Below are 72,089 nucleotides of genomic sequence, written 5' to 3' on the forward strand. Positions count from 1 at the left end.
AGACAGCTGCGCCTGTCTCAGTCTGTCTGTGTGTGTTGGGCAAGGTGAACAGACCTTGCATGTGCTTCTTAGACTCTGCAGGAGGCAGAGAAAAGCACTTTGTTTAAATGGCCGAGACCATGCTGCATGTGTGTCACCCCGGCCTGGATGCCACAAGTGTAATTAAAGCTGTGTCTGAGAGCAAGGGGGAGGTTCTCTAGTCAGGGGAACATTAGCATGCAATGCCTCCTGTCTCAGGCCAGTAGGGGGAGCAGGCTGCCCCTATAAAAGCTGGTACTGGGGGCAGGGTTAGGGAGAACTTGAAGGCCTGTCTCATGACTGAGACTTGTCCCAGAGCAGAGCAGGGACAGAAAGTTGTATTGCACCTAAGAGGAAGTGTGGCAGGAGGAGAGCCACAAGCCAGAGACAAGAGGCGAAGAGAGCCTGTCTTGGCAGATAAAAGACTTACTTTACCAGACTTTGGTGTCTGAGGCTGGGAGGATTCTACATCCCCCAGCAGAGAACCAGTCCGCAAGGGACTGTATATTCCTTGGCCTAAGAAGCCTGGAGGCCCTGCCACAACCGAAGGGACCAGTAAAGCCGTACAAGGCTGGGAGCAGAAAGGAACGCACGTCGCAGGCCATTCAGGCGAGAATACACGGAAAGCTCGGAAACGTGGGCTGTTACCCTATAACGAGGAGATGCGCAGAAAGCACGGTAGGCCTACACCCTCACCCTGACCAGGGCCAATTTCCCCGTTGCTCTCAGACATCCAGGTCCCCTCCTAGCTGGGACTGTTTGTGGGTCAATTTACCTGTTCTAGTAAAGACCCTGGACTGCAACCTGTTGTCTGCGTGCTCCTTGCTCCTCCAGCATTATCAGCACTGGGACTCTCACTACCATCACTCTCACCATCCATTATACTGCCCTGGGGCCGCACTCTTCCCGTGGGGAGTCACACTACCGTAGCTGCACACCTCATCAGCCCCAGCGGTCTGCATGTAGCGGCGGTTCCTAATAACCGCAATCCACGGGTGGCGTAGTTGGACTCCCACTGGCCTGACCACCCTGAGCCACGGAACCGGGTTGCCACTACTACTCCCATCGTTCCCTATTGCCCGGATCCGAGTGCCCCACGGCCCAGGGGGCGAGTCAGCTTTGGCGTAGTCGGCAGGATTTCGTGCCCGCAACCAATGGGTACTGCTTGCCTGAAAAAGACTTTTGTAACTTACCTGTGGCGAAGTTTCCCGCCGTCCGGAGTCGTTTCCCGCCATCCGGAGCCGATTCCCGCCATCTTGGACCGTTTCCCGCCGTCTTCTGCCGTCTTCCCGCCATCCGCAGCTGTTTCCCGCCATCGGACGCCATCTTCAGGACGCCGCGCGGGAAGAAGAGGGGCGTGGACGTCAAAACTGCGCGAGATCCGAAGCTCCGCCCCACGCACCGACGCTGCGCAAGGTCCTGGAAGGGAGAGACAGCGACGCTGACTTCATCAGGACGCGACGCCAGGTCCTCGTCCATAGCAGCAGCAGCGGAGCTGCGGCCTACAGAAGAGGATCGTCGGAAGGTAGGCCACGCTTGACTAGGGGGGAGGAAGATGTCGGACACAGAGGCGCCCACTACCACCAACGCAGCTGCAGCAGCGGTGATGCCCTTTTCCCTGCCCTACATCCCTTGAGCGGCCTGGCTGCCCAAGTACTCAGGGGAGCCCCATGCCCTAACTGACTTTAAGGAAAGGCTGTACAGCTTGTTCCAGGTTTACCCCCTGACAGAGGAACAGAAGGTCAGCATATTGACAGGGCAGTTAACTGGCGCAGCCCAGAGGGAGGTAAAGTCATGGCCCACTGAGGAGAAAAGGACTGTGAAGGGTATTCTGGCCCGGCTGCGTGGTACCTTTGACACACGTACCTCCGCTGAGATTAAAATGAGGTTCTATGGATGTAAGCAGCGGGCACAGGACAGCATCAGAGACTATGCCCTAAATCTGCAGGAAGCCCTCAGGGCTATTCAACAAACTGACCCTGGCAGTGTGCAGGAAACGGATAAGCTGCTAACAGAACAATTCATAGAAGGTCTGCTGTCTAGCGCCCACAGGGCCCAACTGCGCCTCATGTTCTTTCAGAACCCCGACCTGACCTTTTCCCAATTTAAGGACAGGGCCATAAGGGTGCTCCGTGAATCTGCAACCAGTGGCGCTATAAACCCCCGGCGCCATGCTCTCACCTACCACCAGGAGGCGGCGCCCTCCTCTATGGACCCCGTCGGGGCTGATGCACAGGCCCTGAACCAAGCCCCGTCGAAAGACCTGCACCACCAAGTCCAGGAGCTGACCAGGAGCGTCGCGGCGTTGACCAGGACCGTCCAGGCGTTACAAGTGGACCCGTCAAGACCCATCGACCTGGCTACAAGTCCGGAGGATGTCCCGTGGCGTCGACAGGGGAGAATCCCGTCGTTCCGAGGGAGGCCCACAGACCGCTAAGCAGAGGATGGACAGCCCATTTGCCGTCGATGCAACCAGCCCGGACACATTTCCAGGTACTGTAATTTAAACGGGTCCAACCTGGGGCAGAGGGCCAACCCCCAGGCATAAGATCACCAGGCCCTTATAATTGGCGTGATAAGTACGTTGGGGGGTGCCCGGTTTTACCCGTGGTGCTGGACGGTATCCCCATGAGCGCCTTGCTGGATACTGGGTCGCAAGTAACCACTATCCCTTATGTACTTTTTAAGCAGTATTGGACTGATGCTGATATCACACGGTATCCAGACAGTAACTTGAGCATCATCGCAAGTAATGGCTTACCCGTGCCGCAGATGGGGTTCAAGGAGATGACCATTAAAATTGGTAAAGTTGAACTGCCGGCACAGGGAGTAATTATTGTGGACATTGACCGTCGTGAAAATCACCCTAAAATAACTGTGGGTACTAATGTAATTGAAAATTGTCTTTCAGAGGTAATTGTAATTCTACAACAGGTGGCGGTGAATGCTAGTTCCAGCCAACAGAGAGTCCTCAACAAGGAGATAAAAGCCCTGATGAGACGGCAGCAGGTAGAACTGTCTGGTGGTGAAATCGGTAGCGTAAGAATGAGTGACCCATTCCCCATTTCCATGCCTCCCAAAAGTGAAATGATGATCTGGTGTCGGACTGCAATCGGGTTGAGAGGTAGAGACTACCAAGCCATGGTAGAACCCGTGTACTGAGACAGCAGGCCCACCATTTTGACAGCCCGGGGGGTGGTTGATGTCCGTCATGGGAGGGTGCCCGTCCGCATCCTCAACATTGGGGAGAGGGAAGTACACTTACCCAGGTACGCTACACTCGCCAAACGGTTTGTTGTCGAACACAAAGCTATCAGGGCCGTGGAACCCTTGCCTCCATCTCCACAGGCGGAGGGTAATGGCTTCCAGAAACAAAAGGAGGACTGGTGCCAGAAACTCCACGTGGGTGCTGACTCCACTCCCCTGCACCAAAAACAAGGAGTCTACTGGGTGGCACAGGAGTACGAGAGAGTCTTTAGTAAGCACCCGCTAGACTTCGGCAGAGTAAAGGGGATAGAACACCACATCCCCACAGGGAGCCACCCACCAATAAAAGAGAGACACAGGCCTGTACCCCCTGCACATTATCAGAATGCCAAGGGCATGCTAAGAGAAATGAAAGAAGCTGGGGTCATTAGAGACAGCTGTAGCCCCTGGGCAGCCCCCTTGGTTCTGGTGAAAAAGAAAGACGGCACCATGAGAATGTGCGTGGACTATAGACAAATCAACCGTATCACCCACAAAGATGCATATCCGCTGCCTAGAATAGAAGAGTCTTTAGCCGCGCTAAAATCAGCTAACTTCTTTTCTACTTTGGACCTTACTAGCGGGTACTGGCAGGTTCCTGTGGCAGAGGCTGACAAGGAGAAGACCGCCTTCACCACCCCGATGGGACTGAGCGAATTCAACTGTATGCCTTTCGGGTTCTGCAACGCACCAGGGACCTTCCAGTGGCTGATGGAATGCTGTCTAGGGCACCGAAACTTCGAGACGGTCCTCCTTTACCTGGACGACGTGATCGTCTATTCGAAGACCTACGAGGACCATCTCAAGCACCTGGCCGAGGTGTTCGAAGCCCTGGCAGGTTATGGCCTGAAGGTGAAACCATCGAAGTGTCACCTGCTGAAACCAAAGGTCCAGTACATAGGGCACGTGGTAAGTGCGGAAGGAGTAGCCCCCGACCCTGACAAGGTCACGGCAATCAAGAGCTGGCCAAGCCCCTCGAACATCAAAGAGGTGAGACAGTTTCTCGGGTTGGTAGGCTACTACCGAAGGTTCATCCCCGGGTTCACTAAGATGGCAGCTCCTATGCAGGACCTCCTGATCAGACAGTCTAAGTCCAGAAGTCAAAAGCCACCCTTCAAGTGGGATAAACCGGAAGAGGAGTCCTTCCGCCAGCTAAAGATGGCCCTCACGGGGGATGAGATCCTGGCCTACCCTGATTATGGCCAGCCTTTCATTCTCCACACAGACGCCAGTAATGTGGGACTGGGAGCCGTACTGTCCCAAAACCAACAGGGCAGAGAACGGGTGATCGCATACGCCAGTCGGAAGCTGAGGCCCACCGAGAGGAACCCGGAGAATTACAGCTCCTTCAAGCTAGAATTCTTGGCGGTGGTGTGGGCCGTGACGGAACGCTTCAAGCATTACCTGGCCTCCGCAAAGTTCACCATGTACACGGACAACAACCCGTTGACACACCTGGACAATGCAAGACTGGGTGCCCTGGAACAGCGGTGGATGGCCCGTCTCTCCAACTATGACTTCGTGATCAAGTACCGGGCAGGCAAAACCAATGCCAATGCGGACGCTCTATCAAGAATGCCTCACTTACCTGAAGGTGACGAAGACCCAGAAGAGCTGGAGGAGGTAGAGCTCCCCGCGTTTCACCGGTATGGAGCCGCTCAATACTCCCACCGCGTGAAGGAGGAGGATCTAACAACCGTGATGATCAATCCCCTACCTCACCACAGCTGGGCCGAGACCCAAGATAGTGACCCTGCAATCCGCCTGGTGACCCGGGAAGATGCCCGCTTGGATCCAGATGCCCCAGAGGAAGCCAAGCAGCTATGGAAAGAGAAGAGCAAGCTGTTCCTCTACGAAGGCAAGTTGTGCAGAAGGAATGTCAACCACCGGACGCACGAGCTGACCTGGCAAGTCGTGGTCCCAAGGCGAGATGCAGCTATGGTCCTGGGGGCTTACCATGACAGAGCGGGACACTACGGTTGGAAGAAACTGGAGTTCCTACTAAGAGGAAGGTTCTTTTGGGTCGGCATGAGAGGAGCTGTAGAAAAATGGTGCAGAGACTGTGGCCCTTGTCACCTAAGGAGGAAGGACCGTGCCAGCCAGAAGACACCCTTGAGGCCCATCGTCACCACGCAGCCTCTTGAGCTGGTAGCTCTGGACCATGTCAAATTGGCTCCCAGCCGGTCAGGATACATCTATGCCCTGACAATCGTGGACCACTATTCCCGTTTTCTAGTGGTGGTCCCGGTAAAGGACTTGACAGCCCAAACAGCGGCCAGAGCCTTCCAGCAATACTTCTGCCGTCCACACTGGTATCCGGAACAGGTCCTGACAGACCAGGGTCCAGCGTTCGAGGCTGAAATCTTCCAGGAGTTCTGCAACCTCTATGGCTGTAAGAAGATTCGTACAACGCCTTACCACCCCCAAACCAACGGGATGTGTGAGAAGATGAACAATATAGTCATTGATCTCCTGAAGACGTTGCCCCTGGAGGAACGCAGCCTGTGGCCAGAAAAACTGCCGGACCTGATAGACCTATACAACAATATCCCGGTGAATGCTACAAACTGCACCCCGGCTTACCTGATGCGAGCCAGACCAGGTAAGCTGCCCGTAGACCTGGAGATGGGAGTCCTAATACCTGAGGACACCTCCCCGGATGCGGACTGGGATCCGGAAAGGCAACTGCAGTACAAGAAGGTACAGGAGAGTGTGGAGAAGAGCCTGGCCCAGGTGAGAGAGAGGCAAGAAAAACTCTTCAATCAACACGCCCCTGCTGGTCCCCTAGAACCTGGTGAGCAAGTCCTAAAGCGAAAAAGAAGGCTACATAAGTTGGACGACCAGTGGGAAAGGGAACCCTACACCGTACTGCAGTCTGACCACGACAACCCAAAGGTGTGCGTGATCACCAAGGACGGAGGAGAAACCACTAGCACCGTCTCCAGAGACCACCTCAAAAGATGCCCCGAGCAACTCCGTAGTGCAGAAGAGGATCAGAGTGACCTTGAACCCGCAGAGGACAAGGAAGAAATGATCAGCACCGTTCTCGGAGAGTTCCCTCAGTCCTGGACTCGCATAAATGATGCCATAGTCGTACCCGTCCTGCATTTCCTGCAACCGGCACAGCAACAACCAACACCAGAGCCGGAAGGTGAAGAGGAGCAAGCGGTTCCAGAGGCAGAAGAGCCTGTACCAGCAGCCCAGGAGAGTCCTCTGCTGACCGTGAGCCTGCCATGCCTGCGTTAAGCCAAAGGACCCGCAGACAGCTGCCTGCCCTACCTGTACACCCAGCTGGTAGCTGTACCCCTAACGCTAGTGGGGAAAGCCAGGTTGGTCCACCACCAGACAGTGGGCTACGTAGGTCAACCAGGAGCACAAAGGGACAGATACCCGCTCGCTGGAGAATATAGGGTGCACCAAAACTGTAAATAACCCTGTTGCCAAATGTTAAAATGTTTGCCAAGTTACATGCATGTTTGGTAATTCTGTGTTTCAGTTTCTTGCAGCTACCGTAAGGACTCAAAGGTTATGGACTTTTTATAACTGGGACCTTGTATGGACTGCGTTCGGAGCCTAACCAAGGAATGAACTAAAACTGTAAAGGACTTGGGGTAGGACAGACCCCCACCTGGTTAAGGCTCCCTGTTGTGCTGGTGATATGGATACCCGGTCACAGACCACACTGTGACCTTAAGAACTCAAGCTGTGCGTCGTCTGTCTGTTAATGTTTTATGGTCATGTATATTGTCTTTGTTTATTGTTTAGTCCCGGAGTACTAAATTTCACTAGGGGGGAATGTGTCACCCTGGCCTGGATGTCACAAGTGTAATTAAAGCTGTGTCTGAGAGCAAGGGGGAGGTTCTCTAGTCAGGGGAACATTAGCATGCAATGCCTCCTGTCTCAGGCCAGTAGGGGGAGCAGGCTGCCCCTATAAAAGCTGGTACTGGCGGCAGGGTTAGGGAGAACTTGAAGGCCTGTCTCAGGACTGAGACTTGTCCCAGAGCAGAGCAGGGACAGAAAGTTGTATTGCACCTAAGAGGAAGTGTGGCAGGAGGAGAGCCACAAGCCAGAGACAAGAGGCGAAGAGAGCCTGTCTTGGCAGATAAAAGACTTACTTTACCAGACTTTGGTGTCTGAGGCTGGGAGGATTCTACATCCCCCAGCAGAGAACCAGTCCGCAAGGGACTGTATATTCCTTGGCCTAAGAAGCCTGGAGGCTCTGCCACAACCGAAGGGACCAGTAAAGCCGTACAAGGCTGGGAGCAGAAAGGAACCCACGTCGCAGGCCATACAGGCGAGAATACACGGAAAGCTCGGAAACGTGGGCTGTTACCCTATAACGAGGAGATAGCCAGAAGGAGCGCAGAAAGCACGGTAGGCCTACACCCTCACCCTGACCAGGGCCAATTTCCCCGTTGCTCTCAGACATCCAGGTCCCCTCCTAGCTGGGACTGTTTGTGGGTCAATTTACCTGTTCTAGTAAAGACCCTGGACTGCAACCTGTTGTCTGCGTGCTCCTTGCTCCTCCAGCACTATCAGCACTGGGACTCTCACTACCATCACTCTGACCATCCATTATACTGCCCTGGGGCCGCACTCTTCCCATGGGGAGTCACACTACCCTAGCTGCACACCTCATCAGCCCCAGCGGGTGGCGTAGTCGGACATTATCAGCAGAACGTAGCAGACTCCCACTGGCCTGACAACCCTGAGCCACGGAACCGGGTTGCCACTACTACTCCCATCGTTCCCTATTGCCCGGATCCGAGTGCCCCACGGCCCAGGGGGCGAGTCACATGGACTTGTTATTTTAAGCTTTGTTCTGTTATCCCTTTTTGTGCCAGGAAAAGGCTGTTACTTTTGTTTCCTCACTGGTGTATGGACACTAAATAAACCACCAGTTTGTTTGAACCCGTGGACTGCATCACTGTGTGGACCTGTGCCTACCTCCAACGCGGCTCAGTGAGTACAAATCCCTACAGCCCTAAATTAGGGCCTAACATCACCAAAGTGGCATCAATTTCACCAGAGTAGAAGTAGTTTAATGGAGACCAAAACCTCTTCCATGACAGCCAACCCAATAGATGGAGACCCAATCAGGATTCTCCACATCTCCAAAAATTAGTGACAGACAGCAAAGTGGCATCAATTTCACTACAGTACAAATAGTAGAATTAGGAACGACACTTCTTCGACTACAGCCAACCCTGTTTGTCAGGCATTCCTCATCAGACATTCCTGTAAAACAGTGGCAAATCATGGACTTACAGTGTGTAATGCACACGCCCGGGCTGAGCGGCGTGTGCGTGTGATTCCACTGGACCGTGCCGGAGAGTGAATGCCTGGAGGGGCGTAACTAGGTATTCACCCGATCCGACCAGGGTCGCACGACGGCATACGACGCCAGTGCACCAAGGAGGAACCGAGCAGAGGGACCAAGTGCTACTCCAGGACAGACCCCGGACACGGCTGTTGACTCACACAGGGGAATACAGGAACAGCCTGGTTAGGCTGGCGCACAGACTGGTGGGTATGGGCAGGCACGACTGGAGTGCAGACAGGGAGGCACTAGCAGGTAGGAACACAGGCGGGATAGGACCCAGTACACACTGGGACTCAGGAACAATACAGGCAGAGGGGTACAGGCAAGCACAGCTAGAGTGCAGACAGGGAGGCACTAGCAGGTAGGGACACAGGCGGGATAGGACCCAGTACACACTGGGACTCAGGAACAATACAGGCAGAGGGGTACAGGCAAGCACAGCTAGAGTGCAGACAGGGAGGCACTAGCAGGTAGGAACACAGGCGGGATAGGACCCAGTACACACTGGGACTCAGGAACAGAACCACAGATGTGGCGGACAAACACAGCAGTGTGAGGCCGCCCAGAGAGGTGAGCGAGAACAGGGCAGGACAAGGCCGCCAGGAGAGGTGAGCAAAGGGTCAGAGCTGAGCGAGACTGCCGGAGCAGTGAGCAAGAGTAAAGCAGGACGAGACCGCCTGGAGCGGTGAGCAAGAGTGGAGCAAGACTGCCGGAGCAGTGAGCAAAAGGATAAGAGCGGAGCGAGACTGCCGGAGCAGTGAGCAAAAGGGTCAGAGCGGAGCAAGGCTGCCGGAGCAGCGAGCAAAGGAGTCAGAGCAGGCTAGAACCGCCGGAGCGGTACGCAAAGGAGTCAGAGCAGGCTAGAACCGCCGGAGCGGTGAGCAAAGGGTCAGAGCTGAGCGAGACTGCCGGAGCAGTGAGCAAGAGTAAAGCAGGACGAGACCGCCTGGAGCGGTGAGCAAGAGTGGAGCAAGACTGCCGGAGCAGTGAGCAAAAGGATAAGAGCGGAGCGAGACTGCCGGAGCAGTGAGCAGAAGGGTCAGAGCGGAGCAAGGCTGCCGGAGCAGCGAGCAAAGGAGTCAGAGCAGGCTAGAACCGCCGGAGCGGTAAGCAAAGGAGTCAGAGCAGGCTAGAACCGCCGGAGCGGTGAGCAAAGGAGTCAGAGCAGGCTAGAACCGCCGGAGCGGTGAGCAAAGGAGTCAGAGCAGGCAAGGCTGAGCAGGGGGGACAGGGCTCTGTTCACACGGAACAGACAGGAAGGGAAAGACAGAGCCAGATACCCACAGGGTACTTGCAGTGAAGTAGCGAGTGGACCACAAACTCACAAACGGGAGTACAGAGACAACAAGCAGGAGTTAGGTACGAGTTCAGACTCTGCAGAAAAAGGAAGGGAACGGACATAGAGGCAAAACAGGTAGAGGATAGGAGAGAGTTCAGACTGGAACTGAGTGTACGGAGGAGACCGACACTGCAGCGGAATACAGGAGCGGGTCTGGGAATACGGCCCCCAGAGAGGCAGGACGAACAGGCAAGGAGCGTGTTCAGACAGGACAGACAAGATACAGGAGCGGGTCTAGGTAATCGGCCCCTAGAAGGCGGGAGGAACAGGCTAGGAGCGTGTTCAGACAGGACAGACAAGATACAGGAGCGGGTCTAGGTAATCGGCCCCTAGAAGGCGGGAGGAACAGGCTAGGAGCGTGTTCAGACAGGCCTGGAAATACAGCCTCTAGGATAGGCAGACAAGAGAACACAGAACGGGACCTGGCACCTTCAGAGTGCAAGCACACACTGAATGAAACACTATGCTCAGGCAGGGATTGATTGGAGCAGCTGAGCTATATACCAGGTGACAGACAGCAATAGGCTGAGGACGCACAAGTGGTGTGACCCACAGCAGGTACAAAAAGCAGGAAGTGATCGGGCGCCGCCCTTAAGCAGCAGAAACAGACACAAACAGACAGCATGGAGGGAAGCCAGAGAGACATTCTGGACAGGAGATCAAGTGCGCGCTCTTGCACAGTGGGAGATGGACCACTATGCAAGGACGCCGCCAGGTATGTTACAGTACCCCCCCCTTACGCCCCCTCTTCTTCAGGCCTGCCAGAAGCTTCCGCAGGGAATTCGAGGGCCAATTCTTCACTTCAAAGAGATCACTTCCACTGTCCACCGGAAAAACTGGTCTCCTCTGGGTAGCTAGGATGCTACCTCCCATCCAGCCACCCTTAGCAACAGACGAAACGGGTGGAGTACCAGGAACAGCACACAAGGAAATCTCTCTCCACATATTTTCAGGTGGCACCCCAGAGGGTACAGGAGACAACTGGAAGTCCTCCACCGGGTTGGAGGGGGACAGAGACTTGGGGGTAATCTCTGCTTCGAGGTACATCTTGTCAAGCTCACAGGAAGAAATAGACGGGTTATCAGGTACATAATGAGGAAAAGTCACTGTCTCTTTGTTATCTGGTGGTACCCCGGAGGATTCAGGAAACAACTGGAGGTCCTCCGCCGGGTCAGAAGAGTGCAGAGGCTCAGAGAAAACATCTGCTTCAGAGTACACTAGGTCGGACTCACTGGACGAAGCAGGTGAGGTATCGGGTACCGAGTATAGGAAAGTCTCTGTCCATTCACCACCAGGTGGCACCCCGAAGGGTTCTGGAGACAACTGGCGGTCCTCCGCCTGGTCAGAGGGGTGTAGAGACTCACGGGTAACCTCTGCTTCGGAGTACACTAGGTCGGACTCACTGGACGAAGCAAGCGAGGTATCAGATCTAGGATATAGGAAAGTCTCTGTCCATTCACCACCAGGTGGCACCCTGAAGGGTTCTGGAGACAACTGGAGGTCCTCCGCCTGGTCAGAGGGGTGTAGAGACTCATGGGTAACCTCTGCTTCAGAGTACACTAGGTCGGACTCACTGGACGAAGCGAGCGAGGTATCAGGTACAGAGTATAGGAGAGTCTCTGTCCTTTCGCTACCAGGTAGCACCCCGAAGGGTTCAGGAGACAACTGGAGGTCCTCCGCCTGGTCGGAGGGGTGTAGAAACTCGGGGGTAACTACCACTTTGGGGTACCCATTGTCAGGCTCACAGGACGAAGCGGACAAAGTATCGAGTACCGGGTGTAGAGAAGTCTCTCTCCATTTGTCATCGAGTGGTATCCCGGAGGATTCAGGAGGCAACAGGGGGTCCTCCGCCAGGTAGTAGAGGTGCACAGACTCTGAGGTAACCACAGCTTTGGAGCATCCTTGGACCTGCACACCGGTTAAAGTGGGTGAAGCATCTGATGCCGGGTGCAGGAAGTTCTCCTGTGTGGAGTCTGGATGGGCAGAAGTCTCTTCGGGCAGGAGAACTGGTGCACTACCCACGCACATTACCCGTTGGGGCTTCTCCGGGATACAGGGAGATGAAGCTTCAGTAGGGACTTCAAGGTTGGGGTCAGGAGGTCTCAGGGAGGACAGACCCTGATGTGACGGCTTGCCTCTACGTCTAGCACGTCTGGACTGCCTCTTGAGGTTGGGAGAAGTATTCCGGAAAGCGTAGTCACCCTGTGAGGATTCTGGGTGGGCAGTAGTCTCATTGGGCTGGAGGACTATTGCGCTACCCACACACATTACCCATTGGGGCTGCTCCGGGATATTGGGAAGTGAAGCTTCAGCAGGAGCCTCCGGGTTAGGATCATCGAAGACCATTAGAAAGGCCACCAGGAAGGCCATTAGGTCCAGGAGGATCGGATCCTGTGTTTCATATAGGGGGTTGATCCATTCCAAGGCATCACCCGCCAGGTAAGACATAATGAATGCCACCTTAACCCGATCGGTGGGAAAACATAGAGGGTAGAACTTGAAGTGTAGCATGCATTGCTCCACAAATGCACGACTTTGTCTTGGATCCCCATAATAACGTAGCGGATCCGCAGGAACGAGAGCAGATAGATCCATCTGGACGGGTGCGTAATTCGCCTGGAACTCAGCTAAAGGGAAAAAAAAATTATTTATTTATTTTAATGCATGTATTCGCTGGAAAACTTCTCAGAGAGCGAAGGCCGTGGGGCTCAACGGGAACCATGGCCTGAGCATGCTGTAATGCACACGCCCGGGCTGAGCGGCGTGTGCGTGTGATTCCACTGGACCGTGCCGGAGAGTGAATGCCTGGAGGGGCGTAACTAGGTATTCACCCGATCCGACCAGGGTCGCACGACGGCATACGACGCCAGTGCACCAAGGAGGAACCGAGCAGAGGGACCAGGTGCTACTCCAGGACAGACCCCGGACACGGCTGTTTACCCACACAGGGGAATACAGGAACAGGCTGGTTAGGCTGGCGCACAGACTGGTGGGTATGGGCAGGCACGACTGGAGTGCAGACAGGGAGGCACTAGCAGGTAGGAACAAAGGCGGGATAGGACCCAGTACACACTGGGACTCAGGAACAATACAGGCAGAGGGGTACAGGCAAGCACAGCTAGAGTGCAGACAGGGAGGCACTAGCAGGTAGGGACACAGGCGGGATAGGACCCAGTACACACTGGGACTCAGGAACAATACAGGCAGAGGGGTACAGGCAAGCACAGCTAGAGTGCAGACAGGGAGGCACTAGCAGGTAGGAACACAGGCGGGATAGGACCCAGTACACACTGGGACTCAGGAACTGAACCACAGATGTGGTGGACAAACACAGCAGAGTGAGGCCGCCCAGAGAGGTGAGCGAGAACAGGGCAGGACAAGGCCGCCAGGAGCGGTGAGCAAAGGGTCAGAGCTGAGCGAGACTGCCGGAGCAGTGAGCAAGAGTAAAGCAGGACGAGACCGCCTGGAGCGGTGAGCAAGAGTGGAGCAAGACTGCTGGAGCAGTGAGCAAAAGGATAAGAGCGGAGCGAGACTGCCGGAGCAGTGAGCAAAAGGGTCAGAGCGGAGCAAGGCTGCCGGAGCAGCGAGCAAAGGAGTCAGAGCAGGCTAGAACCGCCGGAGCGGTAAGCAAAGGAGTCAGAGCAGGCTAGAACCGCCAGAGCGGTGAGCAAAGGAGTCAGAGCAGGCTAGAACCGCCGGAGCGGTGAGCAAAGGAGTCAGAGCAGGCAAGGCTGAGCAGGGGGAACAGGGCTCTGTTCACACGGAACAGACAGGAAGGGAAAGACAGAGCCAGATACCCACAGGGTACTTGCAGTGAAGTAGCGAGTGGACCACAAACTCACAAACGGGAGTACAGAGACAACAAGCAGGAGTTAGGTATGAGTTCAGACTCTGCAGAAAAAGGAAGGGAACGGACATAGAGGCAAAACAGGTAGAGGATAGGAGAGAGTTCAGACTGGAACTGAGTGTACGGAGGAGACCGACACTGCAGCGGAATACAGGAGCGGGTCTGGGAATACGGCCCCCAGAGAGGCAGGACGAACAGGCAAGGAGCGTGTTCAGACAGGACAGACAAGATACAGGAGCGGGTCTAGGTAATCGGCCCCTAGAAGGCGGGAGGAACAGGCTAGGAGCGTGTTCAGACAGGACAGACAAGATACAGGAGCGGGTCTAGGTAATCGGCTCCTAGAAGGCGGGAGGAACAAGCTAGGAGCATGTTCAGACAGGCCTGGAAATACAGCCTCCAGGATAGGCAGACAAGAGAACACAGAACAGGACCTGGCACCTTCAGAGTGCAAGCACACACTGAATGAAACACTATGCTCAGGCAGGGATTGATTGGAGCAGCTGAGCTATATACCAGGTGACAGACAGCAATAGGCTGAGGACGCACAAGGGGTGTGACCCACAGCAGGTACAAAAAGCAGGAAGTGATCGGGAGCCGCCCTTAAGCAGCAGAAACAGACACAAACAGACAGCATGGAGGGAAGCCAGAGAGACATTCTGGACAGGAGATCAAGTGCGCGCTCTTGCACAGTGGGAGATGGACCACTATGCAAGGACGCCGCCAGGTATGTTACACAGTGACTAAAACATAACACTCGAGAACGCCATAAATACTCGGCGAGCACCCGAGAATGCTCGCCGAATGGGTTAACCTAACACTTTCACTCATTACTAATGGAGACCCAATCAGGATTATCCACATTTTCAAAAATTAGTGGCAGACCCCAGGAAAGTGGCATCAATTTCACTACAGTACAAATAGTAGAGTTACAGCCAACCCAGCAATTGGAGACACAATCAGGAGTGTTCACATTTAAAAAAATGAGGACCTAAAACCACCAAAATGGTATCAATTTCACTAGAGTATAAGTAGTATAATGTGGACTGACACCTCTTCCACTACAGCCAACCCAGTAGATGGAGACCCAATCAGGCGTGTTCACATTTTAAAAATTGAGGGGCTAAAAATTGCAGCAGCTGCAAGAGCAGGCACAGAAGCCATATCACAGACTGCAGCTCATTAAAAACTAGAACATTGTCTAGTCTGTACAGTCTGTGATTGAGGTGCAAAAGTTCTTGGAGATCCATGACTTGTTCATCTTGATGAAAGTTAGGCAGTCTACACTTTCATGGGACAGCTGGCTGCGCTTATTCGTCAGGACACCACCAGCAGCGCTGAAGACACTTTCTGAGAGAACGCTGGCTGCCGGGCATGATAAAACCTCCAAGGTGTGACAGGCGAGCTCAGGCCATTCATCCATTTTTGAAGACCAAAATGTAAAAGTGTCCACATCCTCCCTGATGGTATTCATATTGAGCTCTAGATACTCCTGCACCATCCTCTCCAGTTGTCCACCACGTGTCAGACTTGTACTCTGTTGTGCTGGTGCACGATCTGGTCTAAAAAATGTGTGAAAGGACTCACAAAAATTGCTTCTGCCATTTACTCTGCTATTGTTTTGGCGTTGACCAACTGATGTGCCAGAGGTTGAAAGACTACAGCTGCGATGCACACTGTGTGCCTCACTCCTATCTTGGGGAACACCTCTCTTAAGGTTGCTTAAGGCTACGTGCCCACGAAGCAGAAATGCTCCGGATTTTTCCTGAGCGTTTCTGCATCTCCCTGACAGAAAAAAACACATGCGGATTTTACATGTGTTTTTTCTGACAGGTAGAAGCATTGGTGAAGCGTTTTGATCATGCGATTTCACATGTGGGTTGTCAAGAGCTTTTCCAAGTGATTTTAGCATCACTTATAAAAGTGCTTGACAACTTGGTCACATTATATAAATCCATGCAACCAGCATGTATTTACAGTGCTGGCCAAAAGTATTGGCATCCCTGCAATTCTGTCAGATAATACTCAGTTTCTTCCTGAAAATGATTGCAATCACAAATTCTTTGGTATTATTATCTTCATTTAATTTGTCTTCAATGAAAAAAACACAAAAAGAATTGTCCTAAAGCCAAATTGGATATAATTCCACAACAAACCTAAAAAAGGGGGTGGAGAAAAGTATTGGCACCCTTTGAAAAATCATGTGATGCTTCTCTAATTCATGTAATTAACAGCACCTGTAACTTACCTGTGGCACCTAACAGGTGTTGGCAATAACTAAATCACACTTGCAGCCAGTTAACATGGATTAAAGTTGACTCAACCTCTGTCCTGTGTCCTTGTGTGTACCACATTGAGCATGGAGAAAAGAAAGAAGACCAAAGAACTGTCTGAGGACTTGAGAAACCAAATTGTGAGGAAGCATGAGCAATCTCAAGGCTACAAGTCCATCTCCAAAGACCTAAATGTTCCTGTGTCTTCCGTGCGCAGAGTCATCAAGAAGTTTAAAGCCCATGGCACTGTGGCTAACCTCCCTAGATGTGGACGGAAAAGAAAAATCGACGAGAGATTTCAACGCAAGATTGTGCGGATGGTGGATAAAGAACCTCGACTAACATCCAAACAAGTTCAAGCTGCCCTGCAGTCCGAGGGTACAACAGTGTCAACCCGTACTATCCGTCGGCGTCTGAATGAAAAGGGACTGTATGGTAGGATACCCAGGAAGACCCCACTTCTTACCCCGAGACATAAAAAAGCCAGGCTGGAGTTAGCCAAAACTTACCTGAGAAAGCCTAAAACGTTTTGGAAGAATGTTCTCTGGTCAGATGAGACAAAAGTAGAGCTTTTTGGGAAAAAGCATCAACATAGAGTGTACAGGAAAAAAAAAGAGGCATTCAAAGAAAAGAACACGGTCCCTACAGTCAAACATGGCGGAGGTTCCCTGATGTTTTTGGGTTGCTTTGCTGCATCTGGCACTGGACTGCTTGACCGTGTGCATGGCATTATGAAGTCTGAAGACTACCAACAAATTTTGCAGCATAATGTAGGGCCCAGTGTGAGAAAGCTGGGTCTCCCTCAGAGGTCATGGGTCTTCCAGCAGGACAATGACCCAAAACACACTTCCAAAAGCACTATTAAATGGTTTTAGAGAAAGCACTGGAGACTTCTAAGGTGGCCAGCAATGAGTCCAGACCTGAATCCCATAGAACACCTGTGGAGAGATCTCCAAATGGCTGTTTGGAGAAGGCACCCTTCAAATATCAGGGACCTGGAGCAGTTTGCCAAAGAAGAATGGTCTACAATTCCAGCAGAGCATTGTAAGAAACTCATTGATGGTTACCGGAAGCGGTTGTTCGCAGTTATTTTGGCTAAAGGTTGTGCAACCAAGTATTAGGCTGAGAGTGCCAATACTTTTGTCCTGCCCTTTTTTGGAGTTTTGTGTGAAATGATTTGATTTTTTCTTCATTCTCTTTTGTGTTTTTTCCTTGCAAGCAAATTAAATGAAGAGAATAATACCAAAGAATTTGTGATTACAATCATTTTCAGCAAGAAACTGAGTATTATCTGACAGAATTGCAGGGGTGCCAATACTTTTGGCCAGCACTGTATATAGTGTGACCAAGTTATGATGCTGCAATTGTAGCATCAATAGTAAAAGAAAGAATAAAAATGGTAAAAAAAAAAACAAAAAACATTATATTCACCTTCTGATGGCCCCCAGTCTCCTTCTCCGGTGCGTCCGGTGTCTTCGGCGGCTCGCGGTGGTGTAAGAGGACCTTCCATGACGTCATTTAGTCATGTGACAGGTCATGCGACCGCCGACGTCAGTATATGCTTGTTTATTATTTTAATTATTTTTTAACTACAGGTACTATGGTACCCAGGTCTGGTGGAGAGTCTCCTCTTCTCCAGACCCGGGTACCATCCGCGCATTGAATCTCATAATATCCGCATGTGTACGTGTAGTCATGCGGATGTTATGCGGTCCAATGCAAGTCAATGGCGGATAAAACGCTGCGATTCCGCAAAATTAATGGACATGCTGCGGATTTTTCCGCAATGATATTTGGGGACCATTGCAGACCTATTACCAAGCGTTTTTTAAGCATTTCCGCGGCGAAAATTACGCTGCATAAATGCTTAAAAAACGCATAGTGGGAACGCAGCCTAAAAGCTGGTTTCAATACTCCAGCATTAGCGGGTCCCTTTCCAGGGCGGGAAGCATCTGGCAAAATTTACTCTTATAACGTGGATCTTACAGAGTGGCAACCCAGAAGTCAGCATTATTTCATACCTTAAAGAAGTTGGTCACTGCTTTTTATTACTCGCCCAATGTATCCTCCCGGGGCCCCTAAGGATTTTTGTAATTACCTTACGTTGCCGTTACTGCTTGTGAGCGACGCTACTGCGGGCCGCTCACAGGCATCACGTGACCCGCCACTGATGTCACGTCAAGTGAGGTGTGACATCAGTGATACGGTCCCCGCAGTGGATGCTGGGTTGTGGGCGGGGTTACCCCCCGCGTCACACTCAGCATCCTCCGCGCACTTTCTCAATGAATGGGGAGAGGGAGAGCACGTAGTGGATGCCGGGTGTGACGTGGGGGTAACCCCGCCCACAACCCAGCATCCACCTGTTGAACGCAGAAGAGGGACCCCCGGCTGCATCCGGAACCATGACGCGACATCAGCGGATATCAGAGCTGGCGATCACGTGATGCCTGTGAGCGGCCAGTGATAGCGCCGCTCACAGGCAGTAACTGCAACAGAAAGTATGTACGAAAACCCTCAGGGGTCTGGGGGAATATATTGGGGGGGGTAATAATAAGTACTGGACAACCCCTTTAACTATATGGGGATCATGTTGCATATAGAAGGCACTCATATGTCGGACTCTTCCAGGTGGTCCAAAACAGGCTGTATTGATGGCTTCATAACACTGATGCTTGCTTCCTCCGTTCCCTCCTGCCATCATCACGTTCAACAGAGAGGGGATGATTATCCTCTTCATCTTCTGACTGTTGCTCGCCCATCACCTCTTCCTCCTCCATTTGTTCCTCAGCTCTCGCACCTTCACTAACAGTTTGTCTGCTATGACCAAATCCCCTCGATAGCAGGAATCCACCATTACTTGGCATCCGCCTGTGTGATGACAGTCTGGAACATTGAGACATTCTTATCCCTTTCGAATCCTCCTCTTCTTCTGGGACTACCACCTCCTGCTGCAAGCTATTCAAAGTTTGCTCCAGCATGTAGATGACCGGAATAGTGAAGCTGATGATGGCAACGTCAGCGCTATTTTAGTAGCCATTTCAAAACTGTGCAGAAGGGTGCAGAGGTCCGTAATCTGTGCCCACTCTGTAAACATGATATGCCCCACGTCCATACTGCTTTGGCCCAGGCTATACGACATGACATACTGCGTCAGGGCTAACTGCTGCTGCCACAGTCACTGCAACATGTGCAGAGTGGAATTACACCGTGTCGGCACATCGCATATCAACCTGTTAACTGTCATGGACAAAGACCTCTGTATCGATGGAAGTCAATGACATGAGGGGCGCGAACGGTGGAAGTGAGCACACAGCTTCTGTGCTTTCTGAAGCAGCTCATCCAGGCTGGGATAGCAGCGGAGAAATTGCTGTACCACCAAGTTGAGGACGTGAGCCATGCAAGGCACGTGTGTGAGCTTGCCTCGGCCTAGGGCAGCCACTAGGTTCGCACCGTTATCGCACACGGCCTTCCCTGGCTCTAGGTTCAGCGGAGACAGCCATTGCTCAAACTGAGCCTGGAGAGCTGTCCACAACTCTTCAGCTGTATGACTGCGATTTCCAAAGCATATTCATTTTAAGACTGCTTGATTGTGGTGAGCCTTAACTGCGCAGTACAGAGGTGGTGTGGATTTGCTCTGCACTGTTGTCTCATTAAGGCAGAGGTTGAGTGCGCAGGTGTAGGCCCTAGAGGAGGTGGAGAAGGCAGAAGCAGTGGAGGAAGTGTGAAATACAGAGGTTTGTTCCTTTAAGCCTTTGAGATTCCAAAATTTGTAGAGCAGCCCGTTCCCAGCTTGTCCCCACAGGCACCAGAGTCACCCAGTGCCCAGTCAGCGAGATGTAACGCCCTTGACCATGCTTACTCGTCCAGGTGTCTGTGGTGAAATGCACCCTGGCAGACATAGATTTACTCAAGGAACGGGTGATGTTGTCCGCGACATACTGGTGTAGCGCAGGCACACCTTTCTTAGAGAAGTGATGGCCGCTGGGCAACTGGTACTGGAGGACTGCGACGGCCAACAGCTTTTGAAAACCGTCAGTATCTACCAGGCGGAAAGGCAGCATTTCTGTGGCCAACATATTGGAGATGGTGGAGTTCAACCTGGTGGACCGTGAGTGAGGTGTAGGCGCAGATGTTACTCTGTATTGAGAAACATGTGGTGTGCTTAGTGAAACAAACACAGCAGGCATGTGCTTGCATCACTTCGTGTCTGCGCCGTAGGGCGAAAGGTAACCTCCTCGTCTTCCTCCTCCACCTCCTCAGATAAGCTACTCGGTTGCGTGACTCTGGGTTCACACCAAGTAGGATCTTCAACCTCATCATTATCCAATGTGTTATCCCATTCCTTGCCTTCAGAGTGACCCTTCTCCTCTTGTCACGCTGACAGCACAGTACAGTCCGCATGAGCCTCAGGTATCTGAGTCTCATCTGGATCACCTCCCTCCTTGGTGGTTAACGTATGGTGACGAGGGTCAGGAACCTGCTTGTACCCTAATCCGTCCTGCCCCAAATCCAACCTAAAAAAAAATTTGGCATCGGTGCAGATGCTTTCCTCCTTTTCTTGACTATGTGAATGTTTGGGGTACACTTCTGATGCCCATGGTATAGAATGGGTGAACAGTTCCACAGACCATCTGTGGTTCGCTAGAGTCAGTTGGGCACTTGGAAAGTGGTGACGCGGGGGGAAGCAAGAGTAATTGGGGTCCCACCTCTGTGGACCGTACTGTGTGTAATGTTGAGGTTGAAGAAGAAAAGGAGAGGCCACTTGAAGCAGCGCTTGCCATCCACTGGAGCACCTGCTCTTTCTGACCCTTATCAACAAGGCGTACCGCTGTGTGGCTGCCAAAAAAAGGGAGTGGAGTTAGTGTTGAGCCACCCCCGTAGTGTTCGAGTTCGGTTCGGTTCGTCGAACACCCTTGTGTTCGCCGAATTGTTCGTCGAACTGTTCGTCAAACACCGTTAAAACCAATGGCAGGCAAACAAAAACACATAGAAACACATAGAAAACACTTTCAAAGTGTCCAAAAGCTGACAAACTGCTCAGAAGACATAACTAACACATGGAAAAGTGACAAGTACATATAGTCATGCGAAAAGAAAAGAGGTGGAGGAGTAAAAGGAGGGGGAGACACAGATATAGGCATGTCATGCCCTTCTAAAATCCAAAAAGTGAGAAGTCGACACGGCCAGTCCGTTCCTGCCCGTGCCACCTCCGTGTCGCCGGGTTTGTGCCAGAGCCGCGGTGGACCCTGATGGCCAGCCCCCCTCTCCCAATACTGGTGCCTGTCCGCTGGTGGGTCGAGCGAGCCCCCCTGTGGTGGAGGCAGGTCTAAGCTATTTAATTTAAATTGTCTCTCTAATTTGAATGAATACACTTTAAATCCTTTTACAAGGATCTATTGGAGGGCAAGTCTCATGCCAGCAGCCGCGTAATTCCAGCTCCAGTAGCGTCCACTAAAGCTGCTGCAGTTAAAAAGCTTTTATAAGGATAGAGCTCGGCGTTCCACTGCAAGGCGTCCTACCGCCAGTCCCAGCCCCTATGCCTTGGGGTGCCTCCCGATGCTCTTCACTGAGTATCCCGGGGTCCCGAAGCATTTCCTTTGAAAAAATTAAGTGTCCAAACTACAGGTGGTGTAGCTTGCTTAACAGCTGGGATAATCCACTGACTAGCAGACACTGCTACTAGGCACAAAGTATTTCCTGGGCTAGATGCAGTTAAAAATTTGTAATTAGATACTCTCGTTGGATGCTGAGAAAGCATTCCATAGAGTCTCCTGGCACGCCATATATTATTCTCTTAAAAAGCTTGGGGTAGGGGTCTAGGGGACCCTTTTATAGCCAAAATCACGGCCCTGTATCGCAATACGTCACCTAGGCTGAAGATGAATGGAACTGTAGCACCCCGAGGGCTCGGTTGCTACAGAGGTATTGCACCTCACCCAGAGGTGTGATATCTCACTCTCAGGTAAGGATGGAGTGTGGATCAGGACCCCGACACCTGCATGCATTACACCACATTGCCGTGGGGCAGGGCGACCAATATGCCCCTGAGATGGGCACTACAGTCCCTGTCCCTGGCTGGAGTGGGGGGAGGGAACACCGAGGAAGGGGAACCCTGTAGTGCAGGAGCAGGGAGGAAGCAGTTCCTGGGTGCATTGAGAAGGGAGTATAAAAGGTGGGCACCATCTTAGTTCAGTGCAGAGAAGTCTGAGCAGAAGTGACAGGGAGCAGGGGCTCTGCATGAGCTCTGCTCCGGAGGCGGGCCTAGCAACAGAGGCCCAGGCCTGGAAGAGGGAGAAGGAAGGAAGAGGAGCGGAGAAGGCTCCAGGAACGAGAAACGAAGGGATCCCAGGGGTGCGGACGGGCGAGTCGCCACCGCACGCCCGAATCCACCTGCGTGGAGGGGTCAGGCCAAAGGGGGAGACCGGTCCCCGAAACTAGTGGAGGCGGGAAACGACCCTCAGCTAGAAACCGGAGGCTGTGACATTTTATGTGGCGCAGCCCCTCGCTACACCCGCTAGGAAGGCACCACATAGGGTCAGGGAAACTGGCGCCAAGTTTACCAAGAGGAGGCCCGAGGCAGCCGGACAGAAGCATTAGTAAGAAAGGCCAGACAAAGGACACACAAAGGGGGTCCTGTGAAGTGCTCCAAAGTTATCTGGGAGTTGTCTGAGCCCCTCACCTGGTGAGCACAGTACGACGTGGGCAGCCGTTACCTGCAGAAGTGGTCTGGATAATAAGAACTGTGAGTAAAGGCCCTGGACTGCATCACTGACTCCCTGTCGTTACTGCTGCTGCCCTGCACCATCACCCCCATCCTCCGCATACACTGCCCTGAGGCTATACTCCTCCCGTGGGGAGTTATACTACGCTCTGCTGCACCCACAACACCAGCCTCAGCGGTCTGCCCTGCAGCAGCGGTTCACTCTGACCCCAATCCACGGGTGGCGTAGTCGGACATTTAAACATCAAAACCACATAAACAGTTCCGCCACTGGTTTGACCGCCCTGAGCCACGGAACCGGGTCGCCGCCACGGAGACTACAACCACCAGCATCCACCAAAAAGGGTCCGGCTCTGGGTGTCCCAAGGCCCAGGGGGCGCGTCAGAACATTTTCATCACCTTTCATAATCACCAATGGGACAAGGCAGGGATGTCCTCTGTCCCATCTCTTATACATCCTAGTGACGGAGCACCTGCTCTCATCAATTCGCCATAACCCCAATATTAGGTGGATTGAGGTGGGAGGCACCGAGTACAAGTGCTCTCTATTTGCTGATGATGTCCTAGTATATATCACTCAATCACATATATCCATCCCTGCTGTTATGGCTGAAATAGAACACTTTGTTACATGGTCAAATTTTAAAATCAATGCAGCGAAGTCTGAGGCCCTCGATATCTCCCTCCCCAAATCCATACAGGATTCCATCCAGTCCAACTTTCCCTTTGCCTGGCCCTCACAGGGTATCAAATACTTAGGAATTCCTATTCATAGAGACCTCTCCCGTCTATATTATCTTAATTTTGGGCCCTTTATTGAACAACTCCATACAGACCACGGTTGGCAAGTTAGAACGGTAAGATTCACTACGTGAACCACTGGTGTTTTGTGGAAAAGCACATGTACACTGTGTTCCAAATTATTATGCAAAAAGTGTTTAGGAGTGATAAGGTAAGAATTTTTTTGTTTGTCAGTTAAACTCATTGATGGTGATGTGTGTCAGGGCTCTTTATATCACTGTAAGCAATTGCAGACACCTGTGCTAATTAGTTTGGCAGGTGTGTCCAATGAAAGACAAGACTACTTAAGAAGGCTGTCCCACATTATTAAGCAGCCTACATTTTCTGCCAAAATGGGAAAGAAAAAGGATGTGTCAGCTGCTGAGAAGCAACAAATTGTGGAGTGTTTAGGTCAAGGCATGACTACAATCAACATTGCCAAGACACTTCATCCTGATCATCGCACAATCAAGAAGTATGTAGCTGATTCACAGTACACACGTGTGCGTGCTGATAAGGGAAAATTGAGGACTCTTTCCTACAGGCAATTACGTCAGGTTAAAAGAGCAGCGGCAAAAAAGCCTTGTCATAGCAGCAGACAAGTTTTTGAAGCTGCTGGTGCCTCCAACGTGCCCCGAACAACAAGATGCAGGGTCCTTCAGAGGTTTGCAGCTGTGCGCACGCCATCCTGTCGACCTCCTCTATCCACTGCACACAAGCAGAAACGGCTCCAGTGGGCCAAACAATACATGAAGACTGACTTCAAAACTGTTTTGTTCACGGATGAGTGCCGTGCAACGCTCGATGGTCCAGATGGATGGAGTGGAGGATGGCTGGTTGATGGACACCCCACGCAAACATGGCTACAGCGCCAACAAGGAGGAGGTGGAGTAATGTTTTGGGCTGGAATCATGGGGAGAGAGATTGTCGGCCCCTTTAGGATCCCTGAAGGGGTAAAGATGAACTCCATAATGTATGTGGAGTTTCTCAAACAGCACTTCCTGCCATGGTTCAAGAAGAAGAACCGTGTATTCCACAGCAACATCATTTTCATGCATGATAATGCACCGTCTCATGCTGCACATAACACATCTGCATCTCTGGCTGATATGGGCATAAAAGGGGACAAACTTATGGTGTGACCCCCGTGCTCCCCTGACCTCAACCCCATTCAGAACCTCTGGAGCATCATCAAAAGGAGTGTCTATGATGGCGGGAGGCAGTTCATATCTAAGCAACAGCTGTGGGAGGGTATTCTGTCCTCATGCAAAACAATTGAAGCAGAAACCATCCAAAACCTGACAAATTCAATGGACGAGAGAGTTCAGAAGCTCCTTTCGAAAAAGGGGTCCTATGTGCAAATGTAACATCACCTAGAATAAAGTTTTGAGTTGAAAACTGTTTGATTTCAGTTTCTAATAACCTGCTAATGCTTATAATTTCAAAAATGACCATTTTTTTGTTCTTTATTAAAATGAAAAGGTTGATCGAAGAGTGTGGGGGATCTAAGAATGTGGCAACCCAGTAGTCAGGATTACTTCGAATTCTGACAATCTGAGGGTAATGTTGCAGGTAGTGCATCAAGATGGCACTCATGTGTCTTGCGCATCTAGGAGCCCCAAAATTATTTTCCGGGCTAGATGCAGCTAAAAATTATTATTAATTTTAAATCTGGTGGAGCTTAGTATAGATGGCCTAATAGAATCAGTACTGCACAGAGCTACAAAGCCCAAATTATTTTCCAGCCAAGATACAGATAAACATGATTAGTAATTTTAAATCTGCTGGAGCTTAGTATAGATGGCCTAATAGAATCAGTACTGCACACTGCTACAAAGCCCAAATTATTTTCAAGCCAAGATACAGATAAACATGATTAGTAATTTTAAATCTGGTGGAGCTTAGTATAGCTGGCCTAATAGAATCAGTACTGCACACTGCTACAAAGCCCAAATTATTTTCCAGCCAAGATACAGATAAACATGATTAGTAATTTTAAATCTGGTGGAGCTTAGTATAGATGGCCTCATAGAATCAGTACTGTACACTGCTACAAAGCCCAAATTATTTTCCAGCCAAGATACAGATAAACATGATTCGGAATTTGAAAGCTTAAAACGGTTGGTGAGGTGATTTTAACCAATCATCAAGCTTTTACTCTCCCCAGGATGACACAGGGGTAGAAAAGTCGTTTTGGATCCATGATTTGTTCATCTTTATGAACGTGATTCTGTCTACATTATCAGTGGAGAGCCGCGTGCGCTTATCTGTCAGCACACCACCAGCAGCGCTGAACACACGTTCAGACAGAACGCTGGCTGCGGGGCATGACAAGATCTCCAAGGCGTAAGTGGCGAGCTCCGGCCATTTATCCAGATTGGAAGCCCAAAAAGAGCAAGGGTCCAGTGACACAGTCATGGCTTCAATGTTTACTTGGAGATACTCCTGTACCATCGTCTCTAGGCGTTGACTATGTGTCAGACTTCTTGTCTCCTATGGCCTTGCAAAGGATGGGCTAAAAAAGTGGTGAAATGACTCTGCAAAATTGATGTTACCAGCAGATACTGTGTTTCTGTTACGGTTTGAGTGCTGAACACTCGACAGTCCCACGGTTGGCAAGTTGGAACTGTGAGATTCACTACGTGCACCACTGGTGTTTTGTGGAAAAGCACATGTAAGATTCTGCAACAGTCTCTGCTGATACTCCTGCATGCGTGCATCCCTTTCTATGGCAGGAATAATTTCTGCAAATTTACTTTTGCACCGGGCATCTAACAGTGTGGCAACCCAGTAGTCAGGATTATTTCTAATTCTCACAATTCGAGGGTCATGTTGCAGGTAGTGCAGCAAGAAGGCACTCATGTGTGTTGCGCATCCAGGAGCACCAAGTTCCTGTTGTGTTGGTGGCGAGGTAACAATCATGCTTCCTTCCTCTGTCCTCTCCCCCCAACCTCGCACAACAGAAATGTGATCAAGGTCTCCCTCATCTGATGAGTCTTCCATGCCCATCGCCAGTTCGTCCTCCACTTCTTCCTGGGCTCCTGCACCTTCCTCACTAGTTTTGCTGCTACCATGCACCCTGGTAAAACCATCTCCCCCACCCTCACATGCCTGCCGCCTTGGTGCTGCCGACCGTCTGGACCTTGCAGATGTTAGCCCTTCCGCTTACAACTCCTCCTCCTCTACTTCCTCCACCTCCTCTTGTGCCACCACCTGACTCCAAATTCTGTTTAACATGTGCTCCAGCATGTAAATCACCGGAATAGTCATGCTGATAATGGCATCATCAGCACTAAACATCTTCGTCGCCATTTCAAAACTGTGCAGAAGGGTGCATAGGTCCCTGATCTGAGACCACTCCTCCAGCGTGATTTGCCCCACCTCTGGATCTCGTTGGCCCAGGCTATACGTCAGAATGTATTGCACCAGGGCTTGTCGGTGCTGCCACAGTCGCTGCAACATGTGCAGAGTTGAATTCCACCGGGTAGGCACATCGCATTTTAGCCGGTGAAGTGGCAGGCCCAACGACTTCTGTAGAGATGTAAGTCGCTGAGCTGCGGGATGCGAATGGCGGAAGTGAGCACACAGCGACCGTGCCCTCTGCAGAAGGCCATCTAGTCCGGGATAGTGGGCTAAAAATTGCTGGACAACCAGGTTCAACACGTGAGCCATACAAGGCACGTGTGTGACATTGCCCCGGCGAAGGGCCGCACCCAGGTTTGCAGCATTGTCGCACACGGCCTTCCCTGGTTTCAGGTCCAGTGGAGACAACCATTCATGAAATTGGTTCTCCAGAGCTGACCACAACTCCTCAGCTGTGTGACTCACATTTCCCAGACATTTCAAAGTAAAAACCACCTGATGACGTTGAGCCCTACTGCCAGCATAGTAAGGAGGTGTGCAGGATCCCTTCTGCGCAGTTAGAAAGCTTGTGGCATGACCAGACAGGCTTTGGGTACAGGTGGAGGACCGAGAGGAGGTTGAGGAGGCAGAAGCAGTGGAGGAACTTTGAGATAAAGAGGATTGACGTACAACTCGTGGGGACGGCAAGACTTGGACAGCAGCCCATTGTCCTGCTGTCACCATAGTTACCCAGTGCCCAGTCAGCGACATGTAACGCCCCTGTCCATGCCTACTCGTCCAAGTGTCTGTGGTGAAATGCACCCCGTCACACACAGAGTTTCTCAAAGAAGCGGGGATGTTGTGTGCGACATGCTGGTGGAGCGCAGGCACACCTTTCTTTGAGAAGTAGTGCCGACTGGGCATCTAGTACTGGGGCACTGCGACGGACATAAGGTCTCGAAAATCCTCTGTGTCCACCAGGCGGAAAGGCAGCATTTCTGTAGCCAAGAGCTTGCAGATGGTGAAATTCAACCTCTTAGCTTTCTCATGGCTAGGAGGAAATGGTCTTTTACTTGTCCACATCTGAGGGACCGAGGGCTGGCTGTTGTGCTTAGACGGGGTTGATAAGGGGGTCCCCGGCAAACTGCCGGTCTGTGAGGAAGATGCAGGCGGAAATGTTAGGTTGCCTTGATCCAAAGGTGGTGCTATCGATGTCGGACAGCGCTGAACACCAGCTTGTGTTACCACTTCCAAAGAAAATAATGACCTGCCAATCACGCTGGCTGTTGCGGGTAAAGAGGTGGCAGGTCTGCGTCCCAAAACAGGTGTGACTGCTGTCCCCCCAGTCACAGAGGATGAAGAGGCCGCGGATGCACAAGATGTGGCAGACGGTGGTTGGCCCGGCAGGCTAGGACGCATTGTAGCACAGTGAGCTTCACACTGCAACTTATCCTTCATGTCCATGTGCCGGTTCATGCATGAAGTACTCAAACTATGTATTTTTTGGCCTCTACTTAGCTTTTGCTGACAAATGTTACAGATAACACGAGTTGGGTCATCTTTATCGATCTGAAAAAATGCCCAGGCTATGCAAGGCTTAGCACCCATGCGACCTGAAGAGCCACCACGACTTGTGGTCAGAGGCAGAGTTGTGTTTGAGGATGCAGTTGTTAACGTGCTTCCAGTACTACGTCTCTGTCCAGGAAGGCGCAAACTGACCTCGTCGTCACTAGCATCCTCCTCCACCTCCTCTGCTGACCTCATCTCTTGGCTGACTGTGGGTTGACAGTAAGTGGGATCTCCAACCTTATCATCATCACCCTGTGTGTTGTCACACACGTTGTGCTCAGAGCCAACCTGTTCCTGCCCTGACAAAAAACTAAAGTTGTCGCTCCAATCAGGTATTTAAGTCTCATCATCGTCTTTCTCATTGTCTCCACCAACAGGAGTTACAGTTTGGTAATGAGGGTCTACATTATGGTCAGAACCTTCTGCGTCTGGTCCTGGATCCGACTCATAAAGATTCTGGGCATCAGTGCAGATCATTTCCTCGTCTGGATTCACAGAAGCTCTGGAGCCGACCTCTGATTCCCAGGCTATAGCATGAGTAAACAGCTCTGCTGACTCAACCATCTGTTCTACCCCATACTCAGACGGGCAGCTGGAGATTTGGGAGCTGTGAGGAACCAAGTGTGATTGGGGTGACACCTCTGAGGACTGGAGTATTTGTGATGTTGAAGTTGAGGTGGAGGAGAGCCCACTTAAAGGAGCACTTGATATCCGTTGAAGCACCTGCTGTTTTTGTGCCTCATCTGGAATTTGTAGCGAATGGCGTGGCCGTAAGAAAGGGATCTTATCACATTGTCCGCTAAAAGAAGTAGACATTTTAGTTTGGCTGGAAGAAGGTCTTTCTTCTGCAGATGTTACTGTTGCTTTAACACCTACCCCACGGACACAACCTTTCTTCCCCTTCCCAACACGCCTATTCCCCTTTCCACCAGCAGCAGGCCTTTTTCCACTCATTTTGGTGGTTAACTAATTCACAACTTTGGAGTTGTTTGCACAAAAAAACAATGGATGGGAACCGAGCAGAGCTGAGTGGCCAAACTGTGGTATTAGGCCAAAAGTATTGGCTGGGTTAGATGCAGATAAAAATTATATTGAATTTGCAACCTGATGCAGGTCAGTATAGATGGACTAATAGACCAAGTCCCACACACTGCTCGAAGCCCAAATATTTTTTCAGAGCTAGATGCAGATAAAAATTATTTTTAATTTGCAACCTGATGGAGGTCAGTATAGATGGACTAATAGACCAAGTCCCACACACTGCTAGAAGCCCAAATATTTTTTCAGAGCTAGATGCAGATAAAAATTATTTTTAATTTGCAACCTGAAGGAGGTCAGTATAGATGGACTAATAGACCAAGTCCCACACACTGCTAGAAGCCGAAATATTTTTTCAGAGCTAGATGCAGAAAAAAATTATATTCAATTTGCAACCTGATGGAGGTCAGAATAGATGGACTAATAGACCAAGTCCCACACACTGCTAGAAGCCCAAATATTTTTTCAGAGCTAGATGCAGATAAAAATTATTTTTAATTTGCAACCTGGTGGAGGTTAGTATAGATGGACTAATAGACCAAGTCCCACACACTGCTAGAAGCCCAAATATTTTTTCAGAGCTAGATGCAGAAAAAAATTATATTCAGTTTGCAACCTGATGGAGGTCAGTATAGATGGACTAATAGAACAAGTCCCACACACTGCTAGAAGCCCAAATATTTTTTCAGAGCCAGATGCAGAAAAAAATTATATTCAATTTGCAACCTGATGGAGGTCAGTATAGATGGACTAATGGAACAAGTCCCACACACTGCTAGAAGCCCAAATATTTTTTCAGAGCTAGATGCAGAAAAAAATTATATTCAATTTGCAACCTGATGGAGGTCAGAATAGATGGACTAATAGACCAAGTCCCACACACTGCTAGAAGCCCAAATATTTTTTCAGATCAAGATGCAGATAAAAATTATTTTTAATTTCCAACCTGGTGAAGGTTAGTATAGATGGACTAATAGACCAAGTCCCACACACTGCTAGAAGCCCAAATATTTTTTCAGAGCTAGATGCAGAAAAAAATTATATTCAGTTTGCAACCTGATGGAGGTCAGTATAGATGGACTAATAGAACAAGTCCCACACACTGCTAGAAGCTCAAATTTTTTTCAGAGCTAAATGTAGAAAACAATTATATTCAATTTGCAACCTGATGGAGGTCAGTGTAGATGGACTAATAGACCAAGTCCCACACACGGCTAGAAGCCCAAATATTTTTTCAGAGCTAGATGCAGTTAAAAATTATTTTTAATTTGCAACCTGAAGGAGGTCAGTATAGATGGACTAATAAACCAAGTCCCACACACTGCTACAAGCCGAAATATTTTTTCAGAGCTAGATCAAGAAAAAAATTATATTCAATTTGCAACCTGTTGGACGTTAGTATAGATGGACTAATAGAACAAGTCCCACACACTGCTAGAAGCCCAAATATTTTTTCAGAGCTAGATGCAGATAAAAATTATTTTTAATTTGCAACCTGAAGGAGGTCAGTATAGATGGACTAATAGAACAAGTCCCACACACTGCTAGAAGGTCAAATATTTTTTCAGAGCTAGATGCAGAAAAAAAATATTTTTAATTTGCAACCTGATGGAGGTCAGTATACATGGACTAATAGAACAAGTCCCACACACTGCTAGAAGCCCAAATATTTTGTCAGAGCTAGATGCAGATAAAAATTATTTTTAATTTGCAACCTGATGGAGGTCAGTATAGATGGACTAATAGAACAAGTCCCACACACTGCTAGAAGCCCAAATATTTTTTCAGAGCTAGATGCAGAAAAAAATTATATTCAATTTGCAACCTGATGGAGGTCAGTATAGATGGACTAATAGAACAAGTCCCACACACTGCTAGAAGCCCAAATTTTTTTCAGAGCTAGATGCAGAAAAAAATTATATTCAGTTTGCAACCTGATGGAGGTCAGTATAGATGGACTAATAGACCAAGTCCCACACACTGCTAGAACCCAAATATTTTTTCAGAGCTAGATGCAGAAAAAAATTATATTCAGTTTGCAACCTGATGGAGGTCAGTATAGATGGACTAATAGAACAAGTCCCACACACTGCTAGAAGCCCAAATTTTTTTCAGAGCTAAATGTAGAAAACAATCATATTCAGTTTGCAACCTGATGGAGGTCAGTATAGATGGACTAATAGAACAAGTCCCACACACTGCTAGAACCCCAAATATTTTTTCAGAGCCAGATGCAGAAAAAAATTATATTCAATTTGCAACCTGATGGAGGTCAGTAGAGATGGTCTAATAGACCAAGTCCCACACACTGCTAGAAGCCCAAATATTTTTTCAGAGCTAGATGCAGATAAAAATTATTTTTAATTTGCAACCTGGTGGAGGTTAGTATAGATGGACTAATAGAACAAGTCCCACACACTGCTAGAAGCCCAAATATTTTTTCAGAGCTAAATGTAGAAAAAAATTCTATTCAGTTTGCAACCTGATGGAGGTCAGTATAGATGGACTAATAGAACAAGTCCCACACACTGCTAGAAGCCCAAATATTTTTTCAGAGCTAAATGTAGAAAAAAATTATATTCAGTTTGCAACCTGATGGAGGTCAGTATAGATGGACTAATAGAACAAGTCCCACACACTGCTAGAAGCCCAAATATTTTTTCAGAGCTAGATGCAGAAAAAAATTATATTCAATTTGCAACCTGATGGAGGTCAGTATAGATGGACTAATAGACCAAGTCCCACACACTGCTAGAAGCCCAAATATTTTTTCAGGTCTAGATGCAGAAAAAAATTATATTCAGTTTGCAACCTGATGGAGGTCAGTATAGATGGACTAATAGAACAAGTCCCACACACTGCTAGAAGCCCAAATTTTTTTCAGAGCTAGATGCAGAAAAAACTTATATTCAGTTTGCAACCTGATGGAGGTCAGTATAGATGGACTAATAGAACAAGTCCCACACACTGCTAGAAGCCCAAATATTTTTTCAGAGCTAAATGTAGAAAAAAATTATATTCAGTTTGCAACCTGATGGAGGTCAGTATAGATGGACTAATAGAACAAGTCCCACACACTGCTAGAAGCCCAAATATTTTTTCAGAGCTAAATGTAGAAAAAAATTATATTCAGTTTGCAACCTGATGGAGGTCAATATAGATGGACTAATAGACCAAGTCCCACACACTGCTAGAAGCCCAAATATTTTTTCAGAGCTAGATGCAGAAAAAAATTATATTCAATTTGCAACCTGATGGAGGTTAGTATAGATGGACTAATAGACCAAGTCCCACACACTGCTAGAAGCCCAAATATTTTTTCAGAGCTAGATGCAGAAAAAAATTATATTCAGTTTGCAACCTGATGTAGGTCAGTATAGATGGACTAATAGAACAAGTCCCACACACTGCTAGAAGCCCAAATTTTTTTCAGAGCTAAATGTAGAAAAAAATTATATTCAGTTTGCAACCTGATGGAGGTCAGTATAGATGGACTAATAGAACAAGTCCCACACACTGCTAGAAGCCCAAATATTTTTTCAGAGCTAGATGCAGAAAAAAATTATATTCAATTTGCATCCTGATGGAGGTTAGTATAGATGGACTAATAGACCAAGTCCCACACATTGCTAGAAGCCCAAATATTTTTTCAGAGCTAGATGCAGAAAAAAATTATATTCAATTTGCAACCTGATGGAGGTTAGTATAGATTAACTAATAGACCAAGTCCCACACACTGCTAGAAGCCCAAATATTTTTTCAGGTCTAGATGCAGAAAAAAATTATATTCAGTTTGCAACCTGATGGAGGTCAGTATAGATGGACTAATAGAACAAGTCCCACACACTGCTAGAAGCCCAAATTTTTTTCAGAGCTAGATGCAGAAAAAAATTATATTCAATTTGCAACCTGATGGAGGTCAGTATAGATGGACTAATAGAACAAGTCCCACACACTGCTAGAAGCCCAAATATTTTTTCAGAGCTAAATGTAGAAAAAAATTATATTCAGTTTGCAACCTGATGGAGGTCAGTATAGATGGACTAATAGAACAAGTCCCACACACTGCTAGAAGCACAAATATTTTTTCAGAGCTAGATGCAGAAAAAAATTATATTCAATTTGCAACCTGATGGAGGTCAATATAGATGGACTAATAGACCAAGTCCCACACACTGCTAGAAGCCCAAATATTTTTTCAGAGCTAGATGCAGAAAAAAATTATATTCAATTTGCAACCTGATGAAGGTTAGTATAGATGGACTAATAGACCAAGTCCCACACACTGCTAGAAGCCCAAATATTTTTTCAGAGCTAGATGCAGAACAAAATTATATTAAGTTTGCAACCTGATGGAGGTCAGTATAGATGGACTAATAGAACAAGTCCCACACACTGCTAGAAGCCCAAATTTTTTTCAGAGCTAAATGTAGAAAAAAATTATATTCAGTTTGCAACCTGATGGAGGTCAGTATAGATGGACTAATAGAACAAGTCCCACACACTGCTAGAAGCCCAAATATTTTTTCAGAGCTAGATGCAGAAAAAAATTATATTCAATTTGCATCCTGATGGAGGTTAGTATAGATGGACTAATAGACCAAGTCCCACACATTGCTAGAAGCCCAAATATTTTTTCAGAGCTAGATGCAGAAAAAAATTATATTCAGTTTGCAACCTGATGGAGGTCAGTATAGATGGACTAATAGAACAAGTCCCACACACTGCTAGAAGCCCAAATTTTTTTCAGAGCTAAATGTAGAAAAAAATTATATTCAGTTTGCAACCTGATGGAGGTCAGTATAGATGGACTAATAGAACAAGTCCCACACACTGCTAGAAGCCCAAATATTTTTTCAGAGCTAAATGTAGAAAAAAATTATATTCAGTTTGCAACCTGACGGAGGTCAGTATAGATGGACTAATAGAACAAGTCCCACACACTGCTAGAAGCCCAAATATTTTTTCAGAGCTAAATGTAGAAAAAAATTATATTCAATTTGCAACCAGATGGAGGTCAGTATAGATGGACTAATAGAACAAGTCCCACACACTGCTAGAAGCCCAAATATTTTTTCAGAGCTAGATGCAGATAAAAATTATATTCAGTTTGCAACCTGATGTAGGTCAGTATAGATGGACTAATAGAACAAGTCCCACACACTGCTAGAAGCCCAAATTTTTTTCAGAGCTAAATGTAGAAAAAAATTATATTCAATTTGCAACCTGATGGAGGTCAGTATAGATGGACTAATAGACCAAGTCCCACACACCGCTAGAAGCCAAAATATTTTTTCACAGCTAAATGTAGAAAAAAATTATATTCAGTTTGCAACCTGATGGAGGTCAGTATAGATGGACTAATAGAACAAGTCCCACACACTGCTAGAAGCCCAAATATTTTTTCAGAGCTAGATGCAGTAAAAAATTATATTCAATTTGCAACCTGATGGAGGTCAGTATAGATGGACTAATAGAACAAGTCCCACACACTGCTAGAAGCCCAAATATTTTTTCAGAGCTAGATGCAGAAAGAAATTATATTCAATTTGCAACCTGATGGAGGTTAGTATAGATGGACTAATAGACCAAGTCCCACACACTGCTAGAAGCCCAAATATTTTTTCAGAGCTAGATGCAGAAAAAAATTATATTCAGTTTGCAACCTGATGGAGGTCAGTATAGATGGACTAATAGAACAAGTCCCATACACTGCTAGAAGCCCAAATAGTTTTTCAGAGCTAAATGTAGAAAAAAATTATATTCAGTTTGCAACCTGATGGAGGTCAGTATAAATGCACTAATAGAACAAGTCCCACACACTGCTAGATGCCCAAATATTTTTTCAGAGCTAGATTCAGAAAAAAATTATATTGAATTTGCAACCTGGTGGAGGTTAGTATAGATTGACTAATAGAACAAGTCCCATACACTGCTAGAAGCCCACATTTTTTTCAGAGCTAGATGTAGAAAAAAACTATATTCAATTTGCAACCTGATGGAGGTCAGTATAGATGGACTAATAGAACAAGTCCCACACACTGCTAGAAGCCCAAATATTTTTTCAGAGGTAGATGCAGATAAAAATTATTGTTCATTTGCAACCTGGTGGAGGTTAGTATAGATGGACTAATAGACCAAGTCCCACACACTGCTAGAAGCCCAAATATTTTTTCAGAGCTAGATGCAGAAAAAAATTATATTCAATTTGCAACCTGATGGAGGTCAGTATAGATGGACTAATAGAACAAGTCCCACACACTGCTAGAAGCTCAAATATTTTTTCAGAGCTCGATGCAGAAAAAAATTATATTCAGTTTGCAACCTGATAGAGGTCAGTATAGATGGACTAATAGACCAAGTCCCACACACTGCTAGAAGCCCAAATATTTTTTCAGAGCTAGATGCAGATAAAAATTATTTTTAATTTGCAACCTGGTGGAGGTTAGTATAGATGGACTAATAGAACAAGTCCCACACACTGCTAGAAGCCCAAATATTTTTTCAGAGCTAGATGCAGAAAAAAATTATATTCAATTTGCAACCTGATGGAGGTTAGTATAGATGGACTAATAGACCAAGTCCCACACACTGCTAGAAGCCCAAATATTTTTTCAGAGCTAGATGCAGAAAAAAATTATATTCAGCTTGCAACCTGATGGAGGTCAGTATAGATGGCCTAATAGAACAAGTCCCACACACTGCTAGAAGCCCAAATATTTTTTCAGAGCTAGATGCAGAAAAAAATTATATTCAATTTGCAACCTGATGGAGGTCAGTATAGATGGACTAATAGACCAAGTCCCACACACCGCTAGAAGCCAAAATATTTTTTCAGAGCTAAATGTAGAAAAAAATTATATTCAGTTTGCAACCTGATGGAGGTCAGTATAGATGGACTAATAGAACAAGTCCCACACACAGCTAGAAGCCCAAATATTTTTTCAGAGCTAGATGCAGTAAAAAATTATATTCAATTTGCAACCTGATGGAGGTCAGTATAGATGGACTAATAGACCAAGTCCCACACACTGCTAGAAGCCCAAATATTTTTTCAGAGCTAGATGCAGAAAGAAATTATATTCAATTTGCAACCTGATGGAGGTTAGTATAGATGGACTAATAGACCAAGTCCCACACACTGCTAGAAGCCCAAATATTTTTTCAGAGCTAGATGCAGAAAAAAATTATATTCAGTTTGCAACCTGATGGAGGTCAGTATAGATGGACTAATAGAACAAGTCCCATACACTGCTAGAAGCCCAAATAGTTTTTCAGAGCTAAATGTAGAAAAAAATTATATTCAGTTTGCAACCTGATGGAGGTCAGTATAGATGGACTAATAGAACAAGTCCCACACACTGCTAGAAGCCCAAATATTTTTTCAGAGCTAGATGCAGAAAAAAATTATATTCAATTTGCATCCTGATGGAGGTTAGTATAGATGGACTAATAGACCAAGTCCCACACACTGCTAGAAGCCCAAATATTTTTTCAGAGCTAGATGCAGAAAAAAATTATATTCAGTTTGCAACCTGATGGAGGTCAGTATAGATGGACTAATAGAACAAGTCCCACACTCTGCTAGAAGCCCAAATTTTTTTCAGAGATAAATGTAGAAAAAAATTATATTCAGTTTGCAACCTGATGGAGGTCAGTATAGATGGACTAATAGAACAAGTCCCACACACTGCTAGAAGCCCAAATATTTTTTCAGAGCTAAATGTAGAAAAAAATTATATTCAGTTTGCAACCTGACGGAGGTCAGTATAGATGGACTAATAGAACAAGTCCCACACACTGCTAGAAGCCCAAATATTTTTTCAGAGCTAAATGTAGAAAAAAATTATATTCAATTTGCAACCTGATGGAGGTCAGTATAGATGGACTAATAGAACAAGTCCCACACACTGCTAGAAGCCGAAATATTTTTTCACAGCTAGATGCAGAAAAAAATTATATTCAATTTGCAACCTGATGGAGGTCAGTATAAATGGACTAATAGACCAAGTCCCACACACTGCTAGAAGCCCAAATATTTTTTCAGAGCTAGATGCAGAAAAAAAATTATATTCAATTTGCAACCTGATGGAGGTTAGTATAGATGGACTAATAGACCAAGTCCCACACACTGATAGAAGCCCAAATATTTTTTCAGTGCTAGATGCAGAAAAAAATTATATTCAATTTGCAACCTGATGGAGGTCAGTATAGATGGACTAATAGAACAAGTCCCACACACTGCTAGAAGCTCAAATATTTTTTCAGAGCTAGATGCAGAAAAAAATTATATTCAGTTTGCAACCTGATGGAGGTCAGTATAGATGGACTAATAGAACAAGTCCCACACACCGCTAGAAGCCCAAATATTTTTTCAGAGCTAAATGTAGAAAAAAATTATACTCAGTTTGCAACCTGATGGAGGTCAGTATAGATGGACTAATAGAACAAGTCCCACACACTGCTAGAAGCCCAAATTTTTTTTCAGAGCTAGATGCAGTAAAAAATTATATTCAATTTGCAACCTGATGGAGGTCAGTATAGATGGACTAATAGAACAAGTCCCACACACTGCTAGAAGCCCAAATATTTTTTCAGAGCTAGATGCAGAAAGAAATTATATTCAATTTGCAACCTGATGGAGGTTAGTATAGATGGACTAATAGACCAAGTCCCACACACTGCTAGAAGCCCAAATATTTTTTCAGAGCTAGATGCAGAAAAAAATTATATTCAGTTTGCAACCTGATGGAGGTCAGTATAGATGGACTAATAGAACAAGTCCCATACACTGCTAGAAGCCCAAATAGTTTTTCAGAGCTAAATGTAGAAAAAAATTATATTCAGTTTGCAACCTGATGGAGGTCAGTATAAATGCACTAATAGAACAAGTCCCACACACTGCTAGAAGCCCAAATATTTTTTCAGAGCTAGATGCAGAAAAAAATTATATTGAATTTGCAACCTGGTGGAGGTTAGTATAGATTGACTAATAGAACAAGTCCCACACACTGCTAGAAGCCCACATTTTTTTCAGAGCTAGATGTAGAAAAAAACTATATTCAATTTGCAACCTGATGGAGGTCAGTATAGATGGACTAATAAAACAAGTCCCACACACTGCTAGAAGCCCAAATATTTTTTCAGAGGTAGATGCAGATAAAAATTATTGTTCATTTGCAACCTGGTGGAGGTTAGTATAGATGGACTAATAGACCAAGTCCCACACACTGCTAGAAGCCCAAATATTTTTTCAGAGCTAGATGCAGAAAAAAATTATATTCAATTTGCAACCTGATGGAGGTCAGTATAGATGGACTAATAGAACAAGTCCCACACACTGCTAGAAGCTCAAATATTTTTTCAGAGCTCGATGCAGAAAAAAATTATATTCAGTTTGCAACCTGATAGAGGTCAGTATAGATGGACTAATAGACCAAGTCCCACACACTGCTAGAAGCCCAAATATTTTTTCAGAGCTAGATGCAGATAAAAATTATTTTTAATTTGCAATCTGGTGGAGGTTAGTATAGATGGACTAATAGAACAAGTCCCACACACTGCTAGAAGCCCAAATATTTTTTCAGAGCTAGATGCAGAAAAAAATTATATTCAATTTGCAACCTGATGGAGGTTAGTATTGATGGACTAATAGACCAAGTCCCACACACTGCTAGAAGCCCAAATATTTTTTCAGAGCTAGATGCAGAAAAAAATTATATTCAGTTTGCAACCTGATGGAGGTCAGTATAGATGGACTAATAGAACAAGTCCCACACACTGCTAGAAGCCCAAATATTTTTTCAGAGCTAGATGCAGAAAAAAATTATATTCAATTTGCAACCTGATGGAGGTCAGTATAGATGGACTAATAGACCAAGTCCCACACACCGCTAGAAGCCAAAATATTTTTTCAGAGCTAAATGTAGAAAAAAATTATATTCAGTTTGCAACCTGATGGAGGTCAGTATAGATGGACTAATAGAACAAGTCCCACACACTGCTAGAAGCCCAAATATTTTTTCAGAGCTAGATGCAGTAAAAAATTATATTCAATTTGCAACCTGATGGAGGTCAGTATAGATGGACTAATAGACCAAGTTCCACACACTGCTAGAAGCCCAAATATTTTTTCAGAGCTAGATGCAGAAAGAAATTATATTCAATTTGCAACCTGATGGAGGTTAGTATAGATGGACTAATAGACCAAGTCCCACACACTGCTAGAAGCCCAAATATTTTTTCAGAGCTAGATGCAGAAAAAAATTATATTCAGTTTGCAACCTGATGGAGGTCAGTATAGATGGACTAATAGAACAAGTCCCATACACTGCTAGAAGCCCAAATAGTTTTTCAGAGCTAAATGTAGAAAAAAATTATATTCAGTTTGCAACCTGATGGAGGTCAGTATAGATGGACTAATAGAACAAGTCCCACACACTGCTAGAAGCCCAAATATTTTTTCAGAGCTAGATGCAGAAAAAAATTATATTCAATTTGCATCCTGATGGAGGTTAGTATAGATGGACTAATAGACCAAGTCCCACACACTGCTAGAAGCCCAAATATTTTTTCAGAGCTAGATGCAGAAAAAAATTATATTCAGTTTGCAACCTGATGGAGGTCAGTATAGATGGACTAATAGAACAAGTCCCACACACTGCTAGAAGCCCAAATATTTTTTCAGAGCTAAATGTAGAAAAAAATTATATTCAGTTTGCAACCTGATGGAGGTCAGTATAGATGGACTAATAGAACAAGTCCCACACACTGCTAGAAGCCCAAATATTTTTTCAGAGCTAAATGTAGAAAAAAATTATATTCAATTTGCAACCTGATGGAGGTCAGTATAGATGGACTAATAGAACAAGTCCCACACACTGCTAGAAGCCGAAATATTTTTTCACAGCTAGATGCAGAAAAAAATTATATTCAATTTGCAACCTGATGGAGGTCAGTATAAATGGACTAATAGACCAAGTCCCACACACTGCTAGAAGCCCAAATATTTTTTTCAGAGCTAGATGCAGATAAAAATTATTTTTAATTTGTAACCTGGTGGAGGTTAGTATAGATGGACTAATAGAACAAGTCCCACACACTGCTAGAAGCCCAAATATTTTTTCAGAGCTAGATGCAGAAAAAAATTATATTCAATTTGCAACCTGATGGAGGTCAGTATAGATGGACTAATAGACCAAGTCCCACACACTGCTAGAAGCCCAAATATTTTTTGAGAGCTAGATGCAGAAAAAAATTATATTCAGTTTGCAACCTGATGGAGGTCAGTATAGATGGACTAATAGAACAAGTCCCACACACTGCTAGAAGCCTAAATATTTTTTCAGAGCTAGATGCAGAAAAAAATTATATTCAACTTGCAACCTGATGGAGGTTAGTATAGATGGACTAATAGACCAAGTCCCACACACTGATAGAAGCCCAAATATTTTTTCAGTGCTAGAAGCAGAAAAAAATTATATTCAATTTGCAACCTGATGGAGGTCAGTATAGATGGACTAATAGAACAAGTCCCACACACTGCTAGAAGCTCAAATATTTTTTCAGAGCTAGATGCAGAAAAAAAATATATTCAGTTTGCAACCTGATGGAGGTCAGTATAGATGGACTAATAGAACAAGTCCCACACACTGCTAGAAGCCCAAATTTTTTTCAGAGCTAGATGCAGAAAAAAATTATATTCAATTTGCAACCTGATGGAGGTCAGTATAGATGGACTAATAGAACAAGTCCCACACACCGCTAGAAGCCCAAATATTTTTTCAGAGCTAAATGTAGAAAAAAATTATACTCAGTTTGCAACCTGATGGAGGTCAGTATAGATGGACTAATAGAACAAGTCCCACACACTGCTAGAAGCCCAAATATTTTTTCAGAGCTAGATGCAGAAAAAAATTATATTCAATTTGCAACCTGATGGAGGTCAGTATAGATGGACTAATAGACCAAGTCCCACACACCGCTAGAAGCCAAAATATTTTTTCAGAGCTAAATGTAGAAAAAAATTATATTCAGTTTGCAACCTGATGGAGGTCAGTATAGATGGACTAATAGAACAAGTCCCACACACTGCTAGAAGCCCAAATATTTTTTCAGAGCTAGATGCAGTAAAAAATTATATTCAATTTGCAACCTGATGGAGGTCAGTATAGATGGACTAATAGACCAAGTCCCACACACTGCTAGAAGCCCAAATATTTTTTCAGAGCTAGATGCAGAAAGAAATTATATTCAATTTGCAACCTGATGGAGGTTAGTATAGTTGGACTAATAGACCAAGTCCCACACACTGCTAGAAGCCCAAATATTTTTTCAGAGCTAGATGCAGAAAAAAATTATATTCAGTTTGCAACCTGATGGAGGTCAGTATAGATGGACTAATAGAACAAGTCCCATACAGTGCTAGAAGCCCAAATAGTTTTTCAGAGCTAAATGTAGAAAAAAATTATATTCAGTTTGCAACCTGATGGAGGTCAGTATAAATGGACTAATAGAACAAGTCCCACACACTGCTAGAAGCCCAAATAGTTTTTCAGAGCTAGATGCAGAAAAAAATTATATTGAATTTGCAACCTGGTGGAGGTTAGTATAGATTGACTAATAGAACAAGTCCCACACACTGCTAGAAGCCCACATTTTTTTCAGAGCTAGATGTAGAAAAAAACTATATTCAATTTGCAACCTGATGGAGGTCAGTATAGATAGACTAATAGAACAAGTCCCACACACTGCTAGAAGCCGAAATATTTTTTCAGAGGTAGATGCAGATAAAAATTATTGTTCATTTGCAACCTGGTGGAGGTTAGTATAGATGGACTAATAGACCAAGTCCCACACACTGCTAGAAGCCCAAATATTTTTTCAGAGCTAGATGCAGAAAAAAATTATATTCAATTTGCAACCTGATGGAGGTCAGTATAGATGGACTAATAGAACAAGTCCCACACACTGCTAGAAGCTCAAATATTTTTTCAGAGCTAGATGCAGAAAAAAATTATATTCAGTTTGCAACCTGATAGAGGTCAGTATAGATGGACTAATAGAACAAGTCCCACACACTGCTAGAAGCCCAAATTTTTTTCAGAGCTAAATGTAGAAAAGTATTATATTCAATTTGCAACCTGATGGAGGTCAGTATAGATAGACTAATAGAACAAGTCCCACACACTGCTAGAAGCCCAAATATTTTTCACAGCTAGAAGCAGAAAAAAATTATATTCAATTTGCAACCTGATGGAGGTCAGAATAGATGCACTAATAGACCAAGTCCCACACACTGCTAGAAGCCCAAATATTTTTTCAGAGCTAAATGTAGAAAAAAATTATATTCAGTTTCCAACCTGATGGAGGTCAGTATAGATGGACTAATAGAACAAGTCCCACACACTACTAGAAGCCCAAATATTTTTTCAGAGCTAGATGCAGAAAAAAATTATATTCAATTTGCAACCTGATGGAGGTCAGTATAGATGGACTAATAGACCAAGTCCCACACACTGCTAGAAGCTCAAATATTTTTTCAGAGCTAGATGCAGAAAAAAATTATATTCAGTTTGCAACTTGATGGAGGTCAGTATAGATGGACTAATAGAACAAGTCCCACACACTGCTAGAAGCCCAAATTTTTTACAGAGCTAAATGTAGAAAAAAATTATATTCAGTTTGCAACCTGATGGAGGTCAGTATAGATGGACTAATAGAACAAGTCCCACACACTGCTAGAAGCCCAAATAGTTTTTCAGAGCTAGATGCAGAAAAAAATTATATTGAATTTGCAACCTGGTGGAGGTTAGTATAGATGGACTAATAGAACAAGTCCCACTCACTGCTAGAAGCCCACATTTTTTTCAGAGCTAGATGTAGAAAAAAACTATATTCAATTTGCAACCTGATGGAGGTCAGTATAGATGGACTAATAGAACAAGTCCCACACACTGCTAGAAGCCCAAATATTTTTTCAGAGGTAGATGCAGATAAAAATTATTGTTAATTTGCAACCTGGTGGAGGTTAGTATAGATGGACTAATAGACCAAGTCCCACACACTGCTAGAAGCCCAAATATTTTTCAGAGCTAGATGCAGAAAAAAATTATATTCAATTTGCAACCTGATGGAGGTCAGTATAGATGGACTAATAGAACAAGTCCCACACACTGCTAGAAGCTCAAATATTTTTTCAAAGCTAGATGCAGAAAAAAATTATATTCAGTTTGCAACCTGATGGAGGTCAGTATAGATGGACTAATAGAACAAGTCCCACACACTGCTAGAAGCCCAAATTTTTTTCAGAGCTAAATGTAGAAAAATATTATATTCAATTTGCAACCTGATGGAGGTCAGTATAGATGGACTAATAGAACAAGTCCCACACACTGCTAGAAGCCGAAATATTTTTTCACAGCTAGATGCAGAAAAAATATATATTCAATTTGCAACCTGATGGAGGTCAGTTGAGATGGACTAATAGACCAAGTCCCACACACTGCTAGAAGCCCAAATATTTTTTCAGAGCTAGATGCAGATAAAAATTATTTTTAATTTGCAACCTGGTGGAGGTTAGTATAGATGGACTAATAGAACAAGTCCAACACACTGCTAGAAGCCCAAATATTTTTTCAGAGCTAGATGCAGATAAAAATTATATTCAATTTGCAACCTGATGGAGGTCAGTATAGATGGACTAATAGAACAAGTCCCACACACTGCTAGAAGCCCAAATTTTTTTCAGAGCTAGATGCAGAAAAAAATTATATTCAATTTGCAACCTGATGGAGGTCAGTATAGATGGACTAATAGACCAAGTCCCACACACCGCTAGAAGCCCAAATATTTTTTCAGAGCTAAATGTAGAAAAAAATTATATTCAGTTTGCAACCTGATGGAGGTTAGTATAGATGGACTAATAGACCAAGTCCCACACACCGCTAGAAGCCCAAATATTTTTTCATAGCTAGATGCAGAAAAAAATTATATTCAGTTTGCAACCTGATGGAGGTCAGTATAGATGGACTAATAGAACAAGTCCCACACACTGCTAGAAGCCCAAATTTTTTTCAGAGATAAATGTAGAAAAAAATTATATTCAGTTTGCAACCTGATGGAGGTCAGTATAGATGGACTAATAGAAAAAGTCCCACACACTGCTAGAAGCCCAAATATTTTTTCAGAGCTAAATGTAGAAAAAAATTATATTCAGTTTGCAACCTGATGGAGGTCAGTATAGATGGACTAATAGAACAAGTCCCACACACTGCTAGAAGCCCAAATATTTTTTCAGAGCTAGATGCAGAAAAAAATTATAATGAATTTGCAACCTGGTGGAGGTTAGTATAGATGGACTAATAGAACAAGTCCCACACACTGCTAGAAGCCCACATTTTTTTCAGATCTAGATGTAGAAAAAAACTATATTCAATTTGCAACCTGATGGAAGTCAGTATATATGGACTAATAGAACAAGTCCCACACACTGCTAGAAGCCCAAATATTTTTTCAGAGGTAGATGCAGATAAAAATTATTGTTAATTTGCAACCTGGTGGAGGTTAGTATAGATGGACTAATAGACCAAGTCCCACACACTGCTAGAAGGCAAAAATATTTTTTCAGAGCTAGATGCAGAAAAAAATTATATTCAATTTGCAACCTGATGGAGGTCAGTATAGATGGACTAATAGAACAAGTCCCACACACTGCTAGAAGCTCAAATATTTTTTCAGAGCTAGATGCAGAAAAAAATCATATTCAGTTTGCAACCTGATGGAGGTCAGTATAGATGGACTAATAGAACAAGTCCCACACACTGCTAGAAGCCCAAATTTTTTTCAGAGCTAAATGTAGAAAAATATTATATTCAATTTGCAACCTGATGGAGGTCAGTATAGATGGACTAATAGAACAAGTCCCACACACTGCTAGAAGCCGAAATATTTTTTCACAGCTAGATGCAGAAAAAAATTATATTCAATTTGCAACCTGATGGAGGTCAGTATAGATGGACTAATAGAACAAGTCCCACACACTGCTAGAAGCCCAAATATTTTTTCAGAGGTAGATGCAGATAAAAATTATTGTTAATTTGCAACCTGGTGGAGGTTAGTATTGATGGACTAATAGACCAAGTCCCACACACTGCTAGAAGCCCAAATATTTTTTCAGAGCTAGATGCAGAAAAAAATTATATTCAATTTGCAACCTGATGGAGGTCAGTATAGATGGACTAATAGAACAAGTCCCACACACTGCTAGAAGCTCAAATATTTTTTCAGAGCTAGATGCAGAAAAAAATTATATTCAGTTTGCAACCTGATGGAGGTCAGTATAGATGGACTAATAGAACAAGTCCCACACACTACTAGAAGCCCAAATATTTTTTCAGAGCTAGATGCAGAAAAAAATTATATTCAATTTGCAACCTGATGGAGGTCAGTATAGATGGACTAATAGACCAAGTCCCACACACTGCTAGAAGCCCAAATATTTTTTCAGAGCTAGATGCAGAAAAAAATTATATTCAGTTTGCAACTTGATGGAGGTCAGTATAGATGGACTAATAGAACAAGTCCCACACACTGCTAGAAGCCCAAATTTTTTACAGAGCTAAATGTAGAAAAAAATTATATTCAGTTTGCAACCTGATGGAGGTCAGTATAGATGGACTAATAGAACAAGTCCCACACACTGCTAGAAGCCCAAATAGTTTTTCAGAGCTAGATGCAGAAAAAAATTATATTGAATTTGCAACCTGGTGGAGGTTAGTATAGATGGACTAATAGAACAAGTCCCACTCACTGCTAGAAGCCCACATTTTTTTCAGAGCTAGATGTAGAAAAAAACTATATTCAATTTGCAACCTGATGGAGGTCAGTATAGATGGACTAATAGAACAAGTCCCACACACTGCTAGAAGCCCAAATATTTTTTCAGAGGTAGATGCAGATAAAAATTATTGTTAATTTGCAACCTGGTGGAGGTTAGTATAGATGGACTAATAGACCAAGTCCCACACACTGCTAGAAGCCCAAATATTTTTCAGAGCTAGATGTAGAAAAAAATTATATTCAATTTGCAACCTGATGGAGGTCAGTATAGATGGACTAATAGAACAAGTCCCACACACTGCTAGAAGCTCAAATATTTTTTCAAAGCTAGATGCAGAAAAAAATTATATTCAGTTTGCAACCTGATGGAGGTCAGTATAGATGGACTAATAGAACAAGTCCCACACACTGCTAGAAGCCCAAATTTTTTTCAGAGCTAAATGTAGAAAAATATTATATTCAATTTGCAACCTGATGGAGGTCAGTATAGATGGACTAATAGAACAAGTCCCACACACTGCTAGAAGCCGAAATATTTTTTCACAGCTAGATGCAGAAAAAAAATATATTCAATTTGCAACCTGATGGAGGTCAGAATAGATGGACTAATAGACCAAGTCCCACACACTGCTAGAAGCCCAAATATTTTTTCAGAGCTAGATGCAGATAAAAATTATTTTTAATTTGCAACCTGGTGGAGGTTAGTATAGATGGACTAATAGAACAAGTCCAACACACTGCTAGAAGCCCAAATATTTTTTCAGAGCTAGATGCAGATAAAAATTATATTCAATTTGCAACCTGATGGAGGTCAGTATAGATGGACTAATAGAACAAGTCCCACACACTGCTAGAAGCCCAAATTTTTTTCAGAGCTAGATGCAGAAAAAAATTATATTCAATTTGCAACCTGATGGAGGTCAGTATAGATGGACTAATAGACCAAGTCCCACACACCGCTAGAAGCCCAAATATTTTTTCAGAGCTAAATGTAGAAAAAAATTATATTCAGTTTGCAACCTGATGGAGGTTAGTATAGATGGACTAATAGACCAAGTCCCACACACTGCTAGAAGCCCAAATATTTTTTCATAGCTAGATGCAGAAAAAAATTATATTCAGTTTGCAACCTGATGGAGGTCAGTATAGATGGACTAATAGAACAAGTCCCACACACTGCTAGAAGCCCAAATTTTTTTCAGAGATAAATGTAGAAAAAAATTATATTCAGTTTGCAACCTGATGGAGGTCAGTATAGATGGACTAATAGAAAAAGTCCCACACACTGCTAGAAGCCCAAATATTTTTTCAGAGCTAAATGTAGAAAAAAATTATAATGAATTTGCAACCTGGTGGAGGTTAGTATAGATGGACTAATAGAACAAGTCCCACACACTGCTAGAAGCCCACATTTTTTTCAGATCTAGATGTAGAAAAAAACTATATTCAATTTGCAACCTGATGGAAGTCAGTATATATGGACTAATAGAACAAGTCCCACACACTGCTAGAAGCCCAAATATTTTTTCAGAGGTAGATGCAGATAAAAATTATTGTTAATTTGCAACCTGGTGGAGGTTAGTATAGATGGACTAATAGACCAAGTCCCACACACTGCTAGAAGGCAAAAATATTTTTTCAGAGCTAGATGCAGAAAAAAATTATATTCAATTTGCAACCTGATGGAGGTCAGTATAGATGGACTAATAGAACAAGTCCCACACACTGCTAGAAGCTCAAATATTTTTTCAGAGCTAGATGCAGAAAAAAATCATATTCAGTTTGCAACCTGATGGAGGTCAGTATAGATGGACTAATAGAACAAGTCCCACACACTGCTAGAAGCCCAAATTTTTTTCAGAGCTAAATGTAGAAAAATATTATATTCAATTTGCAACCTGATGGAGGTCAGTATAGATGGACTAATAGAACAAGTCCCACACACTGCTAGAAGCCGAAATATTTTTTCACAGCTAGATGCAGAAAAAAATTATATTCAATTTGCAACCTGATGGAGGTCAGTATAGATGGACTAATAGAACAAGTCCCACACACTGCTAGAAGCCCAAATATTTTTTCAGAGGTAGATGCAGATAAAAATTATTGTTAATTTGCAACCTGGTGGAGGTTAGTATTGATGGACTAATAGACCAAGTCCCACACACTGCTAGAAGCCCAAATATTTTTTCAGAGCTAGATGCAGAAAAAAATTATATTCAATTTGCAACCTGATGGAGGTCAGTATAGATGGACTAACAGAACAAGTCCCACACACTGCTAGAAGCTCAAATATTTTTTCAGAGCTAGATGCAGAAAAAAATTATATTCAGTTTGCAACCTGATGGAGGTCAGTATAGATGGACTAATAGAACAAGTCCCACACACTGCTAGAAGCCCAAATTTTTTTCAGAGCTAAATGTAGAAAAATATTATATTCAATTTGCAACCTGATGGAGGTCAGTATAGATGGACTAATAGAACAAGTCGCACACACTGCTAGAAGCCGAAATATTTTTTCACAGCTAGATGCAGAAAAAAATTATATTCAATTTGCAACCTGATGGAGGTCAGAATAGATGGACTAATAGACCAAGTCCCACACACTGCTAGAAGCCCAAATATTTTTTCAGAGCTAGATGCAGATAAAAATTATTTTTAATTTGCAACCTGGTGGAGGTTAGTATAGATGGACTAATAGAACAAGTCCCACACACTGCTAGAAGCCCAAATTTTTTTCAGAGCTAGATGCAGAAAAAAATTATATTCATTTTGCAACCTGATGGAGGTCAGTATAGATGGACTAATAGAAAAAGCCCCACATACCGCTAGAAGCCCAAATATTTTTTCAGAGCTAAATGTAGAAAAAAATTATATTCAGTTTGCAACCTGATGGAGGTCAGTATAGATGGACTAATAGAACAAGTCCCACACACTGCTAGAAGCCCAAATATTTTTTCAGAGCTAGATGCAGAAAAAAATTATATTCAATTTGCAACCTGATGGAGGTCAGTATAGATGGACTAATAGACCAAGTCCCACACACAGCTAGAAGCCCAAATATTTTTTCAGAGCTAAATGTAGAAAAAAATTATATTCAGTTTGCAACCTGATGGAGGTCAGTATAGATGGTCTAATAGAACAAGTCCCACACACTGCTAGAAGCCCAAATATTTTTTCAGAGCTAGATGCGGAAAAAAATTATATTCAATTTGCAACCTGATGGAGGTCAGTATAGATGGACTAATAGACCAAGTCCCACACACTGCTAGAAGCCCAAATATTTTTTCAGAGCTAGATGCAGAAAAAAATTATATTCAATTTGCAACCTGATGGAGGTTAGTATAGATGGACTAATAGACCAAGTCCCACACACTGCTAGAAGCCCAAATATTTTTTCAGAGCTAGATGCAGAAAAAAATTATATTCAGTTTGCAACCTGATGGAGGTCAGTATAGATGGATTAATAGAACAAGTCCCACACACTGCTAGAAGCCCAAATTTTTTTCAGAGCTAAATGTAGAAAAATATTATATTCAATTTGCAACCTGATGGAGGTCAGTATAGATGGACTAATAGAACAAGTCCCACACACTGCTAGAAGCCGAAATATTTTTTCACAGCTAGATGCAGAAAAAAATTATATTCAATTTGCAACCTGATGGAGGTCAGAATAGATGGACTAATAGAGCAAGTCCCACACACTGCTAGAAGCCGAAATATTTTTTCAGAGCTAGATGCAGAAAAAAATTATATTGAATTTGCAACCTGGTGGAGGTTAGTATAGATGGACTAATAGAACAAGTCCCACACACTGCTAGAAGCCCACATTTTTTTCAGATCTAGATGTAGAAAAAAACTATATTCAATTTGCAACCTGATGGAAGTCAGTATAGATGGACTAATAGAACAAGTCCCACACACTGCTAGAAGCCCAAATATTTTTTCAGAGGTAGATGCAGATAAAAATTATTGTTAATTTGCAACCTGGTGGAGGTTAGTATAGATGGACTAATAGACCAAGTCCCACACACTGCTAGAAGGCAAAAATATTTTTTCAGAGCTAGATGCAGAAAAAAATTATATTCAATTTGCAACCTGATGGAGGTCAGTATAGATGGACTAATAGAACAAGTCCCACACACTGCTAGAAGCCCAAATATTTTTTCAGAGCTAGATGCAGAAAAAAATTATATTCAGTTTGCAACCTGATGGAGGTCAGTATAGATGGACTAATAGAACAAGTCCCACACACTGCTAGAAGCCCAAATTTTTTTCAGAGCTAAATGTAGAAAAATATTATATTCAATTTGCAACCTGATGGAGGTCAGTATAGATGGACTAATAGAACAAGTCCCACACACTGCTAGAAGCCGAAATATTTTTTCACAGCTAGATGCAGAAAAAAATTATATTCAATTTGCAACCTGATGGAGGTCAGTATAGATGGACTAATAGAACAAGTCCCACACACTGCTAGAAGCCCAAATATTTTTTCAGAGGTAGATGCAGATAAAAATTATTGTTAATTTGCAACCTGATGGAGGTCAGTATAGATGGACTAATAGACCAAGTCCCACACACTGCTAGAAGCCCAAATATTTTTTCAGAGCTAGATGCAGAAAAAAATTATATTCAGTTTGCAACTTGATGGAGGTCAGTATAGATGGACTAATAGAACAAGTCCCACACACTGCTAGAAGCCCAAATTTTTTACAGAGCTAAATGTAGAAAAAAATTATATTCAGTTTGCAACCTGATGGAGGTCAGTATAGATGGACTAATAGAACAAGTCCCACACACTGCTAGAAGCCCAAATAGTTTTTCAGAGCTAGATGCAGAAAAAAATTATATTGAATTTGCAACCTGGTGGAGGTTAGTATAGATGGACTAATAGAACAAGTCCCACTCACTGCTAGAAGCCCACATTTTTTTCAGAGCTAGATGTAGAAAAAAACTATATTCAATTTGCAACCTGATGGAGGTCAGTATAGATGGACTAATAGAACAAGTCCCACACACTGCTAGAAGCCCAAATATTTTTTCAGAGGTAGATGCAGATAAAAATTATTGTTAATTTGCAACCTGGTGGAGGTTAGTATAGATGGACTAATAGACCAAGTCCCACACACTGCTAGAAGCCCAAATATTTTTCAGAGCTAGATGTAGAAAAAAATTATATTCAATTTGCAACCTGATGGAGGTCAGTATAGATGGACTAATAGAACAAGTCCCACACACTGCTAGAAGCTCAAATATTTTTTCAAAGCTAGATGCAGAAAAAAATTATATTCAGTTTGCAACCTGATGGAGGTCAGTATAGATGGACTAATAGAACAAGTCCCACACACTGCTAGAAGCCCAAATTTTTTTCAGAGCTAAATGTAGAAAAATATTATATTCAATTTGCAACCTGATGGAGGTCAGTATAGATGGACTAATAGAACAAGTCCCACACACTGCTAGAAGCCGAAATATTTTTTCACAGCTAGATGCAGAAAAAAAATATATTCAATTTGCAACCTGATGGAGGTCAGAATAGATGGACTAATAGACCAAGTCCCACACACTGCTAGAAGCCCAAATATTTTTTCAGAGCTAGATGCAGATAAAAATTATTTTTAATTTGCAACCTGGTGGAGGTTAGTATAGATGGACTAATAGAACAAGTCCAACACACTGCTAGAAGCCCAAATATTTTTTCAGAGCTAGATGCAGATAAAAATTATATTCAATTTGCAACCTGATGGAGGTCAGTATAGATGGACTAATAGAACAAGTCCCACACACTGCTAGAAGCCCAAATTTTTTTCAGAGCTAGATGCAGAAAAAAATTATATTCAATTTGCAACCTGATGGAGGTCAGTATAGATGGACTAATAGACCAAGTCCCACACACCGCTAGAAGCCCAAATATTTTTTCAGAGCTAAATGTAGAAAAAAATTATATTCAGTTTGCAACCTGATGGAGGTTAGTATAGATGGACTAATAGACCAAGTCCCACACACTGCTAGAAGCCCAAATATTTTTTCATAGCTAGATGCAGAAAAAAATTATATTCAGTTTGCAACCTGATGGAGGTCAGTATAGATGGACTAATAGAACAAGTCCCACACACTGCTAGAAGCCCAAATTTTTTTCAGAGATAAATGTAGAAAAAAATTATATTCAGTTTGCAACCTGATGGAGGTCAGTATAGATGGACTAATAGAAAAAGTCCCACACACTGCTAGAAGCCCAAATATTTTTTCAGAGCTAAATGTAGAAAAAAATTATAATGAATTTGCAACCTGGTGGAGGTTAGTATAGATGGACTAATAGAACAAGTCCCACACACTGCTAGAAGCCCACATTTTTTTCAGATCTAGATGTAGAAAAAAACTATATTCAATTTGCAACCTGATGGAAGTCAGTATATATGGACTAATAGAACAAGTCCCACACACTGCTAGAAGCCCAAATATTTTTTCAGAGGTAGATGCAGATAAAAATTATTGTTAATTTGCAACCTGGTGGAGGTTAGTATAGATGGACTAATAGACCAAGTCCCACACACTGCTAGAAGGCAAAAATATTTTTTCAGAGCTAGATGCAGAAAAAAATTATATTCAATTTGCAACCTGATGGAGGTCAGTATAGATGGACTAATAGAACAAGTCCCACACACTGCTAGAAGCTCAAATATTTTTTCAGAGCTAGATGCAGAAAAAAATCATATTCAGTTTGCAACCTGATGGAGGTCAGTATAGATGGACTAATAGAACAAGTCCCACACACTGCTAGAAGCCCAAATTTTTTTCAGAGCTAAATGTAGAAAAATATTATATTCAATTTGCAACCTGATGGAGGTCAGTATAGATGGACTAATAGAACAAGTCCCACACACTGCTAGAAGCCGAAATATTTTTTCACAGCTAGATGCAGAAAAAAATTATATTCAATTTGCAACCTGATGGAGGTCAGTATAGATGGACTAATAGAACAAGTCCCACACACTGCTAGAAGCCCAAATATTTTTTCAGAGGTAGATGCAGATAAAAATTATTGTTAATTTGCAACCTGGTGGAGGTTAGTATTGATGGACTAATAGACCAAGTCCCACACACTGCTAGAAGCCCAAATATTTTTTCAGAGCTAGATGCAGAAAAAAATTATATTCAATTTGCAACCTGATGGAGGTCAGTATAGATGGACTAATAGAACAAGTCCCACACACTGCTAGAAGCTCAAATATTTTTTCAGAGCTAGATGCAGAAAAAAATTATATTCAGTTTGCAACCTGATGGAGGTCAGTATAGATGGACTAATAGAACAAGTCCCACACACTGCTAGAAGCCCAAATTTTTTTCAGAGCTAAATGTAGAAAAATATTATATTCAATTTGCAACCTGATGGAGGTCAGTATAGATGGACTAATAGAACAAGTCGCACACACTGCTAGAAGCCGAAATATTTTTTCACAGCTAGATGCAGAAAAAAATTATATTCAATTTGCAACCTGATGGAGGTCAGAATAGATGGACTAATAGACCAAGTCCCACACACTGCTAGAAGCCCAAATATTTTTTCAGAGCTAGATGCAGATAAAAATTATTTTTAATTTGCAACCTGGTGGAGGTTAGTATAGATGGACTAATAGAACAAGTCCCACACACTGCTAGAAGCCCAAATTTTTTTCAGAGCTAGATGCAGAAAAAAATTATATTCATTTTGCAACCTGATGGAGGTCAGTATAGATGGACTAATAGAAAAAGCCCCACATACCGCTAGCAGCCCAAATATTTTTTCAGAGCTAAATGTAGAAAAAAATTATATTCAGTTTGCAACCTGATGGAGGTCAGTATAGATGGACTAATAGAACAAGTCCCACACACTGCTAGAAGCCCAAATATTTTTGCAGAGCTAGATGCAGAAAAAAATTATATTCAATTTGCAACCTGATGGAGGTCAGTATAGATGGACTAATAGACCAAGTCCCACACACAGCTAGAAGCCGAAATATTTTTTCAGAGCTAAATGTAGAAAAAAATTATATTCAGTTTGCAACCTGATGGAGGTCAGTATAGATGGTCTAATAGAACAAGTCCCACACACTGCTAGAAGCCCAAATATTTTTTCAGAGCTAGATGCAGAAAAAAATTATATTCAATTTGCAACCTGATGGAGGTCAGTATAGATGGACTAATAGACCAAGTCCCACACACTGCTAGAAGCCCAAATATTTTTTCAGAGCTAGATGCAGAAAAAAATTATATTCAATTTGCAACCTGATGGAGGTTAGTATAGATGGACTAATAGACCAAGTCCCACACACTGCTAGAAGCCCAAATATTTTTTCAGAGCTAGATGCAGAAAAAAATTATATTCAGTTTGCAACCTGATGGAGGTCAGTATAGATGGATTAATAGAACAAGTCCCACACACTGCTAGAAGCCCAAATTTTTTTCAGAGCTAAATGTAGAAAAATATTATATTCAATTTGCAACCTGATGGAGGTCAGTATAGATGGACTAATAGAACAAGTCCCACACACTGCTAGAAGCCGAAATATTTTTTCACAGCTAGATGCAGAAAAAAATTATATTCAATTTGCAACCTGATGGAGGTCAGAATAGATGGACTAATAGAGCAAGTCCCACACACTGCTAGAAGCCGAAATATTTTTTCAGAGCTAGATGCAGAAAAAAATTATATTGAATTTGCAACCTGGTGGAGGTTAGTATAGATGGACTAATAGAACAAGTCCCACACACTGCTAGAAGCCCACATTTTTTTCAGATCTAGATGTAGAAAAAAACTATATTCAATTTGCAACCTGATGGAAGTCAGTATAGATGGACTAATAGAACAAGTCCCACACACTGCTAGAAGCCCAAATATTTTTTCAGAGGTAGATGCAGATAAAAATTATTGTTAATTTGCAACCTGGTGGAGGTTAGTATAGATGGACTAATAGACCAAGTCCCACACACTGCTAGAAGGCAAAAATATTTTTTCAGAGCTAGATGCAGAAAAAAATTATATTCAATTTGCAACCTGATGGAGGTCAGTATAGATGGACTAATAGAACAAGTCCCACACACTGCTAGAAGCCCAAATATTTTTTCAGAGCTAGATGCAGAAAAAAATTATATTCAGTTTGCAACCTGATGGAGGTCAGTATAGATGGACTAATAGAACAAGTCCCACACACTGCTAGAAGCCCAAATTTTTTTCAGAGCTAAATGTAGAAAAATATTATATTCAATTTGCAACCTGATGGAGGTCAGTATAGATGGACTAATAGAACAAGTCCCACACACTGCTAGAAGCCGAAATATTTTTTCACAGCTAGATGCAGAAAAAAATTATAATCAATTTGCAACCTGATGGAGGTCACTATAGATGGACTAATAGAACAAGTCCCACACACTGCTAGAAGCCCAAATATTTTTTCAGAGGTAGATGCAGATAAAAATTATTGTTAATTTGCAACCTGGTGGAGGTTAGTATAGATGGACTAATAGACCAAGTCCCACACACTGCTAGAAGCCCAAATATTTTATCAGAGCTAGATGCAGAAAAAAATTATATTCAATTTGCAACCTGATGGAGGTCAGTATAGATGGACTAATAGAACAAGTCCCACACACTGCTAGAAGCTCAAATATTTTTTCAGAGCTAGATGCAGAAAAAAATTATATTCAGTTTGCAACCTGATGGAGGTCAGTATAGATGGACTAATAGAACAAGTCCCACACACTGCTAGAAGCCCAAATTTTTTTCAGAGCTAAATGTAGAAAAATATTATATTCAATTTGCAAACTGATGGAGGTCAGTATAGATGGACTAATAGAACAAGTGCCACACACTGCTAGAAGCCGAAATATTTTTTCACAGCTAGATGCAGAAAAAAATTATATTCAATTTGCAACCTGATGGAGGTCAGAATAGATGGACTAATAGACCAAGTCCCACACACTACTAGAAGCCCAAATATTTTTTCAGAGCTAGATGCAGATAAAAATTATTTTTAATTTGCAATCTGGTGGAGGTTAGTATAGATGGACTAATAGAACAAGTCCCACACACTGCTAGAAGCCCAAATTTTTTTCAGAGCTAGATGTAGAAAAAAATTATATTCAGTTTGCAACCTGATGGAGGTCAGTATAGATGGACTAATAGAAAAAGTCCCACACACCGCTAGAAGCCCAAATATTTTTTCAGAGCTAAATGTAGAAAAAAATTATATTCAGTTTGCAACCTGATGGAGGTCAGTATAGATGGACTAATAGAACAAGTCCCACACACTGCTAGAAGCCCAAATATTTTTTCAGAGCTAGATGCAGAAAAAAATTATATTCAATTTGCAACCTGATGGAGGTCAGTATAGATGGACTAATAGACCAAGTCCCACACACAGCTAGAAGCCCAAAAATTTTTTCAGAGCTAAATGTAGAAAAAAATTATATTCAGTTTGCAACCTGATGGAGGTCAGTATAGATGGACTAATAGAACAAGTCCCACACACTGCTAGAAGCCCAAATATTTTTTCAGAGCTAGATGCAGAAAAAAATTATATTCAATTTGCACCCTGATGGAGGTCAGTATAGATGGACTAATAGACCAAGTCCCACACATTGCTAGAAGCCCAAATATTTTTTCAGAGCTAGATGCAGAAAAAAATTATATTCAATTTGCAACCTGATGGAGGTTAGTATAGATGGACTAATAGACCAAGTCCCACACACTGCTAGAAGCCCAAATATTTTTTCAGAGCTAGATGCAGAAAAAAATTATATTCAGTTTGCAACCTGATGGAGGTCAGTATAGATGGACTAATAGAACAAGTCCCACACACTGCTAGAAGCCCAAATTTTTTTCAGAGCTAAATGTAGAAAAAAATTATATTCAGTTTGCAACCTGATGGAGGTCAATATAGATGGACTAATAGAACAAGTCCCACACACTGCTAGAAGCCCAAATATTTTTTCAGAGCTAGATGCAGAAAAAAATTATATTGAATTTGCAACCTGGTGGAGTTTAGTATAGATGGACTAATAGAACAAGTCCCACACACTGCTAGAAGCCCACATTTTTTTCACAGCTAGATGTAGAAAAAAACTATATTCAATTTGCAACCTGATGGAGGTCAGTATAGATGGACTAATAGAACAAGTCCCACACACTGCTAGAAGCCCAAATATTTTTTCAGAGGTAGATGCAGATAAAAATTATTCATAATTTGCAACCTGGTGGAGGTTAGTATAGATGGACTAATAGACCAAGTCCCACACACTGCTAGAAGGCAAAAATATTTTTTCAGAGCTAGATGCAGAAAAAAATTATATTCAATTTGCAACCTGATGGAGGTCAGTATAGATGGACTAACAGAACAAGTCCCACACACTGCTAGAAGCTCAAATATTTTTTCAGAGCTAGATGCAGAAAAAAATTATATTCAGTTTGCAACCTGATGGAGGTCAGTATAGATGGACTAATAGAACAAGTCCCACACACTGCTAGAAGCCCAAATTTTTTTCAGAGGTAAATGTAGAAAAATATTATATTCAATTTGCAACCTGATGGAGGTCAGTATAGATGGACTAATAGAACAAGTCCCACACACTGCTAGAAGCCGAAATATTTTTTCACAGCTAGATGCAGAAAAAAATTATATTCAATTTGCAACCTGATGGAGGTCAGAATAGATGGACTAATAGACCAAGTCCCACATACTGCTAGAAGCCCAAATATTTTTTCAGAGCTAGATGCAGATAAAAATTATTTTTAATTTGCAACCTGGTGGAGGTTAGTATAGATGGACTAATAGAACAAGTCCCACACACTGCTAGAAGCCCAAATATTTTTTCAGAGCTAGATGCAGAAAAAAATTATATTCAATTTGCAACCTGATGGAGGTCAGTATAGATGGACTAATAGACCAAGTCCCACACACTGCTAGAAGCCCAAATATTTTTTCAGAGCTAGATGCAGAAAAAAATTATATTCAGTTTGCAACCTGATGGAGGTCAGTATAGATGGACTAATAGAACAAGTCCCACACATTGCTAGAAGCCCAAATATTTTTTCAGAGCTAGATGCAGAAAAAAATTATATTCAATTTGCAACCTGATGGAGGTTAGTATAGATGGACTAATAGACCAAGTCCCACACACTGCTAGAAGCCCAAATATTTTTTCAGAGCTAGATGCAGAAAAAAATTATATTCAGTTTGCAACCTGATGGAGGTCAGTATAGATGGACTAATAGAACAAGTCCCACACACTGCTAGAAGCCCAAATTTTTTTCAGAGCTAGATGCAGAAAAAAATTATATTCAATTTGCAACCTGATGGAGGTCAGTATAGATGGACTAATAGAACAAGTCCCACACACCGCTAGAAGCCCAAATATTTTTTCAGAGCTAAATGTAGAAAAAAATTATATTCAGTTTGCAACCTGATGGAAGTCAGTATAGATGGACTAATAGAACAAGTCCCACACACTGCTAGAAGCCCAAATATTTTTTCAGAGCTAGATGCAGAAAAAAATTATATTCAATTTGCAACCTGATGGAGGTCAGTATAGATGGACTAATAGACCAAGTCCCACACACCGCTAGAAGCCCAAATATTTTTTCAGAGCTAAATGTAGAAAAAAATTATATTCAGTTTGCAACCTGATGGAGGTCAGTATAGATGGACTAATAGAACAAGTCCCACACACTGCTAGAAGCCCAATTTTTTTTCAGAGCTAAATGTAGAAAAAAATTATATTCAGTTTGCAACCTGATGGAGGTTAGTATAGATGGACTAATAGAACAAGTCCCACACACTGCTAGAAGCCCAAATATTTTTTCAGAGCTAAATGTAGAAAAAAATTATATTCAGTTTGCAACCTGATGGACGTCAGTATAGATGGACTAATAGAACAAGTCCCACACACTGCTAGAAGCCCAAATATTTTTTCAGAGCTAAATGTAGAAAAAAATTATATTCAATTTGCAACCTGATGGAGGTCAGTATAGATGGACTAATAGAACAAGTCCCCCACACTGCTAGAAGCCCAAATATTTTTTCAGAGCTAGATGCAGAAAAAAATTATATTCAATTTCCAACCTGATGGAGGTCAATATAGATGGACTAATAGACCAAGTTCCACACACTGCTAGAAGCCCAAATATTTTTTCATAGCTAGATGCAGATAAAAAGTATTTTTAATTTGCAACCTGGTGGAGGTTAGTATAGATGGACTAATAGACCAAGTCCCACACACTGCTAGAAGCCCAAATTTTTTTTTCAGAGCTAGATGCAGAAAAAAATTATATTCAATTTGCAACCTGATGGAAGTCAGTATAGATGGACTAATAGAACAAGTCCCACAAACTGCTAGAAGCCCAAATATTTTTTCAAAGGTAGATGCAGAAAAAAATTATATTCAGTTTGCAACCTGATGGAGGTCTGTATAGATGGACTAATAGAACAAGTCCCACACACTGCTAGAAGCCCAAATATTTTTTGAGAGCTAGATGCAGAAAAAAATTATATTGAATTTGCAACATGGTGGAGGTTAGTATAGATGGACTAATAGAACAAGTCCCACACACTGCTAGAAGCCCACATTTTTTTCAGAGCTAGATGTAGAAAAAAACTATATTCAATTTGCAACCTGATGGAGGTCAGTATAGATGGACTAATAGAACAAGTCCCACACACTGCTAGAAGCCCAAATATTTTTTCAGAGGTAGATGCAGATAAAAATTATTGTTAATTTGCAACCTGGTGGAGGTTAGTATAGAAGGACTAATAGACCAAGTCCCACACACTGCTAGATGCCCAAATATTTTTTCAGAGCTAAATGTAGAAAAAAATTATATTCAATTTGCAACCTGATGGAGGTCAGTATAGATGGACTAATAGAACAAGTCCCACACACTGCTAGAAGCCCAAATATTTTTTCAGAGCAAAATGTAGAAAAAAATTATATTCAATTTGCAACCTGATGGAGGTCAGTATAGATGGACTAATAGAACAAGTCCCACACACTGCTAGAAGCCCAAATATTTTTTCAGAGCTAGATGCCGAAAAAAATTATATTCAATTTGCAACATGATGGAGGTCAATAGAGATGGACTAATAGACAAAGCCCCACACACTGCTAGAAGCCCAAATATTTTTTCAGAGCTAGATGCAGATAAAAATTATTTTTAATTTGCAACCTGGTGGAGGTTAGTATAGATGGACTAATAGACCAAGTCCCACACACTGCTGGAAGCCCAAATATTTTTTCAGAGCTAGATGCAGAAAAAAATTATATTCAATTTGCAACCTGATGGAGGTCAGTATAGATGGACTAATAGAACAAGTCCCACACACTGCTAGAAGCCCAAATATTTTTTCAGAGGTTGATGCAGAAAAAAATTATATTCAGTTTGCAACCTGATGGAGGTCAGTATAGATGGAGTAATAGAACAAGTCCCACACACTGCTAGAAGCCCAAATATTTTTTCAGAGCTAGATGCAGAAAAAAATTATATTGAATTTGCAACAAGGTGGAGGTTAGTATAGATGGACTAATAGAACAAGTCCCACACACTGCTAGAAGCCCACATTTTTTTCAGAGCTAGATGTAGAAAAAAACTATATTCAATTTGCAACCTGATGGAGGTCAGTATAGATGGACTAATAGAACAAGTCCCACACACTGCTAGAAGCCCAAATATTTTTTCAGAGGTAGATGCAGATAAAAATTATTGTTAATTTGCAACCTGGTGGAGGTTAGTATAGATGGACTAATAGACCAAGTCCCACACACTGCTAGAAGCCCAAATATTTTTTCAGAGCTAGATGCAGAAAAAAATTATATTCAATTTGCAACCTGATGGAGGTCAGTATAGATGGACTAATAGAACAAGTCCCACACACTGCTAGAAGCTCAAATATTTTTTCAGAGCTAGATGCAGAAAAAAATTATATTCAGTTTGCAACCTGATGGAGGTCAGTATAGATGGACTAATAGAACAAGTCCCACACACTGCTAGAAGCCCAAATTTTTTTCAGAGCTAGATGTAGAAAAAAATTATATTCAATTTGCAACCTGATGGAGGTCAGTATAGATGGACTAATAGAACAAGTCCCACACACTGCTAGAAGCCCAAATATTTTTTCAGAGCTACATGCAGAAAAAAATTATATTCAGTTTGCAACCTGATGGAGGTCAGTATAGATGGACTAATAGAAGAAGTCCCACACACTGCTAGAAGCCCAAATATTTTTTCACAGCTAGATGCAGAAAAAAATTATATTCAATTTGCAAACTGATGGAGGTCAGTATAGATGGACTAATAGACCAAGTCCCACACACTGCTAGAAGCCCAAATATTTTTTCAGAGCTAGATGCAGATAAAAATTATTTTTAATTTGCAACCTGGTGCAGGTTAGTATAGATGGACTAATAGAACAAGTCCCACACACTGCTAGAAGCCCAAATATTTTTTCAGAGCTAGATGCAGAAAAAAATTGTATTGAATTTGCAACCTGATGGAGGTTAGTATAGATGGACTAATAGACCAAGTCCCACACACTGCTAGAAGCCCAAATATTTTTTCAGAGCTAGATGCAGAAAAAAATTATATTCAGTTTGCAACCTGATGGAGGTCAGTATAGATGGACTAATAGAACAAGTCCCACACACTGCTAGAAGCCCAAATATTTTTTCAGAGCTAAATGTAGAAAAAAATTATATTCAGTTTGCAACCTGATGGAGGTCAGTATAGATGGACTAATAGAACAAGTCCCACACACTGCTAGAAGCCCAAATATTTTTTCAGAGCTAAATGTAGAAAAAAATTATATTCAGTTTGCAACCTGATGGAGGTCAGTATAGATGGACTAATAGAACAAGTCCCACACACTGCTAGAAGCCCAAATATTTTTTCAGAGCTAAATGTAAAAAAAAATTATATTCAATTTGCAACCTGATGGAGGTCAGTATAGATGGACTAATAGAACAAGTCCCACACACTGCTAGAAGCCCAAATATTTTTTCAGAGCTAGATGCAGAAAAAAATTATATTCAATTTGCAACCTGATGGAGGTCAATATAGATGGACTAATAGACCAAGTCCCACACACTGCTAGAAGCCCAAATATTTTTTCAGAGCTAGATGCAGATAAAAATTATTTTTAATTTGCAACCTGGTGGAGGTTAGTATAGATCGACCAATAGACTAAGTCCCACACACTGCTAGAAGCCCAAATATTTTTTCAGAGCTAGATGCAGAAAAAAATTATATTCAATTTGCAACCTGATGGAGGTCAGTATAGATGTACTAATAGAACAAGTCCCACACACTGCTAGAAGCCCAAATATTTTTTCAGAGGTAGATGCAGAAAAAAATTATATTCAGTTTGCAACCTGATGGAGGTCAGTATAGATGGACTAATAGAACAAGTCCCACACACTGCTAGAAGCCCAAATATTTTTTCAGAGCTAGATGCAGAAAAAAATTATATTCAATTTGCAACATGGTGGAGGTTAGTATAGATGGACTAATAGAACAAGTCCCACACACTGCTAGAAGCCCACATTTTTTTCAGAGCTAGATGTAGAAAAAAACTATATTCAATTTGCAACCTGATGGAGGTCAGTATAGATGGACTAATAGAACAAGTCCCACACACTGCTAGAAGCCCAAATATTTTTTCAGAGGTAAATGCAGATAAAAATTATTGTTAATTTGCAACCTGGTGGAGGTTAGTATAGATGGACTAATAGACCAAGTCCCACACACTGCTAGAAGCCCAAATATTTTTTCAGAGCTAAATGTAGAAAAAAATTATATTCAGCTTGCAACCTGATGGAGGTCAGTATAGATTGACTAATAGAACAAGTCCCACACACTGCTAGAAGCCCAAATATTTTTTCAGAGCTAAATGTAGAAAAAAATTATATTCAATTTGCAACCTGATGGAGGTCAGTATAGATGGACTAATAGAACAAGTCCCACACACTGCTAGAAGCCCAAATATTTTTTCAGAGCTAGATGCAGAAAAAAATTATTTTTAATTTGCAACCTGGTGGAGGTTAGTATAGATCGACTAATAGACCAAGTCCCACACACTGCTAGAAGCCCAAATATTTTTTCAGAGCTAGATGCAGAAAAAAATTATATTCAGTTTGCAACCTGATGGAGGTCAGTATAGATGGACTAATAGAACAAGTCCCACACACTGCTAGAAGCCCAAATATTTTTTCAGAGGTAGATGCAGAAAAAAATTATATTCAGTTTGCAACCTGATGGAGGTCAGTATAGATGGACTAATAGAACAAGTCCCACACACTGCTAGAAGCCCAAATATTTTTTCAGAGCTAGATGCAGAAAAAAATTATATTGAATTTGCAACATGGTGGAGGTTAGTATAGATGGACTAATAGAACAAGTCCCACACACTGCTAGAAGCCCACATTTTTTTCAGAGCTAGATGTAGAAAAAAACTATATTCAATTTGCAACCTGATGGAGGTCAGTATAGATGGACTAATAGAACAAGTCCCACACACTGCTAGAAGCCCAAATATTTTTTCAGAGGTAGATGCAGATAAAAATTATTGTTAATTTGCAACCTGGTGGAGGTTAGTATAGATGGACTAATAGACCAAGTCCCACACACTGCTAGAAGCCCAAATATTTTTTCAGAGCTAGATGCAGAAAAAAATTATATTCAATTTGCAACCTGATGGAGGTCAGTATAGATGGACTAATAGAACAAGTCCCACACACTGCTAGAAGCTCAAATATTTTTTCAGAGCTAGATGCAGAAAAAAATTATATTCAGTTTGCAACCTGATGGAGGTCAGTATAGATGGACTAATAGAACAAGTCTCACACACTGCTAGAAGCCCAAATATTTTTTCACAGCTAGATGCAGAAAAAAATTATATTCAATTTGCAACCTGATGGAGGTCAGTATAGATGTACTAATAGACCAAGTCCCACACACTGCTAGAAGCCCAAATATTTTTTCAGAGCTAGATGCAGATAAAAATTATTTTTAATTTGCAACCTGGTGGAGGTTAGTATAGATGGACTAATAGAACAAGTCCCACACACTGCTAGAAGCCCAAATATTTTTTCAGAGCTAGATGCAGAAAAAAATTATATTCAATTTGCAATCTGATGGAGGTCAGTATAGATGGACTAATAGACCAAGTCCCACACACTGCTAGAAGCCCAAATATTTTTTCAGAGGTAGATGCAGAAAAAAATTATATTCAGTTTGCAACCTGATGGAGGTCAGTATAGATGGACTAATAGAACAAGTCTCACACACTGCTAGAAGCCCAAATATTTTTTCAGAGATAGATGCAGAAAAAAATTATATTGAAATTGCAACCTGATGGAGGTCAGTATAGATGGACTAATAGACCAAGTCCCACACACTGCTAGAAGCCCAAATATTTTTTCAGAGCTAGATGCAGAAAAAAATTATATTCAATTTGCAACCTGGTGGAGGTTAGTATAGATGGACTAATAGAATGCTATGCCCAAAAGGTTTTACTTCACTAGGTGCAGTAAAAAAATTGGTATTCTATACACAGGTGGTGTAGCTTGCAACACAGATAGGGTACTCCACTGACTAACACACTCTGCAATAGGCCAAAAAGGATTAGCTTTGCTAGATTTAGCCAAATGCTGTGAAAAAAACTTGCACAGTACTGGCACAGACCTGCCTGGCAAAAACTGATAGGAATGATGTAACTTAGTCCTGAAAAGGACTGCAATTACAATTAGTCTTTACTCCCACAACCTATCTATTTAAGAGCACAGACCTGCCTGATAAAAGTCGTAGGAAATGCTGTAACCTAGTCCTTAAAAGGACTGCAATCACAACTATTCCCTACTCCCAAGCTATCTGTAGATTTGTGCGAAAATTGGCTTGAAATTAACAAGGTATAGCGCACACAGCAACAGCGGTGCCGTCTAACACTCAGCTGCAGCAGTGAGAAAAGTGTGGCAACGGGGAAAATGGCTGGGTCTTATAGGGCAAGGACATGTGACATACACTGCCAATGACACATGCCCTTCCTTGTGTGAAAAAAAGCAGTTCGCTCCGTGTGTGCGCTGCTGATAGGCAGACAGATTGCACCTCCCCACTGTAAATGCGGGAAAGAGAAAAAAAAATGGAGATCTTCATTATTCCTGCAGAGATCCATCCCCTGCCCCCCCCCCCCCCCAGCCCCACTGTACACTCAAACTGCATATTAACATTAATTTTCAGCATTACTGAGAAAAAATCCAGTTATGATTTTGGTGCACGAACAGTTATCGAACATAACCTCGAACAGCCGAATTTTTTACAAATCGTTCGTGTTCGCCGAACGGCTCGAACACCGCCCAAAACAGCTCGAATTTGAGATTGACGAACAGTTCGAGTCGAACAACGCTCATCTCTAGTGTCAACGTCACTTTGCCTCCAATGCGTTGTCCTGTCGTGTTGCGGTCGGGTTAGCCGACTCTATGGTGCCTGCAGTTTAGGTGACTCCTATGTGGGCTGCGGGATCTGGCAATGAAGGCTGGTTCCATAGTGCCAATAAGACAAGCACCCCCTGTAGGACTGTGGGTTTCGGTAACTGCGGCCAGCTCGCGGCCTTGCAACTTTTTTTTACATGGGTACCTTCTGCTACCCATCTGGGTTCCAGTACCGTCAGCTGGTTCTCGGCAGTGCCTTTGGCTTAGGTGCCTCCTTCTCGGTATCCAAGTTCCACCAACGTCTGCTGGTCCTTGGTAGTGCTTTCTGGCACAGGTACCTCCTGCTTAGTAACCGAGTTCCAGTACCATCAGCTGGTCTTCGGTAGTTCCATTAGCTCTTGTACCTTCTGCTACCCATCCGGGTTCCAGTACCGTCAGCTGGTCCTTGGCAATTCCTCAGCCTTCTTGTACCTTCTGCTACATTTCCAAGTTCAAGCTTTTTGAAATGGTTCTTGGTAATCACTCTGGATCTCCCTGACGAGGACCCTGAAGACGAGGACCCTGAAGACCACCCCAAAGAAGACGAGGACCCCGAAGACGAGGACCCTGAAGACGAGGACCCTGAAGACCAACCCAAAGAAGACGAGGACCCTGAAGACGAGGACCCTGAAGACGACCCCGAAGAAGACGAGGACCCCGAAGACGACGACCCTGAACACGAGGACCCTGAAGACCACCCCAAAGAAGACGAGGACCCTGAAGATGAGGACCCTGAAGACCACCCCGAAGAAGACCAAGAAGATGACCCTGAAGAATTTGACCAAGAGGACAAAGAAGAAGAAGACAACCACCAAGATACAGAAGAACAAGAGACAGAAAACCAAGAAGCAGAAGTAAAAGAAGCTGCAGAACAAAAAGCGGAAGAACATTAAGCATAAGACTAAAAATCAGAGCAAAAGATAATATCTAAATTATAAGCAGAAGATGACTAAGCAGTGTATGGGGGTGAGTCCGTTCCTCCTCGTGGTGCCCCTGGAAAAGACCTGCTGCTGCAGGCCAAACTGAACGCGGACAAATCCTGTTGTAAATCTTTTGTGACGAGCAGAACGAAAGGTGTAATGTTCAAACTTTTATAGATAACAACTACAGGAATGCCTGTCACAAATAAGATGATGATGAAGAAGAAGAATATGAAGAAGATGAAGAAGTAGAATATGAAGAAGAATAATAGTTGAATAAGAAGAATATGAAGAATGTAAAAAAAAAAGAATAATACGAAGAAGGTGAAGAAGAAGAAGAAGATGAAGAAGGTGAAGAAGAAGTTGATGAAAAAGATGCTGATGCTGAGGATGATGAAGGAGAAAGTGTGGGAGAAGTAAAAAAGAAGGTGAAGAGCATGGAAGTAGTGAAACATAAATATCTGACAAAATCTAAAAATACTTAACATAGTCAATATTTCCGTAACTCAGAACGTCTTAAAAAAAAATATAAATTCCTGCTATTCAATTTGATTGGGCTAAACCTCTATGCCTTTATTGTCTCCCCCAATACATTCTACATTATTCTTAGTTGTTTTCCTTCATGTAGAATTAACCTACAAGGAAAGAAAGGGTTTATTTTCATTCCGATATTTCTGTCCCATTGACTTGCATTGGTTTCCGGTATCGGAATCGGCGATATCCGATACTTTTTCTGTATCGGTCCGATCCAATCCGATCCGATATTTCCCGATATCGGAAGGTATCGCTCAAACGGAGGAGCAGCGAGGAGATAGATAAATTAGTCAGGCAGCAGAGTTAAGAACAGACTGGAGAGGTGTGAGAGTGTTAGCTGGTAGGCCACAGAGCAGGATGTTGAAGTAGTCCAGGCAGGAGATGATGAGGGCAAGGACAAGCACTTTAGCAGATTGAGGGTTGCGGAAAGGACGGATTCTGGAAATATTTTTGAGCTGAAGGCAAAAGGCGGTGGAAAGAGCTTGGATGTGTGGATTGAAGGACAGGGCTGAGTCAAGGGTTACTCCGAGGCAGATCTCCAGTACAGGGGAAAGCGTGATGTCGTTTATTGTGATAGATAGATCTGGTAGGGAAGATACGTGAGATGGAGGAAAGATGATGAGTTCAGTTTTGTGCACATTGAGCTTGACGAAGCGAGAGGAGAAGAAGGAGGATATGGCTGATAGACACTCCGGAACTCTGGACAGCAGAGAGGTGACATCTGGGCCAAAGAGGTAGATCTGAGTGTCATCAGCGTATAGGTGATACTGGAAGCCATGGGAATTTATGAGCTGTCCTAGTCCAAGGGTATAGATGGAGAAGAGTAGGGGGTCGCAGGACAGAGCCTTGAGGGACTCCAACAGAGAGAGAACGGTATGAGGAGGTAGTGTGGGAGTGGGAGACACTAAATGTGCGGTTGGAAAGGTATGAGGAGATCCAGGATAGGGCAAGGTCTTTGACGCCAAAAGAAGAGATGATCTGATAGTACTTCAATAGTAATATTAAACCCTGCCTAGATGCCTCTAATCCTAAACTTTCCCTACACTGAATGCAGGTAACAGCAGTTTTACTACAGAAAAGAAAATACTTAGCCCTGAAAAGGACTGTTTTAACGCTGCTGCAGCAGCAGTATACAAGGACTCCTATAGAAATATTATTAAACCCTGATTATATCCCTGCTCTAAACGACGCTCTCCCTCCTATAACCACTCATCCTGAACAGAGTGTGCTGAGCACCGTGTCTTATATAACACCCCATGACACAATGCGGCCAGCCAATCACAGTAAAGCCAGTAGCCAACATGACTATGGCATTACTGTGCATGGTGGGCAATCCCCACATGTTCGTTGGCTGTGTAAAAGGCGGGGTGGGGAGAAACATGCGGGGCGGGGACTTGAGCATGGCGTACGAGCTACTGTGTTACTCGGTCAAGTGTGCCAAGCACCCCGATGCTCGATCGAGTATCAAGCAGTGGTGAGCACGCTCACTCATCACTAGTAATGACTTCATAATTTTGTAGGTAATATATATTGCATGATTAGTACATTTTTTCCATAGTTGGTGTCTATTTTAGCTATTAGCGGCTGGAACACTAAAGTCAGTTATTTTGTAAATCTCTATATGCAACTAGTTTACGATATGCAAAATATGTTTTTACAATGGTTTTTGTTTTCTCATTGGCCAATGACAAGCTAATGTTTTTTTATTTATGCTTAATTTGTTTGTATGCACATTATTTTCCTTTCTATGTGCACAATTTTTCCAGTAATGCATTTAATGTTTAGAGAGTTGAGGGGATTTTTTAATATAATAAAATTGATACTAATTAATTATTTATTTATCCTCTTGTATTTATTGGTGTGCTTATTAGTTCAGGATTGCTTATGTCCTTTTTTTCTACTAATATTTTGTATACAAAAAAATCACCCAAATAATTTACTATTTTAGATCATTTGAAGTCCTAAAAATTTCCTTTGGTGCGGCCCTCCATTTTTTCTGTTTTTGTGGGAAAGGCAGTTTATCGCCGAAGGGCTGGTAGAATAATGAGTGTTCTCGGGCAAGAGTGAAACACGGTGAAGGTTTCTTGTAAGTATGGGGCTGAATTTAAATCAACGGCTTTGGGAATTTGGTAACGAGTAATGGTGTCTTCAATGCTGAGAAATACTTATTTATCATGCAGTAGGACAAAGACCCCAAACATGTATCCTGGAAATGATAATACAGCCCCCCAAAGCCCTGATCTCAACATAATTGTGTCTGTTTGGGATTATATGAAGAGACCGAAAGATTTGCACAAGGCAATATCTACAGAGGATCTGTGGTTTATTCCACAAGATGTTTGGAGCTACCTCACTGTTGAGTTCTTTCAGAAACTGTGCGTAAGTTTACCTATTATATTGATGCTTTGATGCTGTTTTGAAGACGAAAGGTGGCCACAACAAAATTGATTTACTTTACAGTTCTCTTTTATTCATTTAGTTTATTTTTATCAATTAATAAAAAACAAATAACACTTCTATTTTTGAAAGAATGTTACTGTGCAGCATTTTTGCCACAACTGCCAAAAACTCTTACACAGTGCTCTAATGCAGCAAAGCCATCCTAGTGCCCACGATGCAGAAATGCTGCATATTTTTTCCACATCTCCCTGGCAGGAAAACACATGCGTATTTTACAAGCGTTTTTCCTGCCAGGTAGAAGCATTTGTCAAGTGTTTTTGCATGCATTTCTACATGCGGGTTATCAAGCGCTTTTCCAAGCGATTTTAGCAACACTTGGAAAAGTGCTTGACAACTTGGTCACACTATATATATCTATACAACCGGCATGGATTTATATAGTGTGACCAAGTAATAGTTAAAAAAAAGAATAAGAATGGTAAAAAATAAAGATTATACTTACCTTCCAATGTCCCCGGTGTTTTCTCCGCTGTGTCCGGTCTGTTGTATCGGTGGCGGTGGTGTTTAAGGGCCTGCCATGATGTCATTTAGTCACGTGACAGGTCACGCGACCGCCGACGTCAGCGGTCGCGTAACCTGTCACATGGCTAAATGACGTCATTACAGGTCCTTTCACACCACCACGACCCATACAATAGACCGGACGCATCGCTGAGGACACCGGGGGACATCGGAAGGTAAGTATAATCTTCATTTTTTATTTTAAATTCTTTTTTTTAACAGGTTCTATGGTACCTGGGTCTGGAGGAGAGTCTCCTCTTCTCCAAACCCGGGTACCATCCGCACATTGAACCGTGTGATATCGGCATGTGCAGATGTAGTGATGCGGATGTCATGCAGTCCAATGCAAGTCAATGGCGGCGATTACGCTGTGTGTCTGCAAAATTAATGAAATTTCCGCAGCATGTGCGGACCATGGGGCACATATTACCAAACGTTTTTTAAGCGTTTTTGCTGCGGAAATTCCGCGGCAAAAATGCTTGAAAAACGCATAGTGGGCACGCAGCCTAAGGCTATGTTCCCACAATGAGCTTTTAGCGTGTTTTTGCTGCATCCAAAATATAGAAATCTCATGCCCACTGTGCTCCTTTTAATATAAACTGACCCGCGGTGCGTTTTTCAAATCCACAGCATGTCAATTTTTCTTGCATGTACACTGAGCTTTCTGTGCGGATTTTCCCAATAGACTTGCATTAGGTGCGGAAATTCCGCAAGTAAAAGGCGCGCATGCGCAAATGCCTCAAAAATGGATATAATATGCACCCAAGTAGATCAATTTTATTATCATTATTTATTGTTATAGCGCCATTTATTCCATGGCGCTTTACATGTGAAATATAGCAAAAACATACCAAAAACAATTACAATAATCTTGAACACAATGTGACAGCGACTGGTAGAGGAGGAGCGAGGACCCTGCCTGCGAGGGCTCACAATCTACAAGGGATGGGTGAGGATACAGTAGGTGAGGGTAGGGCTGGTCATGGCGCGGTATGGTGGAGTGATGGTTACTGCAGGTTGTAGGCTTGTCGGAAGAGGTGGGTGATCAGGCTCCTTTTGAAGGTTTCCACGGTCGACGAGAGTCTGATGTGTTGGGGTAGAGAGCTCCAGAGTAGGGGGGGAAGCACGGGAGAAATCTTGTATGCGATTGTGGGAGGAGGAGATAAGAGAGGAGTAGAGAAGGAGATCTTGTGAGGATCTGAAGTTGCGTGTGGATATGTAACGGGAGACAAGGTCAGAGATATATGGAGGAGACCGGTTGTGGATGGCTTTGTATGCCATGGTTAGGGTTTTGAACTGGAGTCTCTGAGCAATGGGGAGCCAGTGAAGGGATTGACATAGAGGAGAGGCCGGGGAATAGCGGGGGGACAGGTGGATTAGTCAGACAGCAGAGTTTAGGATGGATTGGAGGGGTGCGAGAGTGTTGAAAGGGAGGCCACAGAGCAGGAGGTTGCAGTAGTCAAGGCGGGAGATGATGAGGGCATGCACTAGTGTTTTTGCAGATTCATGGTTAAGGAATGTGCGGATCCGGGATATATTTTTGAGTTGGAGTCGGCAGGAAGTGGAAAGGGCTTGGATATGTGGTTTGAAGGAGAGCTCAGGGTCCAGGGTTACCCCAAGGCAGTGAGCTTGAGGGACTGGGGAGAGTGGGCAGCCATTGACGTTGATAGATAGGTACGTTGGGGGGGTTGAATGAGATGGTGGAAAGATGATGAATTCTGTTTTGTCCATGTTAAGTTTTAGAAATCTAGCTGAGAAGAAGGATGAAATAGCAGATTGACATTGTGGGATTTTGGTTAGTAGGGAGGAGATATCGGGTCCACAGAGGTAGATCTGTGTGTCATCAGCATACAG

This window comes from Phyllobates terribilis, unplaced genomic scaffold, assembly GCF_046119375.1.
Source record: "Phyllobates terribilis strain yellow unplaced genomic scaffold, ASM4611937v1 Scaffold_5__5_contigs__length_657084704, whole genome shotgun sequence".
Lineage (NCBI taxonomy): Eukaryota > Metazoa > Chordata > Amphibia > Anura > Dendrobatidae > Phyllobates > Phyllobates terribilis.